At 41.6% G+C, this 53,648-nt stretch overlaps 1 protein-coding gene across 2 annotated transcripts; it reads left to right on the forward strand.

Moving 5' to 3' along the window:
* Positions 1–12,972: 12,972 nt before the first annotated feature.
* Positions 12,973–40,876, forward strand: Tfrc (transferrin receptor). Of its 2 annotated transcripts, none has more exons than XM_013019426.1 (19): positions 12,973–13,038; positions 18,868–18,926; positions 20,073–20,274; positions 20,616–20,835; positions 22,455–22,604; positions 22,984–23,086; positions 24,918–25,031; positions 27,128–27,226; positions 27,612–27,751; positions 29,859–30,016; positions 30,821–30,940; positions 33,164–33,249; positions 33,425–33,488; positions 33,664–33,731; positions 34,228–34,286; positions 35,306–35,387; positions 37,549–37,770; positions 39,138–39,278; positions 39,657–40,876. In XM_013019426.1, the coding sequence occupies exons 2-19, from the start codon at positions 18,891–18,893 to the stop codon at positions 39,897–39,899; spliced, it is 2,307 nt and encodes a 768-aa protein (XP_012874880.1). In that variant the 5' UTR covers positions 12,973–13,038; positions 18,868–18,890; the 3' UTR covers positions 39,900–40,876. The 2 variants fall into 2 exon arrangements, with proteins under 2 accessions (XP_012874880.1, XP_012874881.1); XM_013019427.1 differs by lacking the exon at positions 12,973–13,038 and adding an exon at positions 13,889–13,951.
* Positions 40,877–53,648: the final 12,772 nt, after the last annotated feature.

Here is a 53,648-nt window from a genome sequence, read left to right on the forward strand (position 1 = left end):
GCTGTCCCTCAGCTCTTCAGCTCAAGGCTAGCGCTCTACCACTTGAGCCACAGCGCCACTTCCGGCTTTTTTTTTCTTTTTGCTTATGTGGTGCTGGGGAATCGAACCCAGGGCCTCAGGCATGCAAGGCAAGCGCTCTACCACTGAGCCACCTTCCCAGCCCCATCCTCTTAATTTTTCAAAGCTTTTGTATGCAGGACAAGCAGCAGGCCCCCAACCCCATGCAGGGCATTTGATGGATGCGTTAGAATCCAAGGGTTATCCTAGGACAGCTCTTGACCACAAAGGCTCAACATAATCTGGTGCACAGGAACCACCAGGCAAATGTTGATACTCCAAGAACAAGTAGAGCAGCACAGGAACATGAGCTCACTCACAGTGGCTCGCTCACTCCCAGACCCAGTCTAGTCATGACCCAGTGGAAAGTCAGAGGCATCCCTCACACAGGAATTGGGACCTTGGTGGATGGCAGAGCCCAAGCAAGCTTCGGTTTATGGAGGCAATGCAGCCTCTCTAGCAGAGGAGTTAATGCAATGCAAGACAGGTACTAGACAGGTGCCCTCTGCCACTTGGTATGGGTATGGGCATACGGCCTAGACAAATGACTGTGTTTAATGACTCAAGAGAAATGGGTCAGAGCCAAGGGCTGGCATTCCAAAAGCTAACTGCCCAGAGATAGCCAGACAGGCAGCAGTACTTTCTGAAGGCTTAGACTCTCAGGTGAGCCTGGGGGAGCTGGGAAGCCTCAAATAAAAGACACTCATTTAGGGATAACCTTGGGAGCCCATTCCCAGGCGCTGTGACAATATCTGCCCTCCAAGTTTGAGTGTCCTTATCTGGAACCCACCTGCTTCAGCCAATTCAGAAAACTGACAAAGAGGAAGTGGGTCAAGTCTGGTGTCCTACTCTAGCTGACTGGTGTATTTATGTGTATGTGTGTATGTATGTATGTGTGTGTGTGTGTGTGTGTGTGAGAGAGAGAGAGAGAGAGAGAGAGAGAGGGAAAGAGAGTGGTGTGTATCAGTCCTAGGGCTTAAACTCAGGACATGGGCACTAGACTTTGCTGCCTGGGCTGGTTTTGAACTATGATCCTCAGATCTCAGCCTCCTGAGCAGGTAGGATTATACAGGTATGAACCACTGGTGCCCAGCTACAAGCTGATTTTAATCAGGCTCCAAATCTAGAGTCCCAAGTGCAAATGGTGTGTCTGTTTGCTTCTTTCTATCACTTCACAGCTTTCATCAAAACCACAGGTCCTTAAGATCCATGTATAAAAAGCATTTCTCACAAGGTGAAAGTTCCAGAGCAGAGTCTGTGGGGACCAGCCCCTAGGGAAGTTCACAGACAACAAGTCCAGGTTGTGTCTCTGGTTCATACCTTCAAACACTCAATTTTCTCAGTTCACCCAAGATCATTAGGTAAATCTACTACCCAAAGCTACAGAACACTAATTCATAAGGCCAGTTTATTAGTTTGTACTGAGCAAAAGAACCACTGTGACTGTGTAGGCCAAGTCTTTAAATTGTGGTGTAGTATATTCTTAGGAGCAAAAATACCCTCAAAAATAAAGATGAAGCCAGGTGACAGTGGCTCATGCCTGTAATCCTAACTAGCTACTCAGGAGGCCAAGATCTGAGGGTTATGGTTCAAAGCCAGCCCGACTCTTATCTCCAATAAACTACCAATAAAGCCACAAGTGGAGCGGTGGGTCAAGTGGTAGAGTGCATAGCCCTGAGGGAAAAAAAAGCCAAACCCACAAAAAAACCCAACAACTCAGGGACAGTGCCCAGGACTTGAGTTCAAGCCCTAAGTCTAAGACTGTCACTCAAGCGCGTACGCGTGCGTACACACACACACACACACACACACACGAATAAAGATGAATAAATTGGCAATTGTTGAGTCCCAGAGAAGGCAGTGAATGGTTTTCGTTTTTGTTTTGTATGTTTGGTTTGGCCATTCTGGGAATTAAACTCAGGGACTCATGCTTGTTATGCAGATACTATGCCACTTCAGCCAAGTCTCTGGTCCCATTTTACTGTGGCTGTTTGTTTATTTGTGCCACTGCTGGGGCTTGAACTCATAGCCTCCTTCTGTTGCTTGGCTCTTTTCTAATCATGGCTGGCACTCTACCAGTTAAATCACACCTCCACTTCTGGCTTTTTTCTGGTTAATTGGGGATGAGTCTTTTGGATTTGTCTGCTGGAGCTGGCTTCCAGCCTAGCTCTTCAGATTTCAGCCTGTTGAGTTTCTGGTATTCCAAATGTGAGCCACCAGCACCCAGTTGTAATTATTTTTGAGGTAGGATCTTGCTTTCTGCCTTGGCCAGCCTGGCTTGTGATCCTACCTGTGCTTTCCAGTGTCAATGGAGATGATATACCTGCTCCACTGAGTCCAGCCATCATGCTTCTTTTGTAGCTGGGATGATAGATGTTCGCCACTGTGCCCAGTCGTTGGCTACGATAGAGTCTCAAGGACTATTATGTCCAGGATGCCTCAAACAATAATTCTTCCAACTCCTCTATACTAGTAGTTAGGATTAAAGGCTTGAACTAGCCTGCCTAGGCCTGGATGTTTTTAATAGCTGTTTTATTTAAGCTCTGACAGCCCCAGGAATTGCTTCTGTTCACTGAAAATCTTTGTAGAGTAATAAATCACCACAGCAACATAAAAATAGCTACCAAGCAAAACCACTTTAAAGCCAGCTGGTGGCACAGTGCATGCCTTGTGCATGAGGAGGACTGGAGAAACAGCCTTGAGACCTCTCCCTCTTCTGCTATCTACTTGTACGTGTGGAGCTAGGAGCTTGTTAGACAAGCAGTATCTGCCCTGGACCCTGACACTTAGAGTCTGCCTTTTAAGAAGATCAGCAGCACTCAAGCTTAAAAAGCACAGGGCTAGAGGCCCCTGGGGATCTCAAAGCCAGTTCCAGCTAGACTTAACCTAATACTTGCAGAGTCCCTGCTGTCCTTTAATGAAGTTAAGTGAGGAATGGCTCTGTGTGTGTGTGTGTGTGTGTGTGTGTGTGTGTGTGTGTATGTTCAGTACCAGGGTTTGAATTCAGGCTCTCCCACTTACTAAGCAGGTGGTCTAGCAAGAGTCAAGCAGCAAGCTCCTGCTTTTGTTTTTAGACTAGATTTTTTTTTCCCCCAGGGTCCATTTTTTTTTCCTGTTAGTCGTGAGGCTTGAACTTGGCCTGGGCACTGTCCCTCAGCTTTTCAGCTCAACGCAGGTGCTCTACCACTTGAGCCACAGCACCACTTCCAGTTTTCTGAGTGGCTTATTGGAGGTAAGAATCTCATGACTTTCCTGCCTGGGCTGGCTTTGAACTGCGATCCTCAGATCTCAGCCTCCTGAGTAGTTAGGATTACAGGCCTGAGCCATCGGTGCCCAGCCATCCAGCGTCCATTTTAGACCACGATCCTCCTATCTACATAACTGAGATTACAGAAATGAATGTCCAGCTTGTTAGTTGGCATGAGGGTCTTACTTTTTGCCTAGCTAGCCTTGAACGTTAATCCTCCCAAACATTACAGTTGTCAGCTACACTTCCAGCTTTTTTGGTGGTTAATTGGAAATAAGAGTTTCATAGATTTTCCTGTCTGAGCTGCTTTGAACTGGGATCCTCAGATCTGACTTCTGCAGAGCTAGGATTACAGGCATGAGCCACTGGAACCAATTTAAATTTTTATTTTAATCTATATTAACTATACACGATACAAAGGAAGATTTCATTGTTAAATTTCTACTTATGACAATGTATTCCAATCAACATACCCCTCTGTTGCTGTCTCATACCCATCTGTGTGTGTGTGTGTGTGTGTGTGTGTGTGCTGGTTTGGGGGCTGAAACTCAAGGCCTCAAGCCCCGCTCTCACTCAGCTTTTTCTCTCACAGCACTCTACCACTTGCACGCCTCCACTTCTGGCTTTCTTTTCTGGTTAATTGCAGATAAATGTCTGTGGAATTTGTCTGCCCAGGCTGGCTTCCAACCATAATTCTCAGATGGCAGCCTCCTGAACAGCTAGGATTACAAGCATGAGCTGCCAGCATCCAGCTCTACATTTGGGGCTTCGTGAACCTCTTTTTTGCATCTCTTTCAGGAAGATGTTCATTTTTCTTTCATAAAGAGCCTTCTCTGCCTTTGCTGTGTCTTCAGATTTTCTGTTCTCTTCAGCAGACATAGTTGTCCATCTTTTGGGGAACTTCTTAGAAAATTCTAAGTTGACCAGAGCACCCCAGATTCTCTTGCTCCTCTTGGCAAGTCTGCAGAAGAATGAATAAAACATTTGCCTCTAGGCAGAAGCAAGTAAGCTTGGAGATACTTCATCAAGCTTATCTTTTTTTTTTTTTTTTTGGTTCCGGTCATGGGGCCTGAACTCTGGGCCTGGGTGCTGTCCCTCAGCTCTTCAGCTCAAGGCTAGTGCTCTACCACGTAAGCCACAGCGCCACTTCCAGCTTTTTTCTTTTTGCTTATGTGGTGCTGAGAAATCGAACCCAGGGCCTCAGGCATACAAGGCAAGCGCTCTACCACTGAGCCACCTTCCCAGTATCAAGCTTATCTTTTGTGTTAGCAGGGTTTAGAGGTGTTTGCCTCGGCAATTGAGTCAATTCTTCTTTTTCTCCTTCTTTTTCTTTTTCTCCTCCTCCTCCTCTTCCTCCTCCTCGTCTTCTTTCTTCTTTTCTTTCTTCCATCATCATCATTATCATCATCATCATTATCATCATCTTTCCTTTTCTCCCCTCAGTTAAGCAGGTTACTCCTAAGCATTCTGAGACTTACCCAAGGTAGCCTGCATCTTGTGACCCTGTTGGGGTCTTTTATTTAGTATTCCTGGCATCAAATTCAGCTATCAGTTGGACTCAAAGCTTCCTGAGATAAGTATGGCTTATAAGGTCCAGGTGAAAAGGAGGCTGCAGTAACTGTTCTACCCTAGGATCAGAGTTTCAGCGTCCTATCTTCTAGACCAGTATTCAATATTTCAGTACCTGAGAAGAAGAAAAAATTGCTTTAAGACAGATGATCTCCATGTAGTCCACGAGTTCAGATCCAGACTGGGCAGGAGGAAGGGACAGGGGGTCGAGGGCCCGGGACTCCCCATCACCTCCACGCAAACCTGGCTTCTGCCAGGGGCTCGAGGCCCGGCCCAGCCTGCTGCTCCCCCTCACCCCATGGGGCCCTGTGGGGCAGGGTGGGGATCCCCGAGATTGGGCCTGGGGGTGTGTGTAGGACCCCAGCCTCTCACCTGTCTGCTGTGACCGGCCTGGGGTGGGTGGGTTTCCTCCTCCTCCACCCGACCTGCCTCACACAGCAATGGAGCTGGCGATGTGTGCATACCTCCACCACTGTGAGCCCAATAGAACTTCTGTATTTCGAGAAGAAAAAAAAAGACAGATGATCTCAAAGACCTGAAGTCAGGCACTACTGAATAAAAGCTATTCTGGCCAATGATCTTGTATGCTTAGCACATCCACTTCTTCATGTAGGAAATTAGTAAGAGCCAGGCATCAATGGCTCATGCCTGTAATCCTGGCTATTCAGGAGGCTGAGATCTGAAGATCAGCATTCAAAACTAGCTCAGGTAGATAAACCCAAGAGATACTCTTATCTTTAAAAAAAAGGGGGGGGGGAAGAAGGAAGAAAATGGTTACATAGCTATTTTTTAGAGTAATGAGGGGTCAAATAAGATGCTACAGCATAAGCATCCACTCTAGTACCTAGACAATGTAGAGGCTCAAGATAGCATTAGATGGCTGGGGCCTGGGAAGACCACAGGCTGGGCTGGAACTCTTCTGATCTGCTCCAGGGGAGGGCAAGCCAGCTTCACAGATGTAACCACCCAAAGTTGCTTCCTTGACCACATTTCCATGTCTGAGTATGGGAAGCTCTGGCAGGATCATTTTCCAAAGTGAGGGAAAATTTGTCGACAGTGCTTAGAAAGCCAAAGAAACCAAAATGTTTCTGACGATTTAGTTGGTTTGGGGTTTTTTTTCCCCTCCTGCACACTGGATTTGCTGACTTAGGATTTACATTTAATCATTTCTTTGCAAGTGCTTTCTTCACACGTTTGTTCATTTCCCCCATTTTGCATCAATAGTCACGTTGTTCTATACAAAGGCTTCTTTTTACAGATTTTTTTTTTTTTGGTAACTCTTCAACTTTGGCAGTGTTTGGCCATGTAGCCACAGTTTCTTAAAATGCCAGATTTCAACCATAGAGGAAGGGAAACTCAGAAATAAGCAACAGTCGCAGATGTCCAAAGAAGGAAGATGAAAATAAGAAAAGTGGCATTTTGAAGACAAGGTAATTTTTTTGAAAAAGCAATTTTTTTTTTGTGCCAGTAAGTGGGGCTTGAACTCAGGGCCTCTCGCTCTAGCTTGGCTTTTTCACTCAAGGTGGGTAGTTTAACACTTGAGCTATATCTTTACTTTGGGCCTTTTATTGATTAATTGGAGATGGGTGTCTTGCATACTTCCTTTTAGGCTGGCTTTGAACTGAAATCCTTAGATCTCAGCCTCCTGAGTATCTAGGATTACAGGCATGAGCCACCAGCACCCAGCTTAACATAATTATTAAATTATTAAATTTATTAAATACAGATGGAAAAAAGTTTAAATAATAATAAACTTACACTGTTGCAGTATAAAAAAAAACAGATGGAAAACTTAAAGAACTCAGCTGGCCTGCTCATACAATAGGAAACCATCACAATTCTGCGGGATGTGCATTTAAGTTTCTGAAGTAACAGTTGTTAGTTGGAGTTTTAGAATTAACTGGGATTTTTCTCCTTAACATGAATGTGAATCCAGGTTTTGCAAGTGAAATTAAACCTGGAGTAAAAAAAATTAATGATTCCCTAAGTGTCATATGTTGTCAAACTGTCCTACCTGGATGGTCCTTGAACCTCTTGAACAGAGATTCTGCCTTGAGAAGTCTGTGAAGCCAAGTATGCAATATGATCATTGTAGGTGATGGTTGGAATTATAAGGGGACAGGATGTAGACTGAATGCTAGATGGCCTAATTTGAATTCCAGCTGTCACAAGTTAGACAAATGATGTGTGTGTGTGTGTGTGTGTGTGTGTATGTGTGTATGCCACTTCCAGGGCTTGAATTGGCCTTTTCTGCTCAAAGCAGGCACTCTATCATTTGAGGCAAATCTCTTTTTTTTTGGGTCCGGTCGTGGGGCCTGAACTCTGGGCCTGGGTACTGTCCCTCAGCTCTTCAGCTCAAGGCTAGTGCTCTACCACTTGAGCCACAGCGCCACTTCCGGCTTTTTTCTTTTTGTTTATGTGGTGCTGAGGAATCGAACCCAGGGCCTCGAGCATGCAAGGCAAGTGCTCTACCACTGAGCCACCTTCCCAGCCCCTTGAGGCAAATCTCTACTCCTAACTTTCTGCTGGTTAATTGGAGATAAGAGTCTTATGGATCTGTCTGATCTTGTTGGGTTCAAACCATGATCCTCATATCTAAGCTTCCTGAGCAGCTAGAATTATAGACATGAGCCACCAGTACCTAGCTAATGATTTAAATTGTATATCATATTGGTCACTACTAGAAAGTAGAGATAATATTAATTTTTATTCTTATTAATTTTTGCTGGTCCTGGGGCTTGAACTCTGGGCCTGGGTGATGTCCCTAAGCTTCTTTTGCTCAAGACTAGAGCTCTCTCTACCACTTGAGCTACTGTACTACTTCTGGCTTTTTCTGAGTAGTTTATTGGAAATAAGAGTCTCATAGACTTTGCTGCCTGAGCTGGCTTCAAACCTTGATCCTCAGATCTCATCCTTGTGAGTAGTTATGATTACAGGTATGAGCCACTTTTACCCAGCCTTTAATTTTTATTTTTAAGAATGGTTAGGAGGACTACATGAATGAGTAGATTTAAAGGCCTTAGAATAATGCCAGCACATCATATGTGCTCAATAAATCTTAGCTATTATTAATCAGCTCTAAAGATATTCCCAAATAGATGAGATTGTCCTCTTCTTCTTCTTCTTCATCTTCATCTTTGTCTTCATCTTTTTCTTCATCTTTGTCTTCCTCCTCCTCCTCTACCTCTTCCTCCTCCTCTTTTTCTTTTTTGGTGTGGGGAGGGGAACATTACTGGAGAATTGCTCCTGCTTTTTCAACTTGTACTCTACCACTTGACCGATGAGTCCAGCCCAGCTTTTTGCTGATTAATTGGAGATGAAGTCTCATAGACTTTCCTGCCCAGACTGGCTTCAAATTGCAATCTTCTAGATCTTGGGCTCCTGAGTAGCTAGGAGTACAGGTATAAACTACCCAAGTCCACTTAGATAAGCTTCTTTTCCATGTTTGCCTGAATTGCACTGGTGATAATCAGGGCAGATATTCTACATTACTATGCATATTAGACTGCCACAGAAAAGAACTACACAGCACTAATACAATTAATGAGCACATGGCAAAACTCAAGGTTTTTAAACCTAGGTTTCAGTCTGTGGTGACTTTGCTCTGTTGTTTCTGGGCCTATGGTGAAGTATTCCATGGTTGAAAGGGATTGCTAGAAGAGAGCTAGCAGCCAGATAGATATAGATATAGATGATATATAGGCATAGACAGATACAGACATTAACATAAAGACTAGACTGAAAGATAAAAGATAGATATGGAGATAGGTATGGAGAAAGAGAGATGGGGGGAAAAGGTCTTCATTTGAAGATATAGCCTTCAAACAAAGATCCCCTGCGTGACTTACTTCCTCCAACTTGGCCCTACTTTCTAATGGCAATTCGGCTATGAACTCATGGATTAATCCACTGATAAGGTTACTGCTCTTATGAACTAGTCACTTCTCAATAACACCACGAGCTAGTGACCCAGTTCTCGATAAATTAGTCTTTTAGAGGAGCATTTCATACCTAACAACTCTAAGGCTCTCTGCTTTGGGAAATTATAGATTTACTCCCATTGGAAAGGTAAGGAGAAACTAAGCTGACACTGGTAGCTCACACTTATGATCCTAGCTACTCAGGAGGCTGAGATTTGAGGAATATGGTTGGAAGCTGGCTGGGAAGAAAAGCCCATGAAACTATTATCTGCAAAGAACCAGCAAAAAGCTGGAAGGGGAGGTGTGATAGAGCACCAACCTGGAGTGAAAAAAGCCAAGAAAGAGCATGAGGTCCTCAGTTCAAGCCCCAGAACTAGCACCCCCCCCACATATATACACAAAAGGAGAAATTAAACAACCACTTGAAATAGAGGTGTTTTGATAATCTAATATACACTTACTGAGCACCTATAATAAGTCAGGGACAGTACATGAGTTAAAATTCTTTCCAAACCTGGAATTCCATGACAAAACCAATTCTATTTTAACCAAAAGGGATAATAGATTCCTAATGATAACATAAAAACATAATAGAATCCTAAATAGAATACTACATCCTATACCCTGACATCACTATACTAGTTAGCATAAATATCCTTATAACAAATTAAAAATTAACTATTCTCCTTGCCCTAACTTTTGCTATTGCTATAAAATGAGGTCAGACCCCTCTGTATTAACCTGGATATTGCTCTGTTCATATTCTTCTTGTATGTGCTTTCTCTTAGCACTGGGGAAACATGAAAATAATTTAGTCAGCATATAAGGACAGGAAGCTGAGGGTTTCTAAGTAGACATTTTAAGTGGAAGAAAAGAGAAATGAAAAATAAAATGGAAAATAGTTCGGACCTCAAATCTGGGAGGTGATGGTCCACCAGTAATTCTCTGGAATGCATCCTGTCCCCATGTACAGAGTTGCACATTTTAGTTTTATGATTCTGGATCAAAGGTTATTTCTCTAAGCTTAGGATCCCAAGGAAAACAAAGTAGACATGCCACATTGCAGGATCTGTAGCCAGAGCTGAATGTACTCTAGAGTGCTTTCTGCAATTTTCAATAAAGACCTACTGCCCATCCCAAGTCAACGTGTGAGTTACTGTTTGAAAGCCTGTGAAAAGACTTCATTTATCTTTGTTTTCTTACTCAGCCTCCCAACTCATAAAACTTCAATCAACATTTGCTGAAGTGTAGGATGGTAGAAAGGTGAAACAGTTGGCAAAGGCCCAGGGAGAAACCTTGAAAGTTGAAATTTAACTTTGAGCAAGTCATTTATCCTGTTCACTAAAATTGTGCTCTCAGAAAGGAGATGACCTGGGGCAATCTCCTGCAGTTTTTAAACACAGCTCACTTAGTCCACTGGAAAATTAATTCAATAGGTTAAAATCAGCTGTACTGAACTCAGGATTTCACACTTGTCAGACAGGCACTCTACCACTTGAGCCACTCTGTCAGCCTTTTTTGCATTGGCTATATTTGAGATTATATTGGTTATATTTTGGACTTGTATTATGCACAGGCAGACCTGCATTACAGTTATCTGATTTGAGTAGCCTTGGGTAAGTGGGATAATTGGCACATACCACTGCCCAGCATGTGCTTCCAGCTAGATTGACAGGCATGCACCTCTGCACCTCATGATTTTTGGGGGAGAGGGGGGGAGGCTGGCCTCCAACCTTGATACTCTGCCTCCAAAATAACTAGAATTACATGCTTGATTTTTTTTTTAAATAATAAACTAAGGCCTCAAGCTGGGCACTGGTGGCTTACACCTGTAAACCAAGCTATTCAGGAAGCTGAGATCTGATGATTGAAGTTTGAAGCAAGCCAAGGCAGGAAAGTCCATGAGACTCTTATCGCCAATAAACTACTCAAAAAAGTCAGAAGTGGTACTATGGCTCAAGTGATAGAGTGCCAGCCTTGAGGAAAAAAGCTGACCAACATTATACATCACACACACACACACACACCATCAAAAATAAAATAAGAATAAAAAACAAAGAAAGCGTTGGGTAAAGAAAGCATTGAAAACCCAAACCCACAAGATTATAACACGTAGAGATAGAGTTTAATATTTTGTCTCTTAAATACATTTATTTATACCACTTGAGCCATGACTCTACTTCTGACATTTTGGTGGTTCATTGGAGATAGGAGTCTCATGGATTTTCCTCCTTGGGTTGGTTTTGAAATGAGATTCTCAGATCTCAGACTCCTGAGTAGCTAAGATCAGTGATAGCTACCAGCTCCTAGCCTTTCTCTGGCTCTCTGTCTCCCTGTCTTTGTCTCTCTGTCTCTGTCTCTGTCTCTCTCTCTCTCTCTGCCAGTCCTGGGGCTTAACTCAAGGGCACTGTCTTTGAGCCTCTTTGCTCAAGGCTAGTGCTCTACCACTTGAGCCACAGCACTATTTCCATCTTTTTATGAGTAGTTTTTATTGACAATAAGAGTCTTAGACTTTTCTGCCCATATTGTCTTTGAACAGTGATACTCAGATCTCAGCCTCCTGAGTACTTAGGATTATAGGTGTGAGCTATCTGTGTGCACAGCTTGTAATTCATTTTTTTTTTTTTTTTGGTTCCGGTCATGGGGCCTGAACTCTGGGCCTGGGCACTGTCCCTCAGCTCTTCAGCTCAAGGCTAGCGCTCTACCACTTGAGCCACAGTGCCACTTCCGGCTTTTTTTCTTATGTGGTGCTGAGGAATCGAACCCAGGGCCTAGAGCATGCAAGGCAAGCGCTCTACCACTGAGCCACCTTCCCAGCCCCGTTTCATTTTTGTGAATATAAAATTTTTATATGGGAAGTGGCACTGTGGCTCCAGTGGTAGAGGGCTCACCTTGAGCTGAAGAACGCAGAGACAGCACCCAGACCCACAGTTCAAGCCCCACGACCGATCAAAAAAATTTTTTTTATATGAAATGTAGTAATGAATGGTCTTGACTTCTATATTCTAAGCCCATTTTTCTTCATGATGGTATAAGATAGTCACCTGGAAATACAAGCATTGTTTTGCTTGTTCATTCTGTATTTTTGACACAAGGTCTCATTAAGTATCTCTGGCAATCTTGGAACTGAAATCCAAATCCTCTGGCCTCAGTCTCCAATCTCTGGGAACACACACACACACACTATATATTATTTACACACACACACACATATATGTATATATATGTAGCTGAAGGGAGATCTTGGTAAGATCTTAGATCAATAGAACAAAGAATGGAGTGTAAAGAGATTGGTGGTGCACAAATCCCGTACTTAGGAGAAAAGGAAAAGCTGGAGACTCAAAAGGAGATTTGCATTTTAAAGGGCTCTGCCTGGAAAGGGTTTTTCTGCAATCCTTTTTTAGCTACCTCTCTCCATGTTCTGTTAAGGAGATAAGAGAGTGAATGCGTTTGCAGAACTCTTTAGGGTCAAGAATAAAATTTTTCTTATTCTCTGTGCATTGCAACAATAAATCCTATTAACAACAATGCAAATAAACAGGAAAGTAAGTCTGCAATTCTGTCACGCTGTTCAATCTCTAGTTTCTACAATCCCTCCCATGTTCTCATGCAGTAAACGTGACACAAAGCATTCTGTCAGTCCTCAGTGCCGCTTTGATTTGCATTTTGCTTTGCATTTCTTTTCCTTTTTTGCTTAAGTATTTCTAAGGCCCAAATACCTATAGTAGAATATGGCTTTAATGGCGGACATACATCGCAGGAACTACTTTCATGGTAAGCGTGCAACATTTTCAAGTCCTCTAACAGATCTGGTCGTGCACCACAGAGCCCCGAGGTCGGGCAAGGTTAGGCGGAGAGCTCCTAGAGAGCAGGGCTGAGTACTGCGGCCCTGGCAGCCGGGAGGACGTGGGAGGAGAAGGGCGCGGAGGGAGGCGACAGTCAGGGAGCCAATCACGCGTCTCCTCGGGGCACCTGCCGTCTTGGCGCCTTTTCTCTAAACCTCGCCCCGCCGAGCGCACCCGCAACGAAGGGCTCCATCTGGCTGCGCGCGCATCTCCCCCGAGGCGGTCTCTAATATTAGAGTACCTCAATAGGTGTACGTGCGGCAGGAAGTGACGTCAGACCCGAGGGTCGGAAAGGGGGCGGGACCGAGCTATAAGTCGCCGGTTGGGGGCGAGCGGTCCCTCAGAGGGCGTTCGCATAGCGGGTGGCGGCTGGGCCGTGGCGTGCGGAGGAGGCGCCTGGGTGAGTGACGCGTCGCCCGTGCCTTCCGCTGACCCTCGTGTTCTCTTAGCCGGCAGGACTGGTGGAGCGCTGGCCAGGCCGGGCCCTCGCAGGGCTGTCCTGCAGCCTGTGCGAGCCGCAGGGTCGGGCGGGCGTGACGGAGCCTGCGGGCCCGACAGGGGGGGTCCGCCCGTGTGGGCAGCAGGTGCGGTGCGGTGAGGTCGCGGCCCGTCCCTCCTCCGTAGCGGAGCAGCGAGTGGCTTCCCTGCGGGGACTGAGACGTGGTGACGGGGCTCCCCACTGACCCTCTGTGTCCGCTCTATTCTGTCTGCGGCTCCTCAGACCCCGCCGCCGCTGCTCCTGAAAACCAGGCCGTGGGTTCGGGGCGCAGGGTAAACCGCGCCGCGGCCGCGCCGGGCTCCGCGGGGAGCACGTGGTGGCCGCTCTCGGAAGTCACCCCTGGGGACTGGCTGGCCGGCGGGGCTCGTGAGTGACCTTGCGCTCGGAACCTCTCGAGGCGCACGCAGTCCCTGGGTCTTCATGGCGGAAAGGTTCCAGAATTGGATTTAGGCTAGTTTCTGGGAACTGTCCCACTTGGGTGCAAAATCGGACCTGGACACTGCAGGTGATCACCGTAAGGGAATGGCCCGCAATTCTCCCTACAAGATGGGAGGCGAGATGGGGAATTAGCACTCGTACGTAGAGGCTGTAGAAAGCCTCGTGTTCGCGGGTGTGTGTGTGTGTGTGTGTGTGTGTGTGTGTGTTGGAGAGCTCTATAAAGGGGTGTTGTGGAGTGAGTACTTCTGGCACATGTAATGACCTTGTTACTTCGCTTTTCCTTGGATCTATGGGACTGGATTGCAGCTTCTCCTTCCCTTCTCCCCTCCCTATTTTGTAAGAAGATTGAAGTAGGAAATAGTTGCTCTGATATCAGGTATTTGGCTACCTGATATCTTTATACAAAGCTTATTTGGCACACTAGATGTTAGTTTGGTTGCTGGTGAGCTGGAAAATTGGGCCTCATTGAAAAAACATTTAAGCTTATTTCCAGAAATCACCACTATGAAAATTGTTTGGGCTCTGAAGTACCTGTAGGCCCTGCTGTTTTTAGCAGCTCCCCTCCCTTTATAATAAATAATTCAATGCGCTTCTCAAGAAAATCCAGTTTATTTAATTTTTCAGCACTGATAGCAAATGCTTTTCCTAAGGGGTTATATATAGCACAGCACACACTTCTCCCCCCCCCCCTTTCTCTTTACGGGGATGTAATGGTGGCTTTGGACCCAGCCTGTTTGATCTCTGGATAGATTGGTTTGGCAAACTCCACCTAAGGCTAGGCAGTTATTTGCCTCTGATAATGTGCTTATCTATAGTGGAGCAAAGTTCCCATCTAAACCTGAATTGAGGCAACATAGAAAGCTGGTGAGAAATGACCCTCTGTGGCCTTATGGATGGAACTGCTGTTCTATGTAGATTGTTCCTACTTTCTGTCCTCTCAGATGAGGGCCACAGTGACTTCAAGTGGTTTTGACCTTCAGCTTGGTTAATCTTTTTCTGAAAGCTGTACCTTGTTTTTTATTTCTTCCACTGCTGTTTCATTTCAGGCTCATAAAATAGACTCTAAAAGGCAGAAAGACATCAGCAATCTCTTTTCAAGTCATTTTAGTATGTTACAAGTATAAACGTTCTGAGAACCTTGCAAATATTTTGTAAGTTTATGTTCATTTGAAACCTGGAAAATGTATGGTTGTCTAGGGAAGTAGTTTGCATAACACCCACAACCACTTGCTTGAGAATTTAGAGCTCTACCAAGTAAAATTTTGCTTTAAAATTTTTTCCTCCTACTTTTTTTTTTTGGCCCGACCTGGGGCTTGAACTCAGGGGCATGGGCACTGTCCCTGAGCTGCTGTTGCTCAAGGCTAGCAACTACAGCAGCACTTACATGTTTTATGTGGTACTGAGGACTTGCGAGGCAAACCCAAGACTTGCTAGGCAAACACTATCACTAAGCCACGTTCCCAGCCCTTTCCTACCAAAATTTGACCAGTGATTTTATGATTAAAACAGTAGCAGAATGTTTTGGAAAGATCCAAGATATTCATTATATTCTTTTTTGTAACAGTTGGAACTCGTGCATCAAGCATGCCCTAGTACTATTAAATAAAATATCTTCACATTCTCTTAATTGCCACATAATTCAATATCAGTGTCACAGGAAAATTCAGTTAAAGACTTCAGAGATGGCCTGTGGGCTGAGTCTGGAAGAAATGAGTGGAATTTCAAGGAACAAGAAGAATATTAGTGGCTTTAGTCTCTGGATTTTCGTTTTGGAGATTATAGAAGTTATGACATCCTTATGTCACAATTTTTTTTCTCTAACTCTTGCTATTTTAATTTCATATCCTTGGGTTGAAATAGAAATAACATCTGTTTCTCAGAAAAAAACTACTAGGCAATGAAGATCTGGAACAGAGCCTTAAGCAGGTAGAGGAACTTCCTTTTACATGAGCTCCAAGGTCTTAAAACAGTAACATGTTTTCCAAGTTGAATTAGGCTTGTCCATATTAGCATGGGTGTTTGGTTGAGTTAGAAATCACTTTGGGGGGCTGAAAATGTGGCTTAGTGGTAGAGTGCTTGCCAAGCATGCATGAGGCCCTAGGATCAATTCCTTCATTCTACATAAATTAAAAAAAAATTTTTTTATTTTTTTAACTTTTTTTAATTAAAAAAATAAATTTAATATTAAAGAAATGTTGCAAAAAAGTGTACTTAAAGTGTAATTATACATAGTCATAATTGTATATTAATATATGTTCCTGCAGACAATCTCATTTAAATTCTTAATTTTCCTTTAATAGTACTTGATAGGCAAGTATGCTATCATTTGCCTAATGTTTTTTTAACAGTGTTACCACTTTGGTTATAAATTAGTTTAGCTGGGTGCTGGTGGCTCACGCCTGTAATTCTAGCTACTCAGAAGGCTGAGATCTGAGAGGATCATGGTTCAAGGCCAGCCAGGGCAGGCTTATCTCTAATAAACCACCAGAAAATTGGAAGTGGCACTGTGGCTCAAGCAGTAAGCTGTAGAGTACTCGCCTTGAGCTGAAGAGCTGAGGGACAGTGCCCAGGCCCAGAATTCAAGCCCCACGTCCAATAAAAATAAATAAATAAAATAGAATTAGTTTAAAGACCAGGAGTGTAGCTCAGTAAGGGCGAGGTCCTGTGTCTCCCAACTACCACTAAATTAATTTAATTAACTAATTAAAAATTAGACAGTGTGGGGGGTGGTGGCTGGTTAGATGAGTGATAGATTTATAAGCTGTTTTTTTTTCCTAGAAAAGGATGATTAAAATTGGCTGAGGGTGGGCCTCTCTGGCTCTGGTTCTTGGTGATTGGGTCTGTACAGTTCTAGTGCAGTGGTGATGATAAACTTTGTACCAGAAGGAGCAAAAGATTGTGCTTCTGACAGTGCCTTCTATTGCTTGGGATTGAAAAATATTGTTTGGTTAATATGTTTTAGAAAGAAGCCTTTTTGTAAAGCTAATTTATAATGTCCTTTGTTTTGTAACCTCTATATAACTTCATTGTGCTTTATGATGCTGTACTTGTTTAGGAAAAGTTTTAAAGTATGCAAAAATGGCCATTTTATAAATCTGAATGTAATTTTGATTTCAATCATCGAGGTGCATCCAAGTCAAGAAACTTTAGAATTCAGGTGACTTAACATTAGGCTCTCTGCTAGCCATAGAAGTTTATTTTACTTTGAACATAATTGAAATTAATTTTTATTTATTTTTTGACTTTTCTTTTTTGGTACTGGGGATCGAACCCAGGACGTTGCACTTGCAGGTAAGCGCTTTGCCACTGAGCTACATCCCAGCCCATGAAATTAATTTTTAAATTCTAGAAAGAATTCAATTTCTACAACCCTGTAACCTATTGAATTTTTTTCAGATGACCAGTTTTCAGCCTTGAACAAATTGATTAGCCTTTCAGCCAATTGACCTCAATTATCTATAAAAATGCATAACCTATATTTTTCTTTTGTCTTTTTTTGTCAGAGATCTCAATTATTCACTTAATCAGAATTAGGATTCTTTTGGGGCTGGGAGAGTTGAAACATGGATTTCAGATATATTTGGAATCAATCAAACTAGTTCTGCTTCAGCATTCTGGAATTCCAGGCCTGCGCTATTAGACCTAGATGCTTTACCCTTTCTCTTTCTCCTCTCCCCTTAACTCTTCCACTGAAGGCTGGCATTATATCACTTTAGACACAGCTTCACTTTTGACTCTTTCTGGTTGATTGGAAATCAAAATCTCATTGCCTTTCCTGCATTTTCTTGCACGGACTGGCTTCAGACCATGATCTTCAGATTGCAGCCTCCTTTGTAGCTAAGATTATAGGCATGAGCCATTGGTTCCTGGCTGAGTTTTGACTTTTGCTTTATTTGTAGATTTTGTTTTGTTTTGTTTTGTTTTGTTTTTTGGGTCCGGTCATGGGGCTTGAACTCTGGGCCTGGGCGCTGTCCCTCAGCTCTTCAGCTCAAGGCTAGCGCTCTACCACTTGAGCCACAGCACCACTTCCGGCTTTTTTCTTTTTGTTTATGTGGTGCTGAGGAATCAAACCCAGGGCCTCAGGCATGCAAGGCAAGCACTCTACCACTGAGCCATCTTCCCAGCCCTATTTGTGGATTTTTTAAAGATGATAATTTATTGATACCTTTTTTGGCTACTAGATTTGATTGCTTAAATCTCTTTAGCATGGATGATAAAATTTTAACTTTTTTCTTACATTATAATTTTCAAAATTTCAAGCCTTAAAGAAAACAGAATAGTTATGCTAGCCATGAACCCTTTAACTAGATTCAACAACTGTTTGCTTTTTAAAATATTTTAAAAACTGGACTACTAGTCTGGCTCCATACCTGTATCCTAGCCACTCAGGAGACTGGATCTGGAGATCCAATTCAAAGCCAGCCTAGGAAGGAAAGTCTGTGAGATTAACTCCAATTAACCACCAGAAAACAGGAAGTGTCACTGTGGCTCAAAGTGGTAAATTGTTAGCCTTGAGCAAAAAAGCTCAGGGACAGTACCCAGACCCTGAGTTCAAGCCCCAAGACTGACAAAAACAAACAAACTAAACTAATAGTAAGTTATGGTACTTTATCTTTAATTCTTCAGCATTAATCCAAGAACAAAAAAACAGCCTGATATTTATGTAATGACATTACCTGGTGTATAGTCCCTTTTCAGGATTTTTATGTGCTTCACTGTTGTCCAATTACTATCTCACCTCAGGTCAGGATTCAATAGTTATCATGAGAAAAAAGGTATTGGTTAAAGTATAGTGGCCCATATTTGTAATTCCAACACTGGGGAATTCAGAGTCCAGGGCCCACTTGATGCCACTGCGAATTCAGAGACAGCCTATATTGTGCAATCTAGTCTTAAATATCTGGACACCAGTAGCTGACATCTGTTGATCCTAACTACTGATGAGGCTGAAATCTGGAGGATCACAGTTCCAGGCCAGGCCAGGTAAAAAGTTTGAGATGCCCAGAAGGTGGGCTGTGATGGCACATGCCTGTTATCTCAGCTACAGGGATTTTAGATAGAAAGCCTAAAATGGGCAAATGATGTGGCTGAGCAGTAGAGTGCCTATCTAGCAAGTATGAAGCCCTAAGTACAAAACCCTAGTGCCACCACAAAAGGGGAAAAAAGGCTTTTCTAGAGTGGTAATAACATTTAACAATAAATTTCATATGTAATAATCTAACCTTGTAATTAAGAGTTCATACTGATAATCTAATACAGTGTCATCTATCTCATTCTTTATTCTAGCTTTAGGTTCTTCCTGGTGGCAACTCAAAATGATGGATCAAGCCAGATCAGCATTCTCTAACTTGGTGAGATATTTTCAGTAATATTTCATATAGACATGGCTTTTACTGAGTAAGCATGAAATAATATCACAAACTATCAACAGGCATTCTTTACATTTGAACTGGTAGTATTGAGGCATAACAGATCCCATAACAAAGAGTATATTCACGGTTTGTAGTATTGAGGCATAACAGATCCAATATAGAAGAGTATATTCACAGTCTTTATTTTTATGTTTTGCTATATAGCCCTGGCTGGCCCTGAATTCCCAGCCTCCAGAGTGCTAAATTTATGGAGATGTGCCATCATGCCTGGCTTATGGCTATATGTATGTGTGTGCTAGTACTAGAGCTTGAATTTGGGACCTCCGTGCTAGGCAGGCACTGTACTACAAAGTGAACCTCCAGCCTCCAGCCTGAAGGTCTCTTTAAATAAAAAGTTAAAAACTAGAAAATATAATAGGAGACATACAAAACAGAAATCATGAATGAGAAAGCTGAATAAGCTGGGGACCAGTGGTTCATGCTTATAACTACTAAAGAGGCAGCAACCTAGAGAAGCCCAGTTTGAAGCCAGCCCAGGCCCACTATCTCCAAAATAACCAAAAGCCTGCCCTGGAAGCATGGCTTCAGAGCACCAGCTGTGAGAAAGAAAGTGAAATAGTGAAACAAGAGGATGAGGTTGAGTTCAAGCCCTTGTACCTACATAAAAAAGGGAAAATTTTAAAGAAAAAAAAGGCAGGCCCCAAGGCTCATTATCCATTCTAGCTATTCAGGAGTCTGAGCTCTGAACTCAACCAGGAGGAAGATTGGAGATTCTTATCTCCAATTAACTGTCAAACTGGAAGTGCAGCTGTGGCTCACATGGTAGAGCATTAGCCTTAAGCAAAAACGCTCAGGGGCAGTGCCCAAGCCTGAGTTCAAGCCCCAAGACTGGCACAAAAAAAAAACAGAAAAAGAGAAGAGAAGAAAACCCTGAAAAGACTTAGTATGCTTGTTATAGCCCTCAGCTGCCATTTTCAGAGCTGGCAACAGGGAAGAATGTTGATTTGGAAGGATAACTTGTTTTACCTTAAATGTGTATCAAGTCATATTACTGGTCCAATAAGAAGTACAGTGCATAACCAACTTGTCAATGTCTATAATTCCCTTTTGTGTTCTTAATCTCAGTTTGGTGGAGAACCGATGTCATATACTCGGTTTAGCCTGGCTCGGCAGGTAGATGGAGATAACAGTCATGTGGAGATGAAACTTGCTGTAGATGAGGAAGAAAGTACTGATAATAACATGAGGACCAATGTCACAAAACCTAAAAAGTTTAATGGAAGAATCTGCTATGGGACGATTGCTGTAATCATCTTTTTCTTGATTGGTAAGAACAACTGTTCAAAAACTTATAAGTCTTGAAAGTCTTGTTTCAGTTTAGAAGATGCTGATTTTGTACCTTTTTAAGCATCACTACTAGGATTATGAATACAATGATTTAAGATTCTGTGCCTGCCATTTGCATATATAATAACACAGGAAATTTTGATAAACTCAGCCTGAGATTTCAAGGAAGGCTTCTAGTAAATAACTATTTTGAATGGTAACCGTGTAATTTGTTGGACTAAAACCTAAAAACATTGGTTTGCAGAATTTAATTAAAAACACTATTTTTAGGCTTAACTGACTATAATGAATTAAGTTCAGATCTAAACTTTTTATCCTTAGGATTTATGATTGGCTACCTGGGCTACTGTAAACGTGTAGAACCAAAAGCTGATTGTAATAAAGTGGCAGAAGCAGGAATGACAGAGAATGCAGAAAATACATTCCCTGAGCAAGAGGGAGAAGACGTATTCCCTGAGCTGTCACCTCATTTGTATTGGGAAGACCTCAAAAACATGTTGTCAGAGAAACTGAATGCCATAGACTTTCTCAACACCATCAAGTAAGCTTAGGCTCCTTCACAAGTTCAACCTCAGTATATAAACAAATTGTTTTATCAGATTAACTAAAACAAAGGTAATAGTCTTGAAGACAGGCTTTTCAGAGAGGCAGAGCTTTCTCATGTTTAACTAGAGAGATTAAACGATAAAAAATTCAAGTATTTCCCATTTAACTACAACATTTTCTTCTAAAAATAGATTTTAGTGGCTATGCTTATGGGATAAATTAAAGTTTCCATGATCTGAAGGGGAAGAGTTTAAAAAGTGCCCTCCTTCTATATAAAATGGCTGAACAGAAGAAAAGAAATTGAAGTGATTTTGGTAGGGAAAAATGTTAAGAACTTTCCTGGAGATTCTTGGTTTTCATAAATAGTTGACTAGATCTTATTTCTTTGCCATCAGACTGGATTTTGCCCTGATGTTCCATCTGAAGCTCTTGTAATGTCATGCTGAGCTTTTTTTTTTTGGTCGGTCATGGGGCTTGAACTCTAGGCCTGGGTGCTGTTCCTGAGTTCTTCAGCTCAAGGCTAACACTCTGCCACTTGAGCCACAGTGCCACTTCTGGCCTTTTCTGTTTATGTGGTGCTGAGGAATCGAACCCAGGGCCTCATGCATGCAAGGCAAGCACTCTACTGCTGAGCCACCTTCCTAGCCCCTCTGCTACTGTTCTTAAGAGTATCCCAGGATGACTTAATTGACAGTCTGTCTTGGTATATATCTAGTGTGTATGCATGCCATCTGCCAAGAAATCTTCCAATTTCTGCCCCCCTCCCCCCGCTTTTTTTTTCTGGCCCTGGGTGCTGTCCCTGAGCTGCTCTTCCTCAAGTCTAGTGCTCTACCAGTTGAATCACAGTGCCACTTCCAGTTTGTTTTTTTTTTATCCTGAGTGGTTTATTGGAGATAAAAGTCACAGACTTCTGCCTAGGCTGGCTTCAAACCAGCATCTTTAGATGCCTCTCAGCTAGAATTATAGGAGTGAGCCACCAGCACCCAGTTGTCCTGTTTCTAATATCTAGTCATCTAACGTCTGTGTAGAGTTAGCTTCCTACAGTTTTAATAGTATTAACAATTTTTTTTTTTAAAGCTGATCCTGGGTTCTATCCCTGACTTTCTTTTTGCTCAAGGCAAGTACTCTATCACTTGTGCCACAGTGCCAGTTCCAGCTTTTTTGAGTAGTGTATTTGGAGAAAAGAGTCTCCCAAAGGAATTTCTTTCCTGGGCTGGCTTTGAACTGTGATCCTCAGATCTCAAGTCTCCTGAGTAGCTAGGAGTGAGCTTGGCTTCTTTCAGTTTTGAACTAGACATTTTACCATTTTTACTTACAGTGAATATACTTACAGTGTATATACAAGAGGCATTTATGGATAAGGTGAAAATAATACACACAGAAAGAACTTGCTTGAGTATATTTAGAAAGAGCCATTGGGGTTAATAACTGAGTTTATTTTGAAACAATTTACTTAATCCTTGGGTTATATGTTTGTGTTACTGTGGATAGAACATAGGGCTTTGAGCATGCTAAGAAAGCTCTACCACTTGAGCCATACCTGGAAGTCCTAAAGGATTATTTAATAAACATTGTTATGTTAATAAGCACTTTAACAACTCTTTTTTCCTCCAGGCAGTTGAGTCAAGATATATATGTGCCTCGTGAGGCTGGATCTCCTAAAGATGAAAGTCTTGGCTATTTTGTTGAAAATCAATTCAGTGCATTTAAATTCAGCAAAGTTTGGCGAGATGAACATTATGTTAGGATTCAGGTCAAGGGCAGGTATGTTGAAAGATGATAAATGTTGCAACATTTTTTTTTTTTAACTACTTTGGTATACAAATTGGTAGACTAAAAGCAAAGATTTTCAAAATAAAAAAATTAAGCTTAAGATTTATAACTACATTTCAAGCCAAATAATGCAAATGCTGAGTATTCTAAAGCTATTTTTTTGGTATATATTTTTTATGGTAAAAATATTGTACAGAGGGGTTACAGTTACATGAGTAAGGTAATAAGTACATTTCCTATTGAGCATTGTTACCTCCTCCTTTGTTTTTCCCCTACCATCCCTTCCTTCACCAACTCATCATCCGTACCCCCTCATTGAATTTTTTTTGCCCAGGATGGCCTTAGTTTAATTTTAACTTAATCTTTTTAGCAGTGCTCAAAACTCTGTGACTCTAATGACAAATGGTGCTATGGCATACCTGGTGGAGAATCCTGAGGGTTACGTGGCATATAGTAAGGCTGCAACAGTTACTGTAAGTAAGACAAAAAAAAAGGGCATGAGACTTCACTGAAGAGTTGAATTCATTGTGTTTGCTGTCCTTAGAACTGTAGATACACTAGTTTAAATTTACTTTTTTGAGCTGGGTGCCCATGGTTTATGCCTGTAATCCTGTCTATTTTCTAGACTGAGATCTGAGGATCACAGTTCAAAGCTATTTCAGACAGAAAAGCATGCAAGACTTATCTCTATTCACTAGCAAAAACTAGAAGTGAAAGTGTGACTCAAGTGGTAGAATGCCAACTTTGAACAAAAAGAACCAAGCAGTAGTGCTAGTCCCTGAGTTCAATTCTGATGCTGACACCAAAATAAATATCTTAAATAATTAACTTCTAAGATTTAAATTGTTAGATATTCTCAACCCTCCAGTGCCTTAGTCAAAATAAATTGCAAGGTCCTAATGTTTTTCTACAAAGCCTTACTCTTACTGTTGTCCTTTTCATTCATTTTGGCTACTCAGACCACCTTAACATGACTTGTCTGACTTGTCTCTTCTCAAACATTATCTTATTAAGGACTTCCTTATTTTTTTCAAAAAATAGCTTCCCACTTATCCCTTTACCCTATCCTGCTTTTTTTTTTCATAGTATTTTTTCCACCAGATTCTTTTTTTTTTTTTTTTTTTGGGTCCGGTCGTGGGTCCTGAACTCTGGGCCTGGGCACTGTCCCTCAGCTCTTCAGCTCAAGGCTAGCACTCTACCACTTGAGCCACAGCGCCACTTCCGGCTTTTTTCTTTTTGCTTATGTGGTGATGAGGAATCCAACCCAGGGCCTCAGGCATGCAAGGCAAGCACTCTACCACTGAGCCACCTTCCCAGCCCCCTCCACCAGATTCTTATTCATTTTTTTCCATTAAAATGTAAGCTACATGAGTTTATTGCATTTTTCAGACATGTCTTAGAGCCTTGGAGAGTACCTGACACATGGTAGTATTTGTTAAGTAAAGTGCATATACAAAGTTCCTCCTTACCTGGGGACCAATCTCGAGCTGCAAGTGTAGCTCAGAAATAGCATTAAAAAATGTTCAGATAATTAATTTGATCTTGGTTGGGTGGGGAACTAGTTTCAACTTGATTCTTCTTTTGTCATTTGTGGACTTGAACTCAGGGCTTGGGCACTGTCCCTTAGCACTTTTTAGTTCAAGGCTAGTAACTCTTATCACTTTGAGCCCCAGTGCCACTTTCAGCTTTTTCTCAGTATCAATTTGATTCTTTTTAATGCTTGATCTTTTCAAACACAGACAAAATGATGAAAAGTAGAAATAGATAGACGGAATGAATTATTTTCAGGTTAAAAGTGTGTTTGTGCCAGTGGCTCATGCCTGTAATTCTAGCTACTCAGGAGGCCAGGAACTGAGGATCACAGGAAGGGTCAGCGAGACTCTTATTTTCAATAAACTACTCAGAAAAAGGGCAGAAGTGGTGCTGTGGCTCAAGTGATAGAGCCTTGAGCACAAAGAAGCTCAGGGATAGCTCCCAGGCCCTAATTTCAAGCCCCAGGACTGGCAGAAAAATAATTTTTTGTGAGGTGTGTCTGTCTGCTTAGTTTAAGCCTGAGTCCTGCAGAGAGGAATATGGATAGTTTGGATTGTTATGGAATAGTTCTGAGTTGCTGGTTTACTCTTAATGGCTTATCCATTCATTATCCTTTCTCTTTCTAAAACAATGTAAAATAGCCTTTAGAGGGCAACCTAGGATAAGGAAAGACATTATAAGAGACCATTCCTGATGATTTTGATCTTTTATATCAGATTCTATAGCTGCTTTTATACCATATCTCTCATTAAACCTATGTTTTTGTTCTAGGGGAAACTTATCCATGCTAATTTTGGCACTAGAAAAGACTTTGAGGATTTAAAAACTCCTGTGAATGGATCTATAGTGATTGTTAGAGCAGGGAAAATCACTGTTGCAGAAAAGGTATGTGTAATTAAATACATTGATATTTTTTTCTTCAGTTAAATGATATTTCTTGTTAATTTTCTTATATTTTGAAAAACCAACAGTTAAATTCTCATAGCTGAAAAGTTAGTTTATTGAAGTGGTTGACAATCAAACAGATCCCAATTACATGTTATAAGGATACCTCAAATGATAGCTTATTCACTTGGAATATTTTGCAGTTACTGGCTTTCAGTGAAAATAAAGTAAAATCCCTGGTTGTGGTTGTCACAGGTTTGTAATATAGAAGGATCATGAATCCTGGGCCAGTCTGGGCTGAATAGTGGGACCCTGCCTTAAAAAAACAGAAAGGAACTACCTGGCTGTGGTTGGCTCTTTACTGTAATCCCAGCTATTGTAGAGGTAGAGATTTAAGAGGAGGAAGATCTCAATTCTATACAACTTGATCTATGCTGGTCCTGACATAAACATGAGGCCCTATTTGAGAATTAACTAAAGCAAAATGGACCATGGCATGGCTCAGGTGATAGAGAACCTGTCTAGCAGAAGAAAAATTTAGTACCACTAAAAAAAGAGAAAACAAAGTAATTTGGGGGGGGTCTGGTTGTGGGGCCTGAACTCTGGGCCTGGGCACTGTCCCTCAGCTCTTCAGCCCAAGGCTAGGTCTCTACCACTTGAGCCACAGCGCCACTTCCGGCTTTTTTCTTTTTGCTTATGTGGTGCTGAGGAATCGAACCCAGGGCCTCATGTATGCAAGGCTAGCACTCTAACACTGAGCCACATTCCCAGCCCCCAGAGTAATTTTAAAATGATTTAAGTAAAAGCAGTTGTAGTCTGTGTAACCCAGATTTATGTTTGTATCGAGTTCAGTTCTAATTGACTAAAAAAAGGAAAGGATAATGGTAGATTTCACTTTTCCTTTTCCATTAGAGAAGTTCCTTAATGACTTTTAAAAACAGGTATCTAAACAATATACAAGACAACCAACTACCAACAACAAAATAGCACTATGAAGCTACAATTTCGCTTCCCCATACCACCCCTCAGTTCTGTTGATTCTTCTATCATTGTCCTTTCTTCTGTGCAGTCTTTTCATTGCTCCATATTTCTAAAGTATAAGTTTATATTGATATCACCCTCTCTCCCCCCCCTCCCCACTTTCTGTTTTTTTTGTTTCATTTTGTTTTTGGTCTTGTGGCTTGAACTCTGGGCCTGACGCTGTCCCTCAGCTCTCCTCAAGGCAAGCGCTCTACCGCTTGAGCCACAGCACCACTTCTGGCTTTCTGATGGTTAATTGGTTTCACAGACTTTACTGGCTGGGCTGGCTTTAAACTGTGACTCTCAGATCTCAGCCTCCTGAGTAGCTAGGATTACAGGCGTGAGCCACTGGTACCCGGCTATATCACCTTTATTAACTTAAATATAAAAGTATAAATTTAGCATTTAGAATCCTTCTCTGATACACTTCTCTCACTCAATGCAATTTTATCATAACTTTTTAGAGAAATGAACATTTTTTGTAACTATTACCTTGTATATATTGTTCATCTGAACTAATTTTTTTAGTACATTAATTAAATTAGTCCTTTTTTATTCCTTTTTTGGTATGACTAGTTCTTTCTATACTCCAAAAGTATTGTAATACAAATAATCTATAGATGTTTTGGAGGAGCTTAGGAGGGTTGGAGATTCTCCAGAAATTCTTTTGTAGGCAGATTATGTTGGTTTTTGTTTGGTTGGTTTTGTTGTTTTTTTTTTTTGAAAATTCAGGGCCCTAACTGCTTTGTCTTATAAATAACTTTAATGAATTTGTTTGAAGATAAGGTTTTGTTTTTCCTAGATATTTCTTTAAAATATTTGGGAGTATTGGCCTAGTCCTTTGTTAAATTTTGTCCTTGTGCATGAAGTCCAGTATGTTTTATTTTCTGTTCCGTTCTTTTCTTTTTGGGGGAGGGGGGTCGGTCATGGAGCTTGGGCACAGTCCCTGCACTCTTCAGCTCAAGGAGAGCGCTCTACCATTTGAGCCACAGCACCACTTCTCAGTATGTTATTTTCATTTTCCATGATCAACTCTTCACTTCTGAGTTTTTGTGTGTGTGTTGTTTTTTTTTTAGGTTTCAAATGCTGAAAGATTAAACGCAATTGGTGTCATAATATACATGGACAATACTAACTATCCCATAGTTAGTGCAAACGTTCCATTCTTTGGACATGTGAGTTCTTATTTCTTTAGTCAATAATTTTTGAATTCTTTAAATTGATGTGATTCCAGATTTACTTAAAGTAGAATTTGTCTTAATTATTCTGTTGAAAGAGTTGTAGCAGGTACTGTGAAGGTGAGTTTCTTTGATTTTGGAAATCTTACTAATAAAAATACCAAATCAGTAGTGCCTTAAATTGAAAATTGCTAACAATACTTGTTAAATACTTCTCAGTACCTTAAATTGAGAATTTTGCACAGACAATATTTAAAAAGTCATAGAGCCATTTAGAATTTCAGGCTTCATGATGCTAAATAAAGTTTAAATGTGAATCTTTTGGTGACCTTCTTGGACTTCTAAAGGGCAAGATAAAGCTAATTGTTATTTTGTTTACTAGGCTCATCTGGGAACAGGCGACCCTTATACACCTGGATTCCCTTCTTTCAATCATACTCAGTTTCCACCATCTCAATCATCAGGATTGCCAAATATACCTGTCCAAACAATTTCCAGACAGGGTGCAGAACAGCTCTTTGGGTAAGTTCTTATTTGGGTAAGGGGCAAATACAGTAATAAGCTTAAATTAATAAACTCTTAAAGACTGTAATCCTAGCTACTCAGTAGGCCGAGATATGAAGATCGTAGTTCAAAGCCAGCCTGGGCTGGAAGTCTGAGACCTTATCTCCAGTTAACCACCAGAAAACCAGAAGTGAAATGGCTCTGTGGCTCAAAGTGGTAGAGCACTAGCCTTGAGCAAAAAGAGCTCAGGGACAGCATCCAGGCCCAGAGTTTAAACCTAATGACTGACCAAAAAATAAAACTCATAAAAAACAACTAATTTTCCCCATTTGAATATTTGGGGGATGTTTAACTATCACCATGGTATAGATGAATGAAATTTTTCTTCCGTACAGATATTTTATTCTTTTGCAAGTCCTGGGGCTTGAACTCAGGGCCTGGGCACTGTCCATGAGCTTTTTGTTCAAGGCTAGCACTCTACCATTTGAGCAACAGGGCCACTTCCAGCCTTCTCTGTTTATGTTATACTGAAGAATCAAACTCATGCATGCTTCATGCATGCTAGGCAAGCACTTTAATTCTAGCAGCACGGAAGATGTGTTTCCTTGTTTATAGTTGAATGTCTTCAGTTCTTAAGGTAGTTTCCTGATTTTTTTTTTTTTTTTTTTGGTTGGTCATGGGGCTTGAACTCTGGGTCTGGGCTCTTCAGCTTAAGGCAAGCGCTCTCTATCACTTGAGCCACAGCACCACTTCTGGCTTTTTCTGCTTAAAATTTAAAAAAAAATAAGAGGCTGAGATCTGAGGATCTTGGTGAGACTAATCTGGGGGTAGGGTGAGGGGGTGCTGGTTAATTGGAGATGCGAGAATCTGTTTTCCCAGGCTAGCTTCACCTAAATTCTCAGATTCAGCCCCCTGAGTAGCTAGGATTATAGACCCAGTGGCCCCACCTTTAAAAGAAAAGAAAACCAATGTGATTGAAGTATCTATCATTAATTTTTATCTTGATATAGATATATTACACTTGGCATCATAGGATGAATATCTAATTTCAGGCTTTATTCAAGGATTCGTTTACTTTGTAATATAGAAAAAATTATTCGAAACCCTCTGAACCTGTTTCTTCAATTTAATTAAATAACTATAATACATCTTGTTTAGTATAGCAATTTTTAAATGAAAAGCTTTATAAAGTAGTGTGACAATTCTGCATAAGAGACATTTGTGGGCTGGGAAGGTGGCTCAGTGGTAGAGCGCTTGCCTTGCATGCCTGAGGCCCTGGGTTCGATTCCTCAGCACCACATAAGCAAGGCATTTGTTAGGTGGTTCTTGTTTTTTTGTTTTGTTGTGGTTTGTTTTATTGTCAGTTGTGGGACTTGAACTGGCCTGGGGTCTGTCCCAAAGCTCTTAAGCTCAAGGCTAGCGCTCTTCCACTTGAGCCACAGTGCCACTTCTGGTTTTCTAGTGGTTAATTGGTTACATCAGTTCCTTATTATAAAATAGGAACAATGTTTCCAGTTATTTTCAGGATGATGCATAGGAATTAGTCATATTTTTACAATAGAGATAAAAGTGTGCATTGCACTTGTTAGTAGGGAAGGTAGGGAAATCCAAAATGTATTAACAGACTCACATGAGACCATTCTGAGTCTATCCTGGTATGTGTTTCAGATGTCAGCTATAGTTTTGTCTCTGGCAAAAAGGCAGAAATCACGATTTTTTTTTTTTTTTTTAAGGAATTCTAGTCTAGGGGCCTGGGTACTATCCCTGAACTTTTTTCTCAAGACTAGTGCTCTACCACCTGAGCCTTAGCTCTTCTTCCAGCTTCTTTCTGGTGGTTAATTGGAGATAAAAGTTTCGTGGACTTGCAAAGCCAACCAGGGCTGGCTGTGATCCCCAGATCTCAGCCTCCCAAGTAGCTATGAATAAGTAGCTATGATTCCAGGCATGAGCCACTGGTACCTGGCAAGATTTAAAAAAATAAATAAACTAGGAAGTAACTCATGGTTACTGCCTAAACATTAGAGTAAAACAAAAATGGTTAAGCATTAAAGAGTAGATTTTCTGTTCTCTGATTTTGATCTTATAAACTTCAGGAAAGTAATACTAACTGATTTTCTGCTTCTAGAAATATGGTAGATGAATGTCCTGTTAACTGGAGAACAGACCCTTCATGCAGAATGCAGTCTGCAGAAAACCGCACTGTGAAGCTCACTGTGAACAATATGCTAAAAGAGATCAAAATTTCTAACGTCTTTGGAGTTATTAAAGGCTTCGAAGAACCAGGTTAGGAATTTTGATATGTGGTTTTTTTTATTCCTTTTTTTTTCCCTTTGAATTCTGTATTCTTAATATTACGGATATTGTCAGAAGCCAGAAATAGCTTGGTTTTGTGAAGTGCTTGTCTTATCTCCCTAAAACAAATTGTTTAGGTATACCAGCTGTATTGGGAGAAAAGAGGTCCCTGAGAAATTGACATGTTAAAAACTGATTATTATAACTAGAAAAAAATTTTGTTATTGACTGAACCATAGGTGTAAGCATAGGGGACAGATAAACATTCTTTTACTTGTAACTGTTTGAGTTCAAGAAGTCATACAAGCCGGGCGCCGGTGGCTCATGCCTGTAATCCTAGCTACTCAGGAGGCTGAGATCTGAGGATCGCTGTTCAAAGCCCGGGCAGGAAAGTCCATGAGACTCTTATCTCCAATAAACAACTAGAAAACCAGAAGTAGCGCTGTGGATCAGGCGGTAGAGAGCTTGCCTTGAGCTGAAGAACAACCCATGACAGACCAAAAAAAAAAAAGAAGTCATGCGGTTTAAACCCCGGGTTCAAAAAAAAAAACCGAAAGTAAGCCTTTTTTTTTTTGTCGGTCATGGGGCTTGAACTCTGGGCCTGGGCACTGTCCCTCTCAGCTCTTCAGCTCAAGGCGAGCGCTCTACCACTTGAGCTACAGCGCCACTTCCTGAAGTTAGGCTTTTCTATCTTCAGTTCATACCCTTCTACTTATGTGCTTATTCTAGGCTTAAGTATTAGATAGTAAGATTTTAAAGTTGTATATGTGATCATTTTCCTTTTTTCCTTCTAAGATCGATACGTTGTAGTAGGAGCCCAGAGAGATGCCTGGGGTCCTGGAGTTGCAAAGTCCAGTGTGGGAACAGCTCTTTTGTTGGAACTGGCCCGGATGTTCTCAGATATGGTCTTAAATGGTGAGTATAAATTAAAGGCCTTTGAAAATTAGCTCTGTGCTATATTTAATTGTATTGCTTTGCGTACTTTATGTTAGGTATTTTATTTATTTATTTTTTGGGGGGGGTCCGGCCGTGAGGCCTGAACTCTGGGCCTGGGCGCTGTCCCTCAGCTCTTCAGCTCAAGGCTAGCGCTTTACCACTTACACCACAGCGCCACTTCCAGCTTTTTTCTTTTTGCTTATGTGGTGCTGAGGAATCGAACCCAGGGCCTCAAGCATGCAAAGCAAGCGCTCTACCACTGAGCCACCTTCCCAGCCCCTGTTAGGTCTTTTAATACAAGGCAGATTAGATTGCCTTTTGACTTTGAAATGACTCCTCCCAAGAAGTGTCATTACATTACTATGCATCTTGAGATACTGGAAAGGATTTAATACTGAGTCATCGATTCTAAATGGTCCTTAAGTAATCTTTTTTTCTTTTTGGTTGGTCATTGGGCTTGAACTCTGGGTTTGGGTGCTGACCCTTTGCTCTTCAGCTCAAGGTGAACACTCTACCATTTGAGCCACAGCGCCACTTCTGTTTTTCTGGTGGTTTATTGGAGATAGAAGTCTCAAGGACTTTCTTGCCCAGGCTGGCTTTGAACAGCGATCCTCAGATCTCAGCCTCCTGAGTAGCTAGGATTACAGTCATAAGTCACCTGCGCCCAGCTGGTCCTTAAGTAATCTTGCTGTAAGTAGTGGCATAGTTCTATAGTAATGTGATAAAGCCAAAGCCTGACAATTACTATAATTTTGTTCTGCCTATTTTCAAGTCTTTCTGTCCAGTAATTATTGCTCCTAAAAACCTTGTCCACATACCACATTTTTAAAGCATAATTCTTTTTGCAAATTTTAGTGCTTTTACAGAAAGTACAGGAGTACAGAAAAATACATATTTAGGGCAGCTGCACAGGTAGGCTAAAAAGTGGTAGTCTGAACCAGGTGCTCTTGGCTCATGCCTATAATCCTAGCTACTCAGGAGGCTGAGATCTGAGGATCGAGGTTCAAAGCTAGCCTGAGCAGGAAACTCCGTGAGACTCCCATTTCTAATAAACCACTCAGAAAACCGGAAGTTGCGCTGTGGTTCAAGTGGTAGAGCTCTCACCTTGAGCTGAAGAGCTGAGGGATAGCCTCCAGGCCCAGACAGAGTTCAAGCCCTGCAAATGACCAAAAACCAAAAAAAAAGTAGTGTTCTGTACTTGTCAGTCAACACCTGTGATCCCAGCTACCAGCAGAGGGCAGAGATTGGAGGATTATGGAAGAAGAAAGCCTAGGCAGAGAAGAAAGGGAGACTCCAGTTCCAATTAAGTAGTAGACCCAGGCAAGCTGAATGAGAATGAAGGGCTAAAAATGCAGTGGCCACAAATTTAATTTCTCTGGAAGCTTACTGTCAATTGAATTTGCAAATGATATTTCATAAACAAAATAAACATGTTCAGCCAGATGTGGTATTATTCCCAATAGGGAGGCTGAGGAAGCAGGATACTTAAACCCACGTGTTTTGAGGCCAGTCTGGGCAACATAACAAGAACCTATATATCAAAAACAAAAATCTTGGGGAATGTGGCTTAGTGGTTGAGTACTTGTCTAGCATGCATAAAGCCCTGGGTTCAATTCCTCAATACCACATAAACAAAAAAAGCAAGAAGTGGCACTGTGGCTCAAGTAAGAGAGTGATAGCCTTGAGCACAGAGAGGCTTAGGGACAGAACCCAGGCCCTGAGTTCAAGCCCCAGGACCAGCAAAAAAGAAAAGAAAATAAAGACAGCTGGGAAGGTGGCTCAGGTAGAGTGCTTGCCTTGCATGCATGAAGCCCTGGGTTCAATTCCTCAGCACCACATAAGCAGAAAAAGCCAGAAGTGGCGCTGTGGCTCAAGTGGTAGAGCGCTAGCCTTGAGTTGAGCTGAGGGACAGTGCCCAGGCCCAGAGTTCAGGCCCATGACTGACAAAATACAAAAAAAAGAAAGAAAAGAAAAAAAAAACCCAAACTCTATGATTTCCAATACCTCCTGGTCTAGAGGTTAAAGGGTTTAAGATTGGAGTTGTAAAGGAGTGATTGTCATTAAGTTGGTCCCTGTCATATACTGGAAATTAGTGTTCTTTCACCTGAGGAAGGAAAAGAAAAGAATTAGAAGTTTCTGAATCATCTGTTTCCTAACTGCATATAAAAAATATTAACTGTAAAGTTTTTTGTTTTCTTTCAGGTGGCTTTAAACCTATTAGAAGCATTATTTTTGCCAGCTGGAGTGCTGGTGACTTTGGAGCTGTTGGTGCCACTGAATGGCTAGAGGTATTTATAATATATCCTTCCTGCCCAGAATGAGTTTCTGAACTCTTTAGGTTTCATTCAACTACTTCTGTCTTTTTGTGTAATAGATCCTAGTAGATTCCAGATTTCAATACTAGTAGAGTAGCTACTAGTAGTCAATGCTTATTAGATGATGATTACCTATTTTCTCTTCTAGGGATACCTTGCCTCTTTGCATTTGAAGGCTTTCACTTACATTAATCTGGATAAAGCTGTAGTAGGTAAGAATCCTTTTCACTAGCTATTTATGAAGTCAAGTAAACTACTTATGAAAATAGTGGTGCTGAACCTTGAACTCAACCTCCCAACATCTCATTGGGCTACATAATGAGACCCTATCTCATAAAAACAATGACTGCTTTACTAGAAAGAGGGTAATGTTAAAATTTTTTGCAGGTACCAAAAACTTCAAGGTTTCTGCCAGTCCACTGTTGTATAAACTTATTGAGAAGACAATGCAAAATGTGAGTTGAGTTACATACCTAATTACAAATTGTCAAATTAAATCAGATGGAAATTTCATGGAAACCATTATCAGCTATCAATAACAAATTATGGGTAAATTCTAAAGCAGTTTTAAGTAATACTCAGCTTACTGCTCTCTAGTTAGTGGAGTCATGTGAGATGAAGGTACTGGTATATAAAGGGCTCTAATCTCAGAATATATAGTGTGTTTTAAGAATATGTAAAAATGCAGGAGGCCACAGGGAATTGTCTAAATCAGTAGGGATGATAAGAAAGGTTTAAATGGACTTGAATAGGGCCAGAGGATATATTTATTGGGGAAACACAAACATGAATGACCATAGTTTGAGGGAGGTGTGCATGAAAGAATATTTGCTTCATGAGGTTAGAGGCATATATAATATAGATATTAAAGTTGGAGTAAAACAAAGGCACTAAATATTGGATTTTATCCCATAGGATAATTAATGATACATATATTTTTTAATTTTCCAGGTGAGACATCCAGTTAATGGGAAGTTTTTATACCAGGACAGCAATTGGGTCAACAAAGTGTAAGTTTGAAAAAAGCAAGCTTGATAGAAAAGCAGAATTATCCAGTTAGATCTACTGCATTAGATAACCTAACTATGCAGTGAGCTATAGATTCTGTTTCAAAATTTAGTAGGAGCAAAGGGGAGGAGGATTACATGGTAGCATGTCTTTTTAAGAAAATTTCTTGGGGGGCTGGGAAGGTGGCTCAGTGGTAGAGCGCTTGCCTTGCATGCCTGATGCCCTGGGTTTGATTCCTCAGCACCACATAAGCAAAAAAAACCGGAAGTGGTGCTGTGGCTCAAGTGGTAGGGCACTAGCCTTGAGCTGAAGAGCTGAGGGACAGTGCCCAGGCCCAGAGTTCAAGCCCTACGACCGGACTCAAAAAAAAAATTTCTTGTGGGTAGGGGAGCGGAGTGGAATGAGATAGGAAGGGGAAACAAAGGAGGAAGCTACAATGCTTGATAAGAAATGTACTCATTATCTTGCCCATGTAATTGTAACCCCTCTGTACAGTATTTTCACAATAAAAATAAATAAAATTTCTTTTCCTTTTTTTTTTGGGGGGGGCCCTCTGGTTGTGGGGCCTGAACTCTGGGCCTGGGCACTGTCCCTCAGCCCTTCAGCTCAAGGCTAGCGCTCTACCACTTGAGCCACAACTCCACTTCCGGCTTTTTTTCTTTTTGCTTATGTGGTGCTGAGGAATGGAACCCAGGGCCTCATGCAAGCAAGGCAAGCGCTCTACCATTGAGCCACCTTCCCAGCACTTTCTTTTTCTTTTTTTCTGGTCATGGGGCTTGAATTCTGGGCCTGGATGCTGTTCCTGAGCTCTTCAGCTCAAGACAAGCGCTGTACCACTTGAGCCACAGCACAACTTCCAGTATTCTGGTAGTTTTGGAGATAAAGAGTCAACTTTCCTGCCCGAGCTGGCTTTGAACCATGATTCTTAGATCTCAGCCTTCCTGAGTAGCTAGGATCACAGGCGTGAGCCACTAGCACCTGGCAAGAAAGATTCTGAAGATACATTTCCCTTTCCTTGCAGGGAGAAATTGTCTTACGATAATGCTGCTTTCCCTTTCCTTGCATATTCTGGAATTCCAGCAGTTTCTTTCTGTTTTTGTGAGGTAAGTTTAAAGAACAAGAGCTCTGGAGCATTATGCATTATATCATCTTTTATTTGGGAGCAAGTAACAGACTTAGCTTAATAGCATTCAAATTTATTTCTAAAACTTTAGTGAATTTTAATAAGCAAAATTGCTTTAAAAATTGAGGGCTGGCAAGGTGGCTAGTGGTAGAGTGCTTGCTTCACATGCATGAGGACCTGGGTTTAATTCCTCAGTATACATCAGCAGAAAAAGCTGGAAGTGGTGCTGTGGCTCAAGTGGTAGAGCACTAGCCTTGAGTTGAAGAGCTGAGGGACAGAGCCCAGGCCCAGAGTTCAGGCCCCATGACCTGTGGAAAAAAAATTATCTTACATTATTATCTTGCCCATGTAATTGTAACCCCTCTATATGGTATTTTCACAATTTAAAAAAATTATCTTATATCTGGGCAGAAAAGTCCATGTGACTTATCTCCAGTTAAATAGACACACACATGTGCTGGAAGCAGAGCTGTATGACTCAATTGGTAAAGTACTAGTCTTAAAGGGAACAAAAGAAGCTTAAGGGGCAGCACCCAGGCCCTAAGTTCAAGTCCTAGAACTGGTGCTTGTGTGCACAACAAAATTAGCTTACATAGTTACACAGATTTTCTTCCTGTGGTACTAGACTTTGATAGTGTAGGTATAGAATATTTCCATCAAAGAAGTTCTAGGTACCTGTTCAAAATATTCTAGTATTTGTCTAAAAATGTTCTTAAGCAGTAATTAAGTAAAAGTACAAAAATCAAATAATTGTAGGGTTGTCACGAGAGAAAACTTTGAGCTGACTACATTGTAGTAAATAAGATCAACTTGACATGAAAACCCATTAGAAAGCATATGTCTATTTTAATATTCTTCATACTACTGCTAGCAGAAGGTCAAGATAATTCCATCCATGCTAATCTCCAAATCCAGACTTTTCATCCCTTTGTACTCTTCTTTTCTTAGCCAAAATACCCAGTGATTAAAAAGGGTTTGGCCTCCACTGGACTGACAATTTGATGCCAAGTCAACAGCTTCCATGCTACTCCCTTACTCTAATGCTATGATCTCTCCCCATCAAGATCTCATGTAAGGGGCAGCTTACTAACTTGAGCTTTTTTTTTTTTTTACTTGTCCTAAGGCTTAAACTCAGGACCTAGGCACTGTTCCTTAGCTTCTTTTGTACTCAAGGCTAGTGCTCTACCACTTGAGCCACAGCACCACTTCTGGCTTTTGTTGAGTAGTTTATTGCAGATAAGAGTCTTATGGACTTTCTTGCGCTGGCTGGCTTCAAACCTGGATCCTCAAATCTCAGCCTCCTGAGTAGCTAGGATTACAGGCATGAGCGCTGTGAGGTACTGGTGAACACCCAGCTCACTTGAGCTTTTCAGTATATAAAGTTTCATCATTCTGTTTGATTTCTGTGATCATTGGAAATCATGTTTTTTTGAAACATTTAAATGTAGTTTGAGATGTCAGAAATCTAATAGTACTGGTTAAGAGATGCAGTCAGAAGTATACAATGTTAATGAGATTCACAAGAACAATAGTAGGGTATAGAGCTAGAGTAAAAAACAGTTACTAAAGTTGCCTAAAGAAACATCAGTGTATTGAAAAGTAACATGTATGGAAGACCCAAGTGCTTCATGATTATTGAATCATTACACTGGATACATTCTCTTCTTTACCATTAAAATAAGCCAAATTTGGGCTGGGAAGGTGGCTCAGTGGTAGAGCGCTTGCCTTGCATGCTCGAGGCCCTGGGTTTGATTCCTCAGCACCACATAAGCAAAAAAAAGCCGGAAGTGGCGCTGTGGCTCAAGTGGTAGAGCGCTAGCCTTGAGCTGAAGAACTGAGGGACAGCATCCAGGCCCAGAGTTCAGGCCCCACGACCGGACCCCCCCCCCCCAAAAAAAAAATGAGCCAAATTTCCCAGAGAAAACAAGGGATACAGCTTCAAGGTATTTGGCTAGAAATCTTTTGAGGATACAGAAGTGGATTAGAGAGATGATGTCATCTTAAAGCAGCAGATAGGAAATAAAAGTGGGATGAGATATTACTAGAAATATGGGAGGAGTGTAGTATCTTACTTTGATGAAGCCAGAATGGGGCTTCTACTCTGCTAACCATGAGTACAGTAGTGTCTCTTTGTTTTCCAGGACAATGATTACCCTTATTTGAATACTAAATTGGATACCTTAGAGATGTTGACTCAGAGTGTTCCTCAGCTGACCGCCTTGATGCATGTTGCAGCAGAAGTGGCTGGTCAGTTCATGATTAAACTCACCCATGATATTGAATTGGACCTGGATTATGAGATGTATAACAACAGACTACTTTCATACATGAAGGATCTGAACCAATTCCAAGCAGACATAAAGGTGAGTACTAATTGAAATGGATTTAACTTAAATTATCTTTAATTTGATTTAAAGAAAACTACATTCTCACCATTTATCATTGCTTATAATAGTGAAAGTGTAAAATTCCTTTATGCTCATTCTATTGTAGCGGACCAGAATCTCTTATCTTTTCTAAAACTGTTATTTAGTACCCATTTACATTCTCCCAATTTTTTCCTCCCTTTTTTTAGTCTTTCTAGCCTTATATAACTACTGTTACTATTCTACTACTATGAAAACCAACTTTTTCTTTTGCTTGTCAGAACCTTGAATTCGTAATTTTTTACCTCAGCCTCTTCTGTACTATAATGATAGGCATGTACTGCCATGCCCCAGTAGATCATGTATCTTGCACATATAAGTGAGATACAATGTACTTGTCTTTGTGTGCCTGGCATATTTGCTAAAGACATAATTATCTCTAGTTACTCATATTGTGGCATATGTATGTACCAGCCACAGTTTCTTTATACATTCTTTAAGGGTAAGAAATAGGAAAGTACAGGTTATCTTTTTGACCCACGAATGGGATTGTTGTGATTTTGGTGTTTGTTTTTGTTTTGCATAGCAGAGGATTGAACTGTGATGTGCCCAAAGTAGATTTCAAAGTTAACTGAAGTATTGCCTTGCTTAGATCCATAACATTCTTTAAGTTGTTACTGTAAAGGTGATGTACAGCATGGTTACAGTTACATAAATCAGGTTAGAATCCATAACATTTGAAAAGAAATTGGTAGGCTGTGGGTTACCATAGCAGCTATACAGGGGGATTTCATTGTTACACTTCCATACATGTTCACACTATATTCCAATTTTACCTCTTCTATTACCTTCCTTGCCCTTTCCCCACAAAACAAAAAAAAACTTTTCCGACAGGTTTCATTGTTCCATTTTCATAGTTGTAGTATTAAACCAGTTTTAGTTACTTTGTGTGTGCACACGCACATGTGTGTGTCAGTGTGTCAGTTCTGGGGCTTGAACTCTGGGTCCGGGCACTATCTCTGAGCTCAGATCTCGGGTTCCTGAATAGCTAGGACCTGTGAGCCCAATAAAACAATATGTGCTTTGCCTAAATATTTTGATGATTTGTTTATTTTTGGTCGATCATGGAGCTTGAACTCTAAGCACTGTCTCTCAGCTCTTCAGCTCAAGGCAAAGAGCCACAGCACCAATTCCATTATTTTGATTTTTTAAATAATTGTTTTGGCCTCTGCTATAGGGTGCTTAGGCCTAGCTTTTCAACTTTGTGAGTCACTTCTTTCATTAGTATTCTAATTGTCAAATCTGAATTAAAATGGCATATAAAATAGTATCTTAATAGTGAATTTAATATCTTCCTGTATCAGGAGATGGGCCTGAGTCTACAGTGGTTGTATTCAGCTCGTGGAGACTTTTACCGTGCTACTTCCAGACTAACAGCAGATTTCCATAATGCTGAGAAAACAAACCGATTTGTCATGAGGGAAATCAATAATCGAATCATGAAAGTAAGTAAACTCATAGAAAAGAAGGAACTACTGGGCATCAGTAGCTATAACCTTAGCTACCACTAGTTTCTGTTGCCTAAGGTCTTTTAAGTACTTTATCCTGATTTGCTTGGAGAAACAAAGGCTATGTTAAAACTTTTCATATCTGTTCCAACCAAATATTTCAATAATTAAAACCATTTAAACTTCACTTAACAAAGGAATTGATGGTTTGCTTTAGAGTTTTTAACTTAGAGGATTAATAGCTTGGTTCTCAATGTTCTCAGATTCAGGGGGATTGTAACAGTTGAAGTGACAGTAACATCTGTCTTAATGTATTGGGCCCTTCCCCAGGCTACAGCACACTACAAGCTGTCTTGTCTGTCTGTGTCTTCATAGGTGGAGTACCACTTCCTGTCACCGTATGTATCTCCAAAAGATACCCCCTTCCGACACATCTTCTGGGGTTCTGGCTCTCACACTCTCTCAGCTTTACTGGAGCACTTGAAGTTGCGTCAGAAAAATAACGGTGCTTTTAATGAAACGCTGTTCAAAAACCAGTTGGCTCTAGCTACATGGACTATTCAAGGAGCTGCAAATGCCCTGGCTGGTGACATTTGGGATATTGACAATGCATTTTAAAGGTGATCCCAATAGCTTAAGTATGAATAGGATAGTCTATTTCGAGACTTGTTTTGGTTGTACTAAATTTTCTGTAGAGCTACAAAACCTGTTAAAATTCTATCCAGTCATCTTGACTACTACTAGATGTCTTTAGGCAGCAGCTTTTAATACAGGGTAGGTACCTGCACTTCTAAGTTAAAGTGAATAACCACTATGTTCATGACAGAATATCTTCTCAGATTATCTCTAGAATCTTACGTGCTTTGTAATTCTATCTGCCTCTTTGCGTCATACTTACAAAAATGTTAGAACCGGTTACATGTACTATTGCTCTAATTTCTAAGGACATGAGCTGGTATCTTTAGGTGGGAAGAAGAACATAGTATCTCTTGAACATTGAAAGTGGTATATTAGTGTGGTCCTCCATCTTCAATTAATGCTAAAGGAGATGTCAGGTTGTAAGACCTTATTCTCCAAATGAAATATATGCCCTTTCATAAGAATTTAGCTGGTTTCCACATCCCTGAATGAAACAGTTACCTTACAGAAGAGAGAGGACCTGTTTTCTTGCCATTGAGGTCCTTTCCACTGGTTGAAATGAGGTTCCACATGCAGGAATAAGGCCTCAATGTGCTAACCTCCATGTTATTTATGAAAAGAGGAGACCAGAAGCCAAAGACTTAGTGTATTTTCTCTCCCAGTGACCTCTGCACCATAGCCTTTATTTAGCTCTTTTTTTTCCCCCAAGTATTCTGAAAAAGAACCAGCTATAGGCATTTAATTTCAGGCTCAGTTTGTCATACTTTAAAGAACACAATGCCAAATTTGGCCAAAGTGTTAATCTTCTGGAAAAGCTTTCTATCGTTTTGGCACTGAGATATTTATTGTTTATTTATCAGTGACAGAGTTCACTATAAATGGTGTTTTTTTTTAATAGAAGATAATTATCGGAAGCAGTGCCTTCCATAATTATGACAGTTATACTGTCGTTTTTTTTTTAATAAAAGCAGCATCTGCTAATAAAACCCAACAGATACTGGAAGTTTTGCACTTATGGTCAATATTCGAGAATTTTAGAAAACAGCCACAAGCCAAATAAAATGAGAAGCAAAAGAATTAAATTATTTAAATTGGAAAGTATTTATATATAGGGATTGCCCATGAAGTGAGACTTCTGTTTAGCTTGTCAGATAAAATGATAATTCTTCTAAATGCAATGAATTGTGACCAAGTTATAAATAAAAGGCTGTGGTAGAACTTATGATACAAAATTTTATATCTCAATTTATTCAAGGTGTAACAAATTCTAGTTTTGCAAAATTTCCAGTACCTTTGTCACAAACCTAACTGACATTATCGGGAGCAGTGTCTTCCATAATGTATAAAGAACAAGGTAGTTTTTGCCTACCACAGTGTCTATATCGGAGACAGTGATCTCCATATGTTACACTAAGGGTGTACGTAATTATCGGGGACAGTGTTTCCCATAATTTTCTTCATGCAATGACATCTTCAAAGCTTGAAGATCGTTAGTATCTAACATGTATTCCCAACTCCCTAGAACTCTTAGTTTTAGTTGCAGAAACATTGTGGTCATTAAACATTGATGGGTAAAGTTAACTGCTGTAAAGTAGAATTATAACTTAATAAGGGTGTTTTGTTATCTTTGTGGTTTCTCCAGGTCTTCTGTTTAGTGGGAAAGCAGCATACGTTTATAATGTTTGCTACTGATAAATGAATTTAACCCTATCCCGTTTTTGCATGTTATCTTCTATAAACTTAGTTCAGGCAAGTTTGAGTCCAGCATTGATCTTTTAGCTTAAAGCAGGGGAAGAAGGTATATAGGTTTGAGGTAGCAGGATAGAAGGGTATGGGAAAGCAAACCTTGCAAAAGGATCTTGCCCATTACTGTGGTAGGTATAAATTAGGAAAGGTACAAACAAGTAAGTTGGAAGTTATCAGTTTTGCCTTCTCATCAGCCATCCTTATAAACCTGCTAATGAGCAATGTTTGTCATAAGGCAGTTCAAAACTGCCAGTGAAAAGTCATTTGGGCCTCTAACGTTCCTAAGACCATTTTGGAACCTTAGATTATTCTATAGCCTCACCATGTTGTGCTTCTCAGTGTCTTTAATCTTCACAATGTTTTACCTTATACTACTGTACCCAAGTGGAAAGGTCAGGCTAGGATTCCTGGTTGGGTATCATGCACACATGCTCAGTGACTTCAGCATAATAAAAACACATATTACCATAATAAAGCCTCTTCAAGAACCCCTAATTCCTGAAATGTGGTTCAAGTGGTAGAGCATTTACCTAACAAATGCTGAGTTCAAACCTAGTACCACCCAAAATAACTAACTCTTAGTGAAAGTTGAGTTATTTTCAGTCAAACAAGACAGAAAGTAATTAGAGGCTCAATATTCCTGAATGAAATATGTATCTGACCGTGGACAGTCTGTTCATCTTCAGATTTTTCTCTTGTTAAAGACATTGTTTTTAAAGGTAAAGGATAAATTGAATGAGCCGTGTCATGATTCATTGTTTCATTGCTCTAGAACTTGCGTCACTGTGTTCTTTGAATTTTCGATTTGTCAACTTAATGCTCAACTGTGTCTTTGTAAACAGGAGACATGCCCTTATTATTGTATACAAGCCTGTATGTGCAACAATGTGGAGATTCCTTATCTGATTTAATAAAATGCTTGAACACTGAGGTACTGTATTTTAAAGACTTTTCTGTCTAAGACCAGGTCTCTTCATCTGATGCATTTGTTGTCTGGCATCTGACCACCTGAACCATGCCTCTAACCCTGGAGCTTCTTTTCCTTTTAAGTTCCTACTATAGAAACTACCAACTCTCCAGTCCTTCAATATAGTTAGTGAATAGATATGCTATACAGTGAACTTCAGTTACATCTCTGTGCATATGTTTGTGTGCTTTTTGCCTATAGTCCTGTGCTTTTTGCCCAAGTAGCCTGTGAACCCTCCTACCTATATCTCCTGGGATTACAGGCATTTTCAACTCTTCAGAAAATGTAAAACATTGGATACCAGTGATTCACACCTATAATCTTAGCTACTGAGACAGATTAGATAGATAGTGGTTCAAAGTCAGCCTGGGCAAACCAAGTTGTAGAACAGCAAGATCCAAAGCCAATCCCTGATAGCTTACTTCTGTAGTCTTACTCAGAAGGCTGAGTTCTGAGGATCACTGTTCAAAGACACCCTGGGAACACAAATCCAAGAAATGTTATTGCCAATAAACAAGCAAAAAGCCAGAAATATGTCTCAGGTAATAGAGTGCCAGCTTTGAGTGGAACAGCTAAGCAAAAGTAAGAGGCAGTGAGTTCAAGCCCCACTTCTGGGGTTTGAAAATGGACACACACACAAAAGGATCCAACCATTTGTTACCTATAAGAAACATCTTACTGACAAAGATGAACACAAGTTAGGGTAAAAGTGTGGATACAGGCTGGGAAGGTGGCTCAGTGGTAGAGCGCTTGCCTTGCATGCCTGAGGCCCTGGGTTCGATTCCTAAGCACCACATAAGAAAAAAGCCGGAAGTGGCGCTGTGGCTCAAGTGGTAGAGCGCTAGCCTTGAGCTGAAGAGCTGAGGGACAGTGCCCAGGCCCAGAGTTCAGGCCCCACAACCGGACCCCCCCAAAAAAAAAAAAAAGTGTGGATACAGATCTTCCATGAAAATGGATCCTAAAAGATTTAAAATTAAAACCAGGCTCATGCCTGTAATCCTACCTACTCAGGAGGCTGAGATCTGAGGATTTCAGTTCAAAGCCAGCCTAGACAGGAAAGTGTGAGACTCATCTCCAATAAACCACTAGAAAACCGGAAGTGGTGCTATGGCTCAAGTCATTGAGAGCTAGCTAAGGGGCAGGGCCCAGGCCCAGAGTTCAAGCCCCATGACCCACCTACCCCCCAAAAAAAGTTAAAACCAGTAAGAGACTACATATTCTTGTTAAGACAGAATGATCCATGAAGAGAAAATAACAATTAACATAACTGCAGCAAATAACAGTGTTCCCACATTCATTAGACAAACACTTGCGGACTTAAAAGCACTGATAGAGCCAGCACAATAATAGTAAGAAACTTCAATACCTCATCCTGGCCAGTTAAACATGTCATCTAAAGAAAAGAAATCTTTTTTTTTTAATTTTTATTTTTTGTGAACATACTGTATAGAGGGGTTACAATTACATGGGCAAGATAATGCGTACATTTCTTATCAAGCATTGCAGCCTCCTCCTTTGTTTACCCTTCCCCCCCCCGCCCCGCACCATATACCAAATGGAAATACCATACACACCCATTCCCCAAAAGCCTTCTTTCTCTTAAGAACATATTTCCTCCTTCAAAACCAGATTCAGCCTGTTTTATGTTGTTGTTTTTTTTTTTTGGTCCAGTCTTGGGCATGAACTCTGGGCCTGGGCGCTGTCCCTCAGCTCTTCAGCTCAAGGCTAGCCCTCTACTACTTGAGCCACAGCACCACTTCCGGCTTTTTTTTTCTGCTTATGTGGTGCTGAGGAATCGAACCCAGGGCCTCAGGCATGCAGGGCAAGTGCTCTACCACTGAGCCACCTTCCCAGCCCTCAACCTGTTTTAAAGGGACCTTTATAATCCTTTCTTTTGCATCCCACTAACATGGAGAGGCTGCTGATAAGACATAGTCTGTGTTTACCTGGCAGACGTGAGTAGTGCCCAGTTCTTGGTCTAATGACCTCCTTTGAAGATGATACTGAGGAAATTTCTTAGGTTCCAGAATCTTGCATTTTTATTAGGGACAAACCCATTTTTACAGAAACTAGAGGTTAACATCCCTGCTGATAATGTCATCTGTTTCCTCTTCTACCAACTTTCTACCTCCCAAACACCTTCAAGAAAAAATTTGAGCCCACTTAAGTCTACTTTTTACCTCTATAGATTTTTGGCTCTTCTGAACCTAATTTCCTACTCTTGTTTCTAGATGAATCAACCCTTTATGGGATTGCTGTGATTTGCAGAACACCTAGGGAGAACTTGAGAGCAGTAAGATCTTGAGTAAGGGAATGATGTGATGAAATACATGTTTTAGAAGATTAACAAGGATTTAATAAGGCACAGAGTCAACAAGGCCATCTAAACTCTTACAGTGATGACTTCCCTGATGCATGCATTTTGTCTAGTCTAGTCCCTAAAATCTCCCACCAAGCCAAAGTGGTAAAGGAGAGAAGACTGTATTTTAGTTTTTTTTCATCATCATGGCAGTCAGCTGACATTGGAACCCAGGACAGCCACCGGGACAGGGAGATCTATCCATGTAAACCTAATTACCTCAGAAGTAAGGGGGGGGGGTTTGCAGTGAGTGGGAATGAGCTGACCAGGCTGGAGATGGTGGTCCAAAAAGAAACAGGAATAGGCTTGCCTGGGATGGATATCATTGGAACAAAAGTTCAGGCATGTAGGGATTATACAGTGTCTATACTATAAACTGGAAAGGTTGAATCAAGAAGGAAAGGAGCCAGGTGCTGGTGGCTCTTGCCTCTAATCCTAGTTATTCAGGAGGCTGAGATCTGAGGATTATGGATCAAAACCAGCCCGGGCAGGAAAGTCCATGAGATTTTTTTGGGGGTCCAGTTGTGGGGCCTGAACTCTGGGCCTGGGCGCTGTCTCTCAGCTCTTCAGCTCAATGCTAGTGCTCTACCACTTGAACCACAGCACCACTTCCGGCTTTTTTCTTTTTGCTTATGTGGTGCTGAGGAATCGAATCCAGGGCCTCAGGTATGCAAGGCAAGCGCTCTAGACCACTGAGCCAACCAACTTCCTAGCCCGTCCATGAGATTCTTATCTCCAGTTAACCACCAGAAAACCAGAAGTGGCACTGTGGCTCAAGAGTGCTTACCTTGAGCTGAAGAGCTCAGGGATAGAGCCCCACGACCGACCAAAAAAACAAAAAAAAAGGAAAAAGGGAAAAGTAATGAGACTGAAACATTACCTTACCACTTAGAGATAAGCCCTGACTACGCCTTATTTCTACAGAGAAAAAGGACTAAGTGAAGAATAAAAGAAGCCAGTTGCTTTAAGTCAAGAAATCATGGGACTGGGAATGTGGCTTAGTGGTAGAGAGTGCTTGTCTAGCATGCATGAAGCCCTGGGCTCCATTCCTCAGTATCACATAAACAAAAGCTGGAAGTGGCACTGTGGCTCAAGTAGTAGAGTGCTAGCTTTGAGCAAAAGAAGTTCAGTAACAGGGCTGGGAAGGTGGCTCAGTGGTAGAGCGCTTCTCTTGCATGCATGAGGCCCTGGGTTCGATTCCTCAGCACCACATAAGCAAAAAGAAAAAAGCCAGAAGTGGCGCTGTGGCTCAAGTGGTAGAGTGCTAGCCTTAAGCTGAAGGACAGTGCCCAGGCCCAGAGTTCAGGCCCCATGACCTCCCCCCCACCCCCAAAAGGAAGTTCAGTAACAGTACTCAGGCCCTGAGGCCCTGATTTGAAGCCTCAGGACTGGCCAAAAAAAAAAAAAAGTAAAAAGAAATCTCAATTTTCTTCCTTAAAGATTTTGTTGTTTGATGTGTGTGTGTGTGTGTGTGTGTGTGTGTCCCAGTACAGCTTGATGCAGGGCATAGGCATTGTCCCTTAATGTTTTTTTTTTTCTTAAAGCTGGTACTCTACCACTTGAACCACAGCTCTAGTTCTGGCTTTTTACCAGTTAATTGAACATAAGAATCTCACAACTTTCCTTCCCCAGGCTGGCTTTGAACAGTGATCCATAGATCTCAGCCTCCAGAGTAGCTAGGATTACAGGAGTGTGCCACTGGCACCTAGCTTGAAGTTTCTTGATTATGTGGATTGAGTTATATCTTAGAAGACCATACCCAACATTACTGTAATACCCAGAAAATCCTGAGTCTGTACCCTCTGGTTCATTTGGTGGTTACCAACCCTAACTCTTAAGTGTCCACCAGAGGGCGCCAAAACCCAAGACACTGTAACCCTTGGCTTCCAGACAAGCCCTTGGTGACCTCAGAGTTTGTAAGCTCTTGGCTTATTTGGCTCTTAACTACTCCAGTTGGGCAGAATGGGCAGGCATGTGGGAGCAATTGGCAACACACAGCTCCTCCCATGCCCTAGTAAGGTTTTGAAAACTGAATTGCCTGGAGGCAGGAGGTGGCCAGCTTAGCAGCTGGAGGCAGGGGACCTCTGACAAGTTAGGGTGAGGGCGCAGTCTGTTCTTGGCCCTGGGGAGAGCGTGGCCTGGTTTGGCAGATACCCCCCACACCTAAGGATTCCTTCAGAAATCCTTCCCTTCACCTCCACTAAAAGGCTAGTAACTCTTTCCTGACCAATCATTTGCCTTTGTCCAATTGGATCACTGGCTCCAATACCAGTCCTGAACCCTCACCTCACTTTCCCAGGACCTCAGCTCAGGCACTGAGAGTACACTAGGGAACAACGACCAAAATATCTGGACTCTCCCCCTCCAGGCCCAAGTCTACATTTAGACAAGATTATCCATTTCTGGCTGCATGCAGGAATTTCCTGGGGAGCTTTTAAAAAGCCATAGACACTGAATCCTATCCCAGGGGTTCCAAATTAGTTGCAATGTTGGGACCCAGACATTAGTACAGCATTATTCAAAGCTTTCTATATAATTCTGAGCAGCAGTATTGAGAATTTCTGAGTCTAAGGCCTTATTATTCAAAAGAGTGGTTATAGACCAGAATGTAGAAGTTTGCCAGAATGCCAGACCGGAGAATCCTTACACTAGTTAGTAGATGGCTCTTCACTTGCATTCACCTCTCCTGCCTTATTTGTAGCTTGCATGACTTTCTTCCTCCTCCTCTTCCTCTTCCTCTTCCTCCTAGTCCTCCTCTTCCTCCTCCTCCTTCTCTTCTTCTTTGGGTGTGTGGGGGGAGATGTTAGTACTGGGGATTGAACTCAGGGTCTTATGCCCTTACTTGGCTTTTTCACTCAAGGCTAGCCCTTTTATCACTTGAGCCATAGCTCCGTTTCTGCCTGTATGCAGGTTAGTTGGAGATAATGACAGACTTTTCTGCCAAGGCTGGCTTTGAACTGTGATACTCAGATCTCAATCTCCTGAGTAACTAGGATTATAGGCTAGAGTCGCCAGCATGAAAAGGTCATATGACTTTTCATGTTGTTACAGTGGCTTTCCTACTTTTTTTTTTTTACAGGAAGAGATCTTACATAAAGACATAGACCACATATATGTATATGTAATGTAACAAAAATGCTATAAAACAATACCTTTAGTGCCTGCAATGCACTCTTTCATTCCACAGATATTCTTGGCATCTGCTTTGTGCTGGGCATTGTTCCAGTTGCCTGTGCCTAGAACAAATTTTGGTGTTATGAACTTTTATATTGGGAGTGGGAGGGGGAAGGAAAGGTATAAGGATGTTAAAAAAAATAGGCAACGCATCTGAAAGGCATGCTAGAAGATTAATAACATTTCTTTTATTTATCTTGAGGGTTGGTTATATTCTGGATCCTGATATGAGAGCTGAATGTATTCACTTTGTAGAGTTGAAAGCCCTTGTTTTCTCTGGATGTATTTTTGTATTTCAGTAACAAGTGAAAAGGGAAGAGAGGAAGGAAACAAGGGAGGGAGGGAGGGAGGGAAGGAAGAAGGAAGGGAGGAAGGAAGGAAGGAAGGAAGAATGGATAGTGGCTCAAGCTACTTGAGAGATGGAGATTGAGGGAATAAAGATGCTGGCAAGACTCCATCTCAACCAATGGCTGTGTAGTATGGGATATGAGCCTATTATCCCAGCTACAAGGGAAATGAAATGGCTGGATGCTATGGCATATGATTGTTGTCCCTTGTAACACAGGGAAGAGTAGGAGGATGACAGACCAGGCCACCCTGGAATAAAGTGAGACTCTACCTCAAAAGTAACCAAAATGCTAATGTAAGAAGGGGCTGGTGGTGAAGCTCAAGTAAGTAGAATCCTTGCCTAGAAAGTGCCAGGCCTTTAAATTCAATCTTTTAATACTTTTTTTTAAAGTCTATTCTAGTATTTTATTCTATTGTCTTCTTTTCATGGGGTTGTGGTAGTGGTAATAAGAGCCATCAAAAACCCATTAGAAGCCAGGTGCTGGTGGCTCATGCCTGTAATCATAGCTACTCAGGATGCTTAGATCTGAGGGTCATGGTTTAAAGCCATCCCAGGCAGATAAATCTGTAAGACTCTTATCTCCAATTAGCCAAAAAAAAGTCAGAACTTTTATCAGGTGTGACTCAAATGGAAGAGCAACAGCTTTGAGCAGAAAATGCCAAGTGAGACTATGATGCATGGGTATTTAACCCTTAGTACCGGCACCAAAACAAATAAACAAAAATCTATTTAGATCCAACTCACCTCCACAATCAATTACGACAGTAGTTTAAAAAGTATTTTGCTCTATTTAAAAAGATAAAGCAAAAAGAAGAAAAAAAATTCTTCAGCTCAATCCTTCCATAGTATCCTCTGTTTCCTGGCTAAGCGTCTGCTCAATGATGTGAGCCAGGATACCCATCATGCAAGCGGTACCTGCCTTGCCTTCTTGCTTACCTAGCAGGGCAATCACCTTTCCATGGAGCTTCTTCACCAAAGCCTCTCTCTTTGCTTAGAACTAGGATTAACAAATTCTCTTATTTGTTTTTGTTCCAGATTGGACTTGAACTTGCTATCTGAGCTTTTTGGCGGGCACCCTATTCACCTGAGCCATGCAGCCAACCCCTGAGGGTTATGGGTTTTTGTTTTCTGTTCTTTTTTTTCCACAAGTCCTCTCTTATAGCCTGTCTTCTGTGGGCAGCTCTCCTAAAGGTCCAGAGCTGAGAAGAGGAACATTACTGGGTTAACCATTGTAGCCACTTCTGAAATCTGGAGCCTCCTGCTTCTGTCTGAGGCTCATTTTCCCCATGAGGCAAAGCAATCTCTCTTGGTGTCAGTACATAACAATGTGGAGATAGAGACAGCCTAGAGACATCAACTGGTGCAGCCCCAGTGTGCGATAATACCATGGAGCTGGTCAAAGAAAGGGCAGGATGGAGGAAGAGAAAGGAAAAAGACCTCCCACTTCTCTTGAGTCTGAAGCTCCTGATAACCTTGCACCTCAGGTTTGTAAATGGCATGGATCTGCTTGTTGTGGGAGACAAGGAGAAGGAAGACTTGGGGGGCAGGGTAGGGATAGAAGACTAGGCTCCTCTAAGAGAGAATCAATCTAGCAGGACTTTCTGGGATGGAGCTGTTTTGGGCCCCTTGCTTTGTTTGATTTGGACCTTGATTTACTGGAAGAGATATTTGCTCTCAATCAATTGTTTGCATCTCCTGACCATTAACATCTAGTCGGTCCTGATGCTTCCTGTAGCAGAGCTCCTAGGTTGGCCTTGTTTCATTTGCATTTAGTGTTTCAGGAGACAGACTATGAAGTCAGAAAATTGAATTCTATTTCTAGCTTTACTGCCTGTGGGATCCTGACAGAGTTATTAAATCATCTGGCAAGAATGGAGAGAGTTTTTTTTTAAAGGGTCATTTAGATATTTATAACATCGTTTAGGGGGCATACAAAATGATCAATACAGGTAGACAGCTGTGGGCAGCCAAGCATGTGCATCGCAGCATAGGTATTTTCTGTCCTATCAAGTACCAAGTGATTTTGAGAGCCTTATAATGGCTGAGAGGCAGATGTTCTCAAACCCTAATTCTAATTTGAGGGCCTTCTACAAATAGCTAGTGGACCAGATGCCCCCACTCCTGACCAGAGACTCAGTTCTATCTCCATCAGACGGGATGATAATATGCACCTCATTGCTCTGCAGGCTGGATAAGAATATATGTAATTTTCATGGACAGTAGTCAAGGGATGAGGCTCTGTCATTTTAGCAATTATCATTATTGAGGTTCACAAAGTAAGGGAGGTTGAGGAGAGACTTCCTAATTCCTTCCCCTAAACCTGATGAACTCCTACTTTCTTCTTTTTGTTTTTTGGTTTTTTTTGGTAGGTCGTGGGGTCGTAGGAACTCTGGGCTTGGGCACTATATCCCTCAGCTCTTCAGCTCAAGGCGAGCGCTCTACCGCTTGAGCCACAGCGCCACTTCTGGTTTTCTAGTGGTTTATTGGAAATAAGAGTCTCACGGACTTTCCTTGCCTGGGCTAGCTTTGAACCATGATCCTCAGATCTCAGCCTACTGAGTAGGATTACAGGCGTGAGCCACTGGCTCCCGGCTGAACTCCTACTTTCTTTTGTGAGGCTCAGGAACAAGAGGGAAGAACCTAGCTGAGGTAGGATGTCTTCTTATCCTTGGGCCCTCAGGGAAAGCTCACCACATTTAGTATTATCAAATGATTCAGTAGCAAGCTGCCCTGCTCACCTCACAGGAAAGGCAACATGACCCAATTCACCCAGACTAGGTACTGGGAACTCATCTTCTATTTGTCTCACTGCCCTTTGGCCTTGGCCTGTAGTCTTAGTGCTGGACAATGGAAGTGCAGAGCTATCTGGAGCCATAGTATTTACACAAAAAGTTACCGGTCCAAAGTCTGTCTGCTCCTAGATTGAAAGTCAGTATTCAGGAGACAAGGTGGGAAAGAAAATCAAGTTTATTCAAGGACTAACACTTTCAAAAGATAAAGGGAGTTATTATTCCCTTAAAAAAGGTCAATTTGGGGAATTAAAGTATGCAAAGTGTTTGGGGGGGGAGCTTGAACTTAGCTTTTTCCCCTCAAGGCTGATGATGCTATACCTTCACTTTTAGGGGTTTTGTTTTGTTTTGTTTTTTCCTGGTTAATTGGAGATAAGAGTCAAGGATTTTTCTGCCCAAGCTGGCTTTGAACAGCAGGCCTCAGATTTCAGCCTCCTGAAAAGCTTCGCATGAGTCACCAGTGTTGGGTTTCAAAAGGGCTTCTGTGAGGAGGGAAAGACAGTACAATGGGGAAGCAGGCAAGAAGACATATTGCTTTTTTCTCTCTGACTACAATGCCTGAACGAGACTAACTTTGAGTACCTGGGGCTAGTTCCTCTAATTCTCTTCTTTTTTTCCCCCCTTTTCTTTTCTCAACTGAAATTGGAACTCAGGGCTTGGAGTTTGGTTAGTTTTCTGGGCCTGGTTGCTCTGCTGGTGCTCTTCTGCTTGAGGGTGCATTTTGCTGGTAATTTTGGCGATAGAATCTTTGCAGACTTTTTTTGCATGGGTTGGCTTTGAACTAATTACCCTCCTGGGTAGTTAGGATTATAGGCAAGAGTTTCCAGCACCAGGCTTCATTCCTCTCATTATTTAGATAAACATTACTTTTTTTGCAAGTTAAAAACCTCACAGCAGCATACAAGTTTTGTGGTAGTCATCAAACAGGACTAGAATAAAAAGGAGCTGTATACATTCTGAGGCTGAGAGTTATGAGATTGTTTTTGTGGGGTCTGTGTGTGTATACGTACATGCATGTGCTTGTGCCAGTCCTGGGGCTTGAACTCTCAGGGCCTGAGCATTGTTCCTGAGCTTATTTGTTTCAGGGTAGTGTTCTACTACTTGAGGCACAGCTCCACTTCTGGCTCTTCGGGCAGTTAATTGGAAATAAGAGTATCACTGATGGCCAGGTGCCGCTGGCTCAAGCCTATAATCCTAGCTACTCAGGAGGCTGAGATCTGAGGATTGTGGTTCAAAGCCAGCCCGAGCAGGAAAGACCATGAGACTCTGGTCTCCAATAAACCACTCAGAAAACTGGAAATAGTACTGTGGCTCAAGTGGTAGAGTGCTAGCCTTGAGCTGAAGAGCTGAGGGACAGCGTCCAGGCCCAGAGTTCAAGCCCCACGACCGACAAAAACAAAAAACAAAACAAACCAAGTATCATTGATTTTTCCCTCCTGGACAAGCTAATTGCCATCCTCAGAACTCAGCCTCCTGAGTAACTAAGATTATGCTTGCCCCACTGCCTGGGCTTTCTCTCTGTGTGTGTGTGTTTAATCTAAAGTTAACATCTAAAAGCCAGCAGGACAAGAAAGACTGTGAGATTCTTAACTTCGGATTAACCAGCAAAAAACCACAAGCGGAGTTGTGGTTCAAGTGATAATCGTCTCAATCTTGAGTGGCCCAGTAAGGCTCTAAGCCCTATTGCCCAGCCTGCCGCCCCTTGAGCTAGGAACTGCATGCTGCACTGTCACCAGGATTCCCAGCTTTTCAGTTTTCTCCTCCATGTCTGTTCAAGAAGGAGGAAGGCTCACTATGCTTGGGGTGGTTTCTGCCTAAGTCCCCAGTGAAAACTGTGGCAAGCTAGACAAGCTCTCCCTTGTTTGGGAACTCTCCCTTCACTCTAAGGGAAAAAGTGCTGATGGAGGCATGGGTTCCTAGGCTTCGGACTGCAATGAGGATTACATATAGAGTTCCCAGGGAAACTCACTGGATAACATACTGGAAATCTTCTATTTACTTTCCTCATTTTAGAGCAGAAGCAACTGAAGCTAGCTGGAAGTGTTTTTTGTTTTGTTTTGTTTTTTAATTCTCAGCAATCGAATTGCTACTTAGAACTGAAGACTCATTTCCAACGCTCCCCATTGCTCCCGTCATTTCGGCTGGACCGCTGCTCAACTTTCTGGTTCATTTCTGCTGCTTTTGCCTGAGGGGCGGGGCCCAGGGCGGTGGGCAGCCCCTGGAGAGCTTTCATGGGCTCGGGCCCTTTAAGAGGGCGGAGCGACGCAGCGGGGCCACGCCCCCTTGGGCGGCGCAGGCGCGCGCGGGTTCGGGGAATCCGGCAGAGAGGGCGGGCGCTCGCGGG

This window comes from Dipodomys ordii, unplaced genomic scaffold (assembly GCF_000151885.1).
Source record: "Dipodomys ordii isolate 6190 unplaced genomic scaffold, Dord_2.0 Scaffold45, whole genome shotgun sequence".
Lineage (NCBI taxonomy): Eukaryota > Metazoa > Chordata > Mammalia > Rodentia > Heteromyidae > Dipodomys > Dipodomys ordii.

Coding starts and splice junctions, on each gene's coding strand:
- Tfrc (XM_013019426.1), top strand. CDS start 18,891: ATGATGGATCAAGCCAGATCAGCATTCTCTAACTTG. Junction 18,927..20,072: donor GATCAGCATTCTCTAACTTG/GTGAGATATTTT, acceptor TCTTAATCTCAG/TTTGGTGGAGAACCGATGTC. Junction 39,279..39,656: donor TCAATAATCGAATCATGAAA/GTAAGTAAACTC, acceptor GTGTCTTCATAG/GTGGAGTACCACTTCCTGTC.